The 71,672-nt window shown below is 42.6% G+C and overlaps 3 protein-coding genes across 9 annotated transcripts in view; all 3 read right to left on the bottom strand.

Annotated features, from left to right (window-relative positions):
- Nucleotides 1-5,243: 5,243 nt before the first annotated feature.
- AP1S3 (adaptor related protein complex 1 subunit sigma 3) lies at nt 5,244-28,071 on the bottom strand. 2 transcript variants are annotated; one of them, XM_050902306.1, is made up of 5 exons: nt 28,026-28,071; nt 9,169-9,347; nt 7,830-7,938; nt 6,714-6,851; nt 5,244-5,718 (listed from the first exon to the last, which is right to left on the bottom strand). In XM_050902306.1, exons 1-5 carry the CDS (start codon nt 28,032-28,034, stop codon nt 5,683-5,685), a joined length of 471 nt encoding a protein of 156 aa, XP_050758263.1. In that variant the 5' UTR covers nt 28,035-28,071; the 3' UTR covers nt 5,244-5,682. The 2 variants fall into 2 exon arrangements, with proteins under 2 accessions (XP_050758263.1, XP_050758265.1); XM_050902308.1 differs by lacking the exon at nt 28,026-28,071 and adding an exon at nt 22,677-22,706.
- A 2,792-nt stretch (nt 28,072-30,863) lies between these two features.
- WDFY1 (WD repeat and FYVE domain containing 1) lies at nt 30,864-59,431 on the bottom strand. Its single transcript, XM_050902305.1, has 12 exons — nt 59,295-59,431; nt 51,207-51,274; nt 49,424-49,497; nt 48,151-48,205; nt 46,634-46,784; nt 44,131-44,243; nt 40,761-40,887; nt 39,032-39,137; nt 36,546-36,647; nt 35,628-35,758; nt 34,498-34,606; nt 30,864-33,770 (listed from the first exon to the last, which is right to left on the bottom strand). Exons 1-12 carry the CDS (start codon nt 59,429-59,431, stop codon nt 33,711-33,713), a joined length of 1,233 nt encoding a protein of 410 aa, XP_050758262.1. The 3' UTR covers nt 30,864-33,710.
- Nucleotides 59,432-69,322: 9,891 nt separating this feature from the next.
- Nucleotides 69,323-71,672, bottom strand: part of SERPINE2 (serpin family E member 2) — a 24,434-nt gene continuing 22,084 nt past the window's right edge. For 5 of the 6 annotated variants that reach the window (XM_050902299.1, XM_050902301.1, XM_050902300.1 and 2 more), the window contains 3 exons: nt 71,469-71,555; nt 70,829-70,912; nt 69,323-70,005 (listed from right to left, as the gene is read on the bottom strand). In XM_050902299.1, the coding sequence (XP_050758256.1) occupies nt 69,968-70,005; nt 70,829-70,912; nt 71,469-71,555 (209 nt within the window). In that variant the 3' untranslated portion in view covers nt 69,323-69,967. Of the gene's footprint in view, nt 70,006-70,828; nt 70,913-71,468; nt 71,559-71,672 lie in introns of all 6 variants that reach the window. The other variant, XM_050902304.1, reaches the window with a different exon arrangement.

Here is a 71,672-nt window from a genome sequence, read left to right on the forward strand (position 1 = left end):
GAAAAAAAATCCTCCTTCGCCCCAAATGCAGCTGTCAGCTGACAAACCCAGCCAGTTCTTTGTTCTTTTTCCCGGAGTATTCCTTTCTTGCCACATTGTCAGATAGTTCTTTCAGAGCTGTTACCCAGCATAATACTCACCTAGGACCATGTCCCAAGCCCTCTCGAGAAATAAAAAAGAACATATTCTTTCACCTGAAACTTCTGCGAAGATGTTCCTCTCTGATTTGTCATTGTCGGCTCCGCTCAGCTGAGGCTGACTCCTCACTGTTAGCTTCCAGAAGGACCCTGAATCATGATCTCCACAAGGCAGGGAGACTTACACAGCTGCTGGCAATTTATTCATGCAAGGTCCTGGTCCAGAGAGCAGCTGAAATCCACAGCAAGCTGTAATGAATTTGTCACCCTGTGTAACTAGGGATTCTACATTCAGCATTGTTTTTTACAACAGACACACAAAATTCACCTTTGCAGGAGAAAAAAATCAGCACTCTATTCTTCATTGCAGAATCTGGTGTGTAATGATATGTGTTGGGTTTGGAGCAGGAAGCTCCAGAAGAGAGAATTCTCAGCGGGAATTTTAAAAGGAGATGACAGAAGGGTAAAGTAAACTTTAAGATACCTTCTGTATGTTCCCCCCCCAAGTCTCCTTTCAGCATTAGAGAGCAGCAATCTTACCACGCTGATACACAGCAGTAACCAGATTTTTCCATATGGGTATGTACACAGAAATGTTTCCTACCTCATATACCTGGACTGTCTTTAAAACATACAACTACAACCAAAGGCAAAAATCCTCAGCTAAACTGCTAACTATCCCCTGGCTTACTGGGGCGTTCCAGACCAGCGACAAGTTGTTTTCATTGTGTCCTTTCCACAAAAGCCGGACAAATTTTGTAGTGTACTGGGAAAGAGGAATGCAAATAAGATGCTGTTTATTTCTAGATGGCCAAAGGATTAGCTTTGAACTATTTTATAGCGTTCTTTGTATGAAAACATGTGGTTGCAAGAGCTGTTAAGTAAATAAAAACACAAGGTTAAGTGGACTGGACAACAGAACTTGAAATAACTATAATTTATGATAATGTATATTGCTGGTCTTCCTTAGGGTTCGCTGAAGAACAATTTGAAGAATAGCTTCTTCCTTTCCCTTAGCCTAGGTCTCATTAGTCATGTTCCAAGGCAACAGGTTTCCATGACAGCAAACGTTAAGTCTCTTGCAGCACAGCCTGTTATTTCTGTTAAAAACACTAAGCTTTCACTACTATACTTCAACCTAGACCAGCTATCTTCATGAAAAAAAATCCCTGAAAAATCCTAATACACATTTAAATCAACAGCTGTATTTTATTTGTACTATGATCTTGCTAAGGAACACGCACGCTATTGAATTCAGCAGGAACGTCATCAAATTCCCCAGACGGATGCTTTTACCTGGTCTGAGCTCACAAGTTCTTGGCAGCCGTCTAAAACAAAAATATAATGATGTAAGATGATGATGATGCAGACTCCATGCTCATAAAGGCATCAGATAAAGTTAATGAAAATCCCACCATAGGGCTTAACTGCAGAATTGAGACCTTTGGGTTCAGTCATTTTATGCAGGGTGAAAGCAACATCCCCCTCACACAGGAGCTATGCCGACAGAAATATTTTCAAACGCATTTTCAGTGGAGTAGAACATCATGGACAGGCACGGATAGGAATTTTCTCTCTATGAACTGTATCGAGCCTTGTTATTTTGAGGGGACTGTTGACTGAACGTCTCTGGGTATCTTTGAAAGCCTCACTCACACTGTTAAACTCTTCTAATCTTTCCTTATAAACCAATCCCTCCTGACCCCTAATGTGCCGTTACTGCACGCTGTATTACTCCAACGCAGCACAGTCCTAAGCAGAGGATAAAAAAATGTTATCTATTAAAAGGACTGTAAAATAAATGAAAAAAATAGCAATTCATCCTTTCATAAGTACAGCATTACTCCATCCAACATAAATTCAGACACAGAACCATACCTAAACTTTACAATAAGTTTCCCACCTGGGTTTCTGAAAGCACAGGCGTTTTTTGCAGGAGCAGCTAGGGGGAGGTGTTGAAGATCCACTTTCAGTGGCTTTTTGTTAAACAAAGGCTGACAGGAGGCAACATAAATGTCAATTTTCCTACAGTTATTTGTAAGAGTTGACACCTTTTAATGAGCCACAACACTCAGAAATGCATAATGAAAAAAGAAACACAAATTATAAGAATTCATTAATCCTGTGAGATCCTGCCACTCTTGCCTCTCACTCATGATTTGTCATACTTTTAATATTCCTTTTGACATTATTACACTTATTTTTGTCCCAGTCTAATGTCTGTTTGTCTCTTTTTAATTGCCATGATACGTTCAAAGTTGTCACAACTCATGAGTTGCAAATAGTTGCATGACAGAGAACCAGCCCTGTCACAACTGGTAAGCAGTAAGATCACAGTAAGAATCCTCCAGGCAGAGATGCTAATAAGAAAATCAAGAGGCTTTTTGTTACATGCAGCTGGCGAAAGCAAGGAAGGGAATCTAGGCCAGCAACATGACCATGATTAATCATTATTTTAGTAAATGCAATTTTGCAAACTAGGACATATGTGCCTGAAGCTTGTCAGCAAGGTGAGAGTTTAGATAACTGCAAAAGATGTTAGTGAGATTGGGAAAACTGTTGAGGAATCTGCTTTCTAATACCTTTTTTGATAATAATTTCATAAAGTAACCTCAGAGAGCTTTACATTGACCATTTCCTAGACTAGTCAGGCAGGTGGGAAAGAGAAACACCAACAGCAAACACAAATGAAACGGGCAATGCTTCAGACAGATTTGTGAATATATACAAAGATATATGTATCTCTTGCTTTACGAAAAATCAAAGAACTAAGATACCAAGAGAGACATAAATCTTCTGATGAGCTATACTCTGCAGTGCACTAATCTATGTAGAGTCGTGTTGATGCCAATGGAGTTCCACAAAGATGGAGGCACAGGCATTTTGACACAGTGACCTAAAGGTAACCTGACAATAACTGGGTTTCATTTGCGCTTCTTCCCTTTGGAGAAAGAGTTGGGTTGAGCCCTTTCTCACTGAAGGCTGTAAAAAGAATAAATACAAGTCTTATGTTTCAAACCAATCTGTTCTTAAGTATGCTATACATACAGACTGACACTTGCAAAAGTCACATTAAGTAACGCTCACCTGCCTACTTTGTGTAGCCCATCTATAGGCAAAAGCAAAAGCAATCTGTAGATGTTTCTTAGAGCACGAATATAATTTAGCCGTTCTTTAGAGTGCTTAACACATACTTTCCCTCCAACTTTGTAGCACAAAGGCAGTTGGCACAACAGGCACACCATATTCCAATGACCTTTTGCACTAGTGCAAGGAAACCATACTAATTCCTTCACACTTCTCAAGTTGACACTGGATACATCAGTTTGGCAATGATATTTATTTCAGATGCTATACTGATATGGCTGGCATAAGTACCCCTAGCTAATGTATTATTTTTTTCCATGAGGAATTCTTCTTCATTTGAAATGAGAGAGAAAGAAGTCCTACAGCTCTTAGAATGCCTGAAAAGACAGGCTTATGATATCCTTATTCATACCAAGAAATCTTCTTTTTGGAACTCCTACTTCGATATACTCCAGAATTCAAGCAACATGACAGTTATAAGAGTCAGAGAATCACAGCATGGCTCCAAAAAAAAGAGTAAAAGCAAATGAAACTACTGATGATTTCACTGAACAGAAGTCACTTAGAGACGTAAAGAGCAGAAAGAGCCTCTTTGCACATTCTGAAGTGGCTTCTTAATCAATTAAACACTCTACTTTAAAAAACTTCATTTCAAACCATGAGAAAATAATATACAACTCATACAATTTCATTAATTTACTATTAAATTGAATGTCTTCAGAGCTATTAAAAGCCCTTCAGCAATTTCACTATTTTTTCAATGCTGAAAGTATGCCTTTGACATCAATACAGAGAAAACAGATGGATAAAGTAATTATAAAAAGAGCAGCATGATGTTATGAACCAGCTTATCACAGTTTTGCTAACAGACTAGATAACACAGGCAGAAAAGTGGGCTGACAATTAGCAAAGTTGTCATGTTGTGTCAGAGTGCTCCCACCCTCCAATAAACCCCCCCAAACCCCTCCCCAGGGAGATACAAACAGACTGGGAAAGAAGGAGCAATGAAAAAATTAGAATAAGCATGCAGGACATTTAAAGATTAGAAAAATCCCTGAAGCAAAATACTGATTGTACATCCCAGAAATCAAAGAAAATATATGTTGAGGGGAAATGCAGGTCAATGCTCTGATCATTCTGGCATATAACTTACCTGATAACTTACCTAATTTTTGTATAGGATAATTTCATGATTTGACAGAGACAAAACACCTAACTATCAGTTATGGGCTAAGATAAATAGAATTTCTCTGAGCTTTGAATTCTGTTAAAGGAGGAAATAATCTAAGGAAGCCAGATAAATCAGTTTATAGAGTCCACATTGCACTGACAGAAAGACAGGCAAGTTAACACACCTGGCTCCCCACACACAGCTACAATGGTTTATAACACAGAGTAAGATGCACAGCCCAGCTGATTCTTCTCCTCTCTACTATTTTACCCCTTTTCCCTTTGTGCAGCTTACAACATTATAAAAGGTTGATTGAACTGTCCAACCTTCACAAAAATGCGCCATGTTCAACTACTAGAAAGCTGATCATCCCAATAGGTGTGTGAATTTGGGACTGGAAAACTCTACTGGGAAAGACGGTTACTGGTGGATACCAGAAGATATAAGAGATGATCTTCACCCTACAATCCCAAAGACTAATTTCTTCTCCTCAGGGTATCTCCTGCTCTCAAGCTGCACACTTCCAACGGTTGCAGCTTTTGTCCAGGTCCAGGGGATCTAGGAAGGGGACAGGAAAATGAGGAGAAAGAAACAGGCCATCCGCGTGCAGGAGCAAAAAGGATTCATTAAACCTGGGAGAAGCCTACGTCGAGTCAGAAGAGTCTTCCAGATTAAATGGAAGTGTGGAGTAGCAGTCAGAGCAGTCTTATTAGCAAACTAGAGCAGAAAATCGAAGGAAGATAGTGAAAGAAAGGGGCTGGTCCAAAAAGAAGCATATTTCTTCTTACACTAGATGGGTTAATCTTTTCAAAAGAAGCTTGTGAAATCAGGGCCCACAACAATTTGGCTTTTAGAAAAAAAATTATTATTAGAGCAGAATAATCATCACATTCAAAATAATGGACATTTGTACAAAAGTAGAGTCATACGGTCAGCAGTAGACCAAAACTAGTAAAAATACCTCTTCAAAGTACTGTAACATTTTATGATGACAAAACCTGTAGCTAAAAGACATGGTACAAAACAAGTGTTTAGTCCAGTAAGGAGAAGAGAAACTAGATCAAGGGTAATAACAACTCTGAGAAACTCATATGCAGAGTAATGCAAGTACAGAATTGTTAAACCCTGTGCTACATTAGCTGACCTTCATCTTCACCATTATACAAACAAATCCCTTTATTTATTGGTTTTTGGTATTTCTCTGAGGATCTGGCACATTGGGAAGCAATTTCAGGAAGTGTATTTTACAGGTGCATACAGCAGTTCTCTCTCCAGGTAGTTTTAACATTAAAATGCAGGCTTGTTCATGTACTCTTCCACTGTCTGGGGAAAAAAAGAAAAAAAAAAAAAAAAAAGAGAGAAACAACTGATGCATTATGGAGTGGTACAGTAACATTCAAACAAATCCTCTTGTCCTCTTTGAAGACAGTTGTAGTTTTGCATGGAATTAGATCAGATTAATTAAAATGTAGAAATAATTCTGCTTTAAAAACCTTTAACAGCATTTTAGAATCTGATCTTCAAATCACGACATACCACGGTTGTGGCTAAACTCATCAAGTCTAGCTGGCCTTTGTACATAGCTGGCTTAGGTTCATGTGCAAATGCCAGACCACTGTGAAAAACTGTTCGACTCGCATAGCATGTCCCTAGCTAGTTCTACCAGCGTGCTGTTTCCTTCAGTATTACAATGGATCTTTCATTACCTAGGAAAAAATGAAGTAAATCCACCACATTCAACTGCTTTTGCCATTCCTGGCTCAACAGTACAAGTTACAGAAGAGAATTCCTGCAGGCCTCTGAATAAAGGTTACATATCTGTGCCCTGCAGAAAAACTACACAGGTGTTTATGAATGAAAGTGGAGTTTGCCAGCACATATTCTTTCCAATTTTAAATGTTAATAGTAGGTCATCTGTTTCCAATGTATTAGTGACACAGAATAGATTTTTCTGTATTTATATACACATATGTATACATAAAATATAATCTTAGATTATGTTCTTATATTATATAAATATCTTAGATATGTCTTAAACTATTTCTTAATATAATATCCGAGAAACTCTAGCAGTTAAACTGCAAGAGAGCAACGGCAGTATATAAAGAGCCTCCAGATGATTCTGCAAGATGCAAGAGGGTTGAACTGAAAGCTTAGGTAACTGCTACCTTAACTGCATTGTTGTACCTATTGAAACTGAACATAAGACACATTTGGATAATTAAGTACCAGAAGTGCTTAGCTGTATTTTAAGCTCCTGTCAAACAAGGAAGATGTAGGAAGATGAGGTGTTTGCCTTTTGTCTTCCTCTGCCTTACCTCCTGCAACATGTCAGAGTCTTCTATGGCTTTCACTGCAGACCTCTTTGAAGTTTCTTGTACTTCTCCACCAATTATAAACTCATCAAGAATAAAATAAGCTTTTTCAAAATTAAAGATAATATCCAGCTCGCACACCTGCCAGAACAAAAGGACACCCCACATTTAAATCACTTTTACAGCATTATAAGCGCTACTGGGCCAAAAGTTGTTAAGATGATCAAATGTATTCAACATATGCACTCTTGTGGCAGGTAGCAGGGTGAAGAAAGATACTGCATATTATGTAATATTGCAGCTTCTGCACATATTCTCTTCACGTATATAGCCTAGACTTACAGCAAAGATATTCCACTTATTACATTTTATATAATACACTACATTCATACTGGTTTTCAGAGAACAAAGCTGACTTCCCAGCCTACTAACCTTATAATAGGTCTTATATAGCACTTGTAATATGGGTTACATACATTCATGAGCAGTTTCACTGAGCAAGACAAATTTCCTGTCCTAGCGACCTTACAGTCACCAACCGCTTTTTTGTTTTGGGGCAGTACAAACGTGAGTCATGGCACAGTGATTTAAATAAGAGATGAATTAAGGTAGTGGGAACAATTTCAAAAATATTCATAGGAAGATGGGCTCTTGTAGTCTTTAAAGACTTACTGAAAGACTTATTTGGACCTTCTTCAGGCCTTTTCTTTAAAAAAACCACCCACTTTATCATTTTCCTCTTTATATGTCCTTAATTGTTACACAATATTATGAAACAAACAAAACCAGTATATCTGAAGATGCCAGGAGAGAGAATTAAAGTACTGTCACCCAGGGGTTTTTTAAGTAATTTTCCTCAAGCATTCCCTTCAAATTCTATTCCAAGACAGACATACAAAGCATCAAGATTAATTTTGGGGGGGGAGAAAAGATGGAAAAACAATCTTATGATAGTTTCAGCACTATTTTATAAAATATTCTAATAATGAATTTCACTCTGGATTGAGAGAGTCTACGGGGCAAGTAGTGCAGACGGAAACACGAAGCAAAACAGCTTCAGATAACTGTTTGTTTATCAGGCAGCCAGGAATGCAGTTCATGGGAGAAAGTAAAACCTACATTTCCAAAGTATCTGTCCAGAAGTTCTACGTATCGATGAACGACCTCTAGTGTCAGGAGCTCATTATCCTGGTCTTCTATTGCACAACAAAAATACAAACTAGCATACCTAGGGAAACAAAGGCAAAAATGTGAGAGTGAACAGCTGGATCCTCAGTGCTCTGCTCGTCTCTTACAAGTTATGCAAATGACAGTTAATGTCTATCTGGTCTCTAAAATAATAATTTTCTTTCATTCTTACAGTGTCCCAGAGAACACTTAAAAAGATCAGATAATTTAAACAAATTATTAATTTAGTTAGAAAAACAAACTCCACCCTTGGCAAAGTGGGATACCTCCAACACTGGTCTTAATAAAACAAACAGTAAATCAGTAGTACTTTAATGTCTCCCTCATCTGCTGCAATGGCACTACAGTAAGTGGGGTTAATTAAACTGTAGAATGAGTTACTGCTCTTTATTAAAAAATAAAAATAAAGGCAAAAATAAAGGTGGAAGGAGTTACATCTCAGCAAGCCTGCTGGCTATCAAATGACTGACAGTGTTTTACATAGGGCCAGAAAGCATGAAACTGCTTAGACCAAACAATCTTCATAACTAACTTGCAGCAAAACTTTGTTTAAATCAACCCAAGACGGGAGTAACAATCTACCTCAACTCTCTGGTGCTGTGGCTGGAGGCCCAACTTGTCACAGCATCTGGTCAGATGTTTACATCCATCACTTCACAGCATGGAACTCAATTTTTGCTAAATGGGACATGCCGCTTAATTTGTACAGTGTGCCATGCCTTAAGGCTACCTTTGTTTGCTATAACTTTACAAGAATTAACAGGCAGTTAATGCTAAGCATCGAGTAACTGGGGACCAGCGATTTGTTTGGAAAAGGAAATGGGAATTAACACTTTCCAGAGCAACAAATATTTCAAAGACAAAATTTGACAAAATGTTGAAAGTGCCTCAGAACAGTTCCTGCAACCTCCTGAAGAGCCTGATAAAGCCCAGCACACGTCTCAGCAGGCTACCTTGGGGAATTAGAAGCAGCAGTGAAGCCTAAAGCCTTCTAACAGAGTTTCAACCACTAATACTTATTAGGTTACTCCCATTTTTCTCATTTGACAGATTGTACAAGTATTTTTCACCCCACAATTTACCCTACTGCTTTATCCAGGGACACTGTGCTGTTACACACAGTTAGATTGCTGATGGCAGGCTCCTACTAGCTTAGTCTAGCACTTAGGGTTTTGTTTGCTGTTTTTCTTAAAGTGAGCCTTTATTTTTCCTCTTCTAGCACGCTATTTATATGAATAGTAATTATATGTTCTCATAAAATTACTCACACCTTTTGTAAACAAGCTTGAGGTCTTTCCAGTCAACAAAACTACTTGTTTTTTGATTGCGAGACAAAATAATCTGAACAATTTCTCGAATGATCTTTTTCTTCTCTTTATCAGGTAGCGTCGTATACCATTTCTGAAGCCTTAATTTCCCCTGCCGACTGAACAGCAGTATAAAGTGTATCTAGAGTAAACAAAGCAACATGGTTAATGCCGGGGCCACAGCCAGAGAAGAGCATTCCTCTGCCTGACGCCGGAAATCTGTGAGATCTTAGCGAAGGCATCTCCAGCCCCGGCATGACGTTTGGACGTGGCGTCAGTGAGGTCTGGGGCAGGCTGAGCGTCGGAGCAGAGATCCCTCCCCTCTCCTGTTTCTTCCCCCGGCAGCTCTCCCCTCCCTGTGAGACCTCTCCCCTAGGCACCCCCTTTGCATCCTCTCCCACGCGTCCTCCCTTACCTTGCGCAAACAGCAGCTTTGCTTCCTATTCTGCCACTTCTCAGGGGAACAGGAGGAGCATCACCACTTTGCAGTGGTGAGAAGAGGGCCCCAGCCCCTCCTCCAGCAGGATTAGACACCTTAGTGAAGGGAGTAAAGACTTATATACAACAGGACTAGGGAGATCAAGGATGCAGTGTGGCACAAGACCAGAAACATGAATACCTAGATAGTAAACATAATCACTAACAATTCTGATATTCTGCTATTTCAGGTGACAAAGCAGCACGTTCCTAGAAGAGGCTACTAGGAGCAGAAGAAACCAACTACTTTGGAAAGGGAGCTTGACTAGTTTTACTAAAGAAATCACCAGATTATGAAACACAGATGACTCTGATGACAAAGGACAGACCTCAGTGACCGAGGATATTATGTTAAATAAAGCACAATATGTACACTGTTCTAAATTTCAATTTTAAAGCTAGTCATAATTTTACATGGTTTAACCCATGATTTTTTCATGCTTAGCATTAACAGTATTATTGAAATACAGAAGTGCTAGCTTTTAAATGCCAGTGGGCTTTTGGGAGAAAAGTATCAATTCATATTTATACAAATACTTTTATTAGCAGATTAAAATAACTGACCATACTACGTCTTTAAGTAGTACAGTAAGTCATCTACCCACAGCACGGAAATGGCTTTAAGAATGCAGGAAATCTATTTGAGGATGACATCCATCTCAACGGGACGTCCTCTGCTAAATGGAAAAAAAATCCAAAAACCTAGCAGGGATAGAGATGGTTCCAATGGCTGAAGACACTGTGAACTGCCCTGCTCTTGACAGGCATCTCCATCGTTTTTCTCACCAGTACCAATGCTTGGCGGCCAGGGACTTGCAGGAAGGACGTCTAACCGCAGTCACAGCCATGTGCACGACGACAAGCACACTGCCACTTGCCCGTGCAGAGACACGGCTTCCCCTGATGCTGGGAGGACCAGGGAGAAGCACAGGAGCCTCATTTTCCTCACTTGCTCCCAATCCTTGCAAACTCCCAACAGAAGAGCTGGCAGGTCCCTTGCCACATCCCCATTCACCTAGCCTTACCCTTCCCTATAGCTTCTCAATCTACACCCTAATCCCTTCTCCCTCTTGTTTTCTATTCCAGCTGATTGCTGTACCTATACTTCCCCATCACTCCATCTCCCCAGTGAGGATTAAAGTTAATGTTCACAATTACTATCAAGATTACAATGCAGATTTCTTTAAGGACAAAATCATTCCATGCTCTGGTAAAGTCCAAGCAGAGAAGCGCATCAGAGAAGCTTCTACGTAAAAGAAAAAAAAAAAAAAAGCTACTGGATTTTAAACAAAGTATTCATTCATGATTCAGAACAATTTTCTAGCTATTAAATCACATAGTTGTTGAGTAATCCAGAGATAAGAGTTCTGACTATATTGAGAAAGACTTCAAATGTGGAATCATTTTAGGGAAAGGTGGACTGTTTTATTCATACGTGCCTGTGGCAGGATCTATTGCTGGAAATATGGCTCTTGCCATCATTAGTCTAATGTGCTTGATAAAATTACAAGGATTTTGTAGCTGCCTTGTGTTGAGTCCTGTAATACTCTCCAGATGAGCTTGCTAAATAAAAACAATTATGCTGCTGTCAGTACACGTGGCCTGATTACAGTGAAGATCAAAGCACCATGTTCTTGCCTTTCTCTGTTCATATCACCAATTGGGTTTTGACATGGTAATATTCCAGATGTCAGGGTTACCCCTTCCCAGTAGATGAAGGGACAGTACTTACTGTCCATACACTTGCTCACTGAGAAGAGCTGGATAAATGAAAGACTATTTTGCTTGCTGCACAGCACATTAACTCCAAAGCCTTTGTAAAGATGAGTGCATTTCAAAAAGCAAAGCATAAGTTCTGCAGATAAGAGCAGAAGGTCAGCGAGTGTCCATTTAAAAGCAATCAGGCACAGGTAGCAGCTATTTGATAAACAAATTTCTAAAAATATGGTGAATCAGATAGGAGAGGATGATCAGATTCGATTGAAAAATGCAGGGAATTAGTCAATGAATCCCTGTCAAAAGCTGACAGTATGTTCAGCATAACAAGACCGTGCTGCTGTTTGAGACATCCTCAGGAAGAAATATATTTGCCTGCAGTGCTTCAATACGGAAAGATAATGAAAGAGTATTCTGGTTTAGGTTCAGCTGTTGGACCCAAGAGACCTTAAATCTGAGTACCTGCAAGTAATACATATACCTCCAGGAGAGCAACCTTATGCCTCTAAAAGGTTAAATACCAACAAGCCAGGGAATCACTGTGAATATTAGAACCATTTTCTGCTGATTAGTTTACTTCAGGATGTTATGCTTCACCCATAGGAAAGTGAGCAGCTCTCCATTTAAAATTGCTTTGAAAACTCCACTGTTTCTTATAAAGATGCAGAAGATGTTTCACCACCACTTCATGAGCAGAGGCAACAATCTTTGCAATCAGAAAATATCCATTAACGCTCTTAAACACATCAAGATCCGTACACAAGCTTCAAAAATCCTATCTTTCAGGTCTCCCATCCCACACTGTTTCATATGCAGAATATAACTGCAAACCTCATAAGGCAATTTTACTACTATAGAAATAGATACAGCTAGAAAATAGATAAGAGCCTCTACTGCGGTTCATTTCTAATTTTACAGTCTGCAGCAAAACAGTGTACCCTCAAGCCTAGGTACGTATTACTGGCCAGCTGAGAGCTCCTCCAACACAACAACATATTAGAAAGCTGCAGATGCTTAGAAGAGAAAATAGTGTGGGGTTTTCTTCTCTTTTGACTCTTCTTCCTTTTTCTAATTTCTAAAGTCCATTCAATCTGGGGAACTCTCTAGGAGGTAAATAATACTACATTCTCGAGAGGTTAAATGGCTTAATTCCTGTAAGCGTAAGCATCCAGTTGCTATAGATGTTGTTTCATGCAGTTCAGCTTTGCTCTGCCCAGCCACACTGACATGATACAACACATTCCTCACTCTCATAACTGTTCATTACAGCTCACTGGAAAGATTTTGATGCATCAATAAACCTGGAAATGTTGAAGTACTGCATAAACACAAATCTAACAGCTCATCTGTTCCTTGCTCCTTGCCTGTGAAAACATATTTGCTTTCCTATAGTGCTAATGACAAGACGGATGTTGATTAAGGAATTTTTGGTTGGTTTTCAGCAGCCAAACTACAAATAGAGATAGATTACCCTGCAATGTTTTACTCATCTTTAAAAGTCCTAACTCCAGAGGAAAACAAAAGCAAATTACTTGCTTCAAGCAAAATACCTTTGAAGCAGGGTGCTTGGTTTCCTTTCTACCATTCTAGGGTGTGCTGGCTGTGACTAACAATCACCAGACCCAGGGGCGACGCCAGAGGGAATTTTTAGGTCCAAGCCTGAGTGAGTCGGGATGAGGAGTGCAGTTCCTATGAGAGCATCGGCTGCCTTCACACGCGGAGTCTGTGGGAGACAAGCTTTGGTCTGGGAGCCGACTGTAATTTTATTAGCTTGTTTTACTGAATCAGACCCAACCACCTACAGCACTGTGCAAAATGATCTCCATAAACATCAGTAAGTAGCCTAAATGACTGCATTTTATATTTGTAGGCCATTATTTTCTAGTTGGAAAAATAGGGGGTGTTCTTAAATCAAGCAGCTAAACCAGATTTCTAAACCGGAACTCTATCCCCTTCTCATGCATCTCAGAATCAATTGCAGCTGTACGTCATATAACAGGTTGGAAAGTTACGGGGCCTTCTCTTTTATCGAGATCTACAAAACTGTACCAGGATAACAAACAACACCCTTAATTTCAGGGCTAAAAAAAAAATCAAATGGTAGACTTTGACATGAAATAATTTACCAGTAAATAGAACGGACATCGAAAATGCAAAATACAGAAGGTTTACATGTTCACACCAGCAAATGTAAGAGAAATATGTAAAACTAACACACACTGATTTTTTCCCACCTTCCTTGGGAGACCTTTCCCTCTTTTTGCTAATGGGCTGTCATGACCTGATAAGCAGCTCACCCAAGCTTGTCTCCTGGACTGTTCGCTGCCAAGACTGGAGGTCCCCTTCGGTGCAGCCTTCCCCAATATTTGGCCATTTCATGCTCCAGACTGATAAAACGCTTTACAGTTGGCTCACTGGTTTCAAACTTGGATCATTTGTTGCTTTTACAGAGGTTTTAAAACTTAACCTAATCTGGACTGCAACGTTTAGTACAACTGACTAAAGGACTCCAGACTACATTCTATTACACACAGAACAAACCACCTGTAGGGATATCAAAAGACAACTACATGGGAAGACAAAGCGGCTTTCCTGACTCCCAGGGTCATTTCTCCAGTCTACTGTCCAATGACACAGAACATGTAAAAGATGCCACATTTCCTCCTGCAAGCTGAACTCCGGGGGTCAATGCAGCGAGGCTCTAACTCACCCCACTGTGAGAAGAACGTGCGCTAGAAATGCTTCTCCTGCTCCCATAATTCAACCTGCACAACATTTGCCGACTGGTTTCAAACCTGTTCTGTGGCATCTGGCTGCTCCAGGTCCCTCGGTGGGAGAGGAGGACAGGGAAATGGAAGGACTCCAAGGAGCCTAAGGGGAGGGAAGGCGGAAGAGCAGACGGCAGCTGGAAGACTGCGAAAAGCAAGCATCCTTCTCTTTCCTGGGTGCTTGGTTTGGGCAAGGACTTGCTCAGCTAGGCAGCTCTGTCACTCCAGCAGCACTGGGTTTAGACTCTGCTTCAGCTGTAACCTTTCCAAATTCAGTTAAGAGTCCTCCCAAATCAAAGTCACCTTTATAAAACAGAAAGATTCCTGAAATTCACAAGTTAACTCAAATTTGCAAATTAGGAATTACTATCCTAAAACAGAGAGCTTGACAGAACTCAGAAACTCTAAGTTTTCCTTAAAAACTTTCCATTTAAGCCTGCTGCTGCCAGCAGGGCAACAGGCCATGTATGACATGTTAATAAAGAAAAACTCATGGACCACATAAAAAGGGAAGTGGGATGAAAAAAGCCGCACCTTCGGCTGCTGACATGACAACGGCTGCTGACAGAAGCCTGGGGAAAACCAGACTGACTGGCTGTACCTGGTGGAGAGGAAGCAACTTTATCATAAAGTTCTCTTTTCACTTATTCTGACTCCCTTGAAGTCGGCTTGATCTTCTGGCACTGTTTTAGTCTAGTTGAGTACATATTCTGCTTATCTTTTACTGTTTTTCATTCTTTCCTCTGATATGAAAGAATGTATTTCCCAACATAGACAGCTGTCCAGAATTTTTTTATTAGTATTTATTTTTACATCACATCTGAAAATGAACAAAACCTACTTTCATTAAATTGTTTCTTTTAAAAAGTATGAACATCCAAATTATTCCAGCCATTAGCTGATCTTTTTTTCTCCAAAACAACTGAATAAAAAATTGCTTTTAGATTTTGCTTTGTTTAGTGGTTTTTTTGGAGAGAGGGAAGTAAATACTGGAATTTTTCCAAAAAAAAATGAATAGCTATACTGTGAACACACAGATGGTTTGGAATGCCAGGCGTTTAGGGTGAAATGAGACAGATGTATTGAACGGACAACTATTGACATAATGTATTAACAATCCAGCCACATCAGGAAGAGACAGAATAACAACACACTGAAGTATAGGTATTTTGGTATTCTGCTGCTGCACAAAGTCCCCATCTGGCTACTGACCTTTAATGCATACACTCCGGGGTTTTAGGGACTTTTAAAGCAATTACGCAAAATCCAAAACAGGCTACTTTATTAAACATATTAATTTCCTTACTTGTTTACTTTGTTACTAAAACTTTTATTCACAGCAGCGCAGAAGCTGACAGATATGTTTGTTAAATACTGTAGAACCTCAGCTTTAAAATTTAAAACACTTATTTAGGCTGTATGATGTAAGCAAATAAGAAAAAAGAAAGTGAAAAAACAGCAACACAAAAATACTGAAGTAGCATATTGTTGCCTAACTGGCACAGAATTCTTTCTCGCTTAATCTCCATTAGGAACATTTCTGAACAATTTCCCCTAAACAATACATCCAAAGTCCATGCAATAAAAGCTGTGCCAGATCATTACAGGCACACGTGACTATAGTTACTCATTGATTTTATGCTTTTCATGATGCAGAAGTCACCCTTATCTTATTACTGAAGATTTTAAATTGACCAGCATACTGGCATTTAAAGGATATTTACACCATACACTATTGATCCAGCCAACAACCTTCTTGATAGCCTCACTTGAGTTAAATAAAACTATAATCAAAACAGTATAGCTGAGCTCAAGTTCTGAACCAAAAACATCTTGAAGCTACTCACTTCTGATCGCCACCTAAGGATCAGAAAACAAAGCTCAAGGAAGCCGTAAGTGCCCCACAAGCTCCCTCCGGCTCTGCTCCTGCTTATCGCTGCCTCTAGCAGGTCTAGTCCTCCCGACCTTGGCTCATTTCTCATAAACCGGTACCATTTCTTCAACAATGTCCTCCCTACTGAACAGGCATGCTTGTGCCTCCTCCTCGCAGGCTGCCAGGCGCCCCACCAACAACGAAGCCGGGTTTCCAGCACCCCTCCAGAGAGGAGAGATAGCACAGCTTTCCAAAATAGCTCCTAAGATGTAGATGCAGGCAATGACATCCAGTTTTTACAGAGGATAATTATTCTCAGTTTTCTTAAATCAGTGCTTTTTTATTCCTGCAAGTGGAATTACTCCAGTTTCTAGGCAATAAGCAAGAACAGATCCAGGCAGGGAGTTTGCATAAAACCTGCCTCAAACTCTGCAATTTGAGAGCAGGCCAGTGACCACACTACAGCTGTGTGAACCAGAGAGACGGCACTCACATCTTCAGCCTCAGCTCCGGGGACAGACAGTTGCAGGGACGCTAGCTGGCTGACCTTACAGAAAGCAGCACAATTTGAAGACATTCAGAACAATTACTAACTAGGTAATCATATCCCTTCTGCCTCCTGGGCTGGGCTCTCAGAGGTGTTTTTACTTGTTTATACATTTTTGGGAGGCAGTGGAAATCTTCATTACGTTACTATAAGGAGGAGGAGACCAGGGGAGAGGCTGAACAAGCTGCTGAGAGCTACCCCTAATTCACTATAGCCCCAGTGTACTTTACAGTCACAAGAAGCCATTTTCCCAGTTTGTTCCTTGAATACCCGGTGAAGAAACAGAGCTAAAATCTAGCCCAATGGACTATGGCAAAAGGTGCAACCTCTTTTATCCTCATTTCCAGTTTGTCTTATCAGGTATTTGCAAAGCCCTGCTACGTGAAGGCACTGCAGTGCCCTTCCCTTGCCTCTGACCTTTCAAGGAGCAAGGTTAAAAAGCTTAGCTCTGGGACAGGGCGGGCACACCAGAAGGTGACGAGTTTCCCTGGCTCCTCAGCCAGCTGACAGATAGCGCTTCAGCCTGGGGACGCCTGTGCCTGGTGGAGCAGAAACACTGCAGGTCTGCAGCAGCCTCACACCCATTCTTCTAGCTCCCAACAAAGACGGTCATAGAAAACCTGAGCTCTGGAAGGACCGAAGATACATGTGAGTTAGGATCACATTTGAGAATGACTCTGAAAGAGCACGGGAGTAATTTTTTGGAAACACTGAAGCATTTGATTTAGGCATTTTCTATAGAGAAATTCTCAATTTTCCCTTTTAAAATGGCATTTTTTCATTAAGCTAAAAAACCAACATGGATTTAGTAACATGTTCTTGGACATCCTACACAAATTCAGCAAGTTACAGAAGAAAAAAAGACTGGTGCATAGAGTACCTGGGGTTACGTCTGTGATACTGAGAAACATAAATCCAGGACATACTAGGCCAGAAAGACATGTCTGGCCAGAAAGGCATGTCAAGCTTGCCTTCAAACACACAAATGTAAATTTTGTTTTCCCATCCTACCCCAGTGACTCTGCATGCTCCATTCCTACTCACAAATGAAATACCATTTGTGCATGACTGGATCTTGCACCTCTCCAAACTGCAGCATCGGCAAAAATGCAAAGGCCCAGGGGTGGCCACTCAAGAAAGCAGACAGCCAAAGCAGCCAAGTAAATGCAGATGACAGCCTGTAGGAATAGGACAGTAGGGAAATGAATGGGCAGGGATGGTAATTAGTAGCTGTGCATGTGATACAGAAGGAATTCTTTTTACAGGAGCAGTACGGTTTTAATTTAGGCATCACTGGAAAGACTACAACTGGCTCACATAAATGCCTGATGTATATGCCAAAGCATAAATCTTGTAAGTACTTTAGGGAGGAGCCGCTCTACCTGCCCTCCCTGACCCATCAGTCTCCTCAGTACTTTCATCATTTTGTCCCTTTGCTGCTCTTGCACATAACTCATGCCTTCAGAAGGCAGAAGGTCTATGAGATGGTTTATAAAGCATGGGATTTTGAAGTAAAGATACAGAAAAGCAGCAAACATTTTACACGGTCCACATGCTTGGCAGCACTGTCTTGCCTCCTCATAGCCCCGGCTGCCCATTACCCCTGCAGCCCTCTTCCTGCATTTGCCTACCCCAGATGCCATGGCTTTCTCCAAAGCCCTCCAGGCACTCCACATCCTAGTAACTCCTGGCTCTGAGACATGCTTACAATCTCTTTATTTGTGAGTGAAAATATAAGAAAAATTACTCTTAAGCAAAGAATCAGCAGATGATCTGTCATAACATTTCTTTTGCTTTCTGGAATTGAGCTTATTACCCAGAGACAGTAAAGTGTGCATCACAATTACTGCATAGCCAGCCAGTCCAGAGCGGTCTCTAGTATAATAGTGACAATCTATAATGAATAGCCAGTACTTGAAAGAGAACATCCAAAACTGGAAAAGGATCACATCAACAGTCAGAGATTACAGACTTCCTGAGAAGAACCCTAAAAAACATTTTTCCTAGCAAATCCCACAAAATGGTATTCAAAAGTCCAACTGGATGACAGGGAGTAACTGAATACCAGATTATGGATCGCCCCCTGAGCAGCACTCTGATCTGAGCAGCTTCCAGAAGGGGACAGCATAAGTAAAAGGGCATGTATAAAATCATTCTGGTAGTCCTGTCTCCAGGAATCACAGGTTTAAGGATTCAGGGCCAGAAACTGGATCCAGACAACCCACCTGTGGACCCATCCTCTGTGAACTGCCTAACTACTGGGACACCCACAGCACCCTTGGCAGTGGATTAAAAACATTCATCTACACCGTGTGAAAAAGTATTCCCTTTTGTTTTCTTTACATTCAGTGCCTAAAAATTTCATAGGATGTACCCTGACTCTTCTTGCAGCAACCATTCTTTACGGCATTCATGATTTCATGCATTTCTATCACTTTCCCTGTAGTCATCTCTTTCCAAGTTGAAAAGTCTATCTACTCAGGATCTTCTAAAAACGATGCCATTCCATTACCATCATCTACTCCCACACTAATAGTTCACAAGATAAATAAATAAAGAAATACCACATGGATGACTTTTTTTTTCTTCATGTAGGACACTGCCTCAAACAACAAGAATCAATTATTTGTAATTTTCTCTCCTTCCCTCATCTATTCTAATCTGCTGCCCTTCTTGTCTTTCAGAGGTAAATGCCTAGAGGCAAAGTTCATCGTCTTTGCTAGGCCAATACACAGCTGTATCACAGAGTGGAAAAAAGCAGTTATTCTTCAAACTGTAGATAGTAAATTCTGCGCAGCACTGAAAACATTTTTTGCAGATCCATGTTCATTTTAACAATTAAGGGCATTGAGACTGTTGGTAAGGTCAATATTCAGAATAGCTGAGAGTTCATTTCCAAACACCAGGCAGATGTCAGCAGCTGCAGTCACTTCAACTTGTATTTCCACCCAAGCCTCTAGATCAGTGACTGGTATCAAACGTCTTGCTAAGTGGAAACGGTGCTTGCCAACTCCTTTTCTATTCAGGCCAAGTACACTTTTAGAGCCCCTGTGCTCAATGGGATTCTTTTGATCTTTCTCCAGGGTTTCAGATGATGCCCACAAGTACTATTTTTTCTCACTGTACTGATGAGCAGCACAGGTAGAAGGGACGCAGGCTCTTTACTATGCAGGCACCAATTCTGCACTCAAAACTACACAAGCAGAGCCATGTACTGTCATGGAAGTAATACTGATAACACTGAGGTGGCAGTAGGATCAAGGTGTTTCAACACTTACAGACACGAAAGACTACAGCAACATGTGTCCTTGGGGAAACTAATCATTTTCTCCTCCCTGCTCTCTCCCTGCTCTTCGACTTTGTTGAGACAGCGATCCTTCAGAAGATGTTTCTCTGCTGCACCCATGTATGTCAGGGAACAGAATTTAGTCTCTTTTCTAAAAAGTCTGGTTTTTTTAACATGTCACAAAGTAGCAGCCGGGCAGAAAAGCTGTTTTTCTCAGCACAGTGTGAAGTTAGCTTTGCTAAACAGACTCTTTCCTGAAACTTCCCTGGAAACCTGCAACAGAGCAAATAACTGAAACAACCCTCTTGCTGAGACACGGTACCATTTGCACAAGTACCTTCCATTCAGATCTCAAAACACAGAAAAAAGGTGGCAAGCACAACTATGTCATTCCAAACTGGAGGAACCGATCTACGGAGAGTTTAAATGACCTGTTGAAAGTTCTTCGCTCGTGAGCCTGAATAAGGCTTATTCTTGGTTTGTAACCCAGTAACCCTTATTTCTTGACGCATAACTCAGTATAACAACCCCTTCACAGAGACTGGATGACAGACAGAGGAATTTTAAGCAAAAGAGTACCCTGACAAAAGCGCCCTTTCATCAGCACTGGTTCTACAGCAGGAGAACAGGGTAAGACTGACAGCACTAGTTAACGTAGTAACGCCAAGAAGAGTTTGTACTATGACCTCAGAAAAGGAAAAAAAAAAATTATTAATTGTAAGAATGCACACTCTCTTTATAAAATTATAACAATCAATAGAGCAGACAGTCTCCAAATTGTCAATAAGCAGCACTATTGTAAGCAGCACCCCCCTGGGACCATTGTGAGTGCTTTGAAAACTGGCATTTGTGAAGTGCATGCATCAGGGAGAGTTCTGAGATCAGCTTCCCTGAAATCAGCTCCCATATTTACTGACCTTCAAGGGCAAAATAGGAACTCCAGTTGTTTACATAAACTTTACTCAAGGGAAGTGGATATGTAGAGCTGTCTCAGGGTGTAACCAGAGAGGTTATATCTATATGGGGACTTAAGGTGTGGAGACTGCATTGCCATCTGTAAATTCATTACTGCGCATATTGTATTTGCAAGTGTAATGACAGGTACACCCTTCTAAATACACTAGACTAACACATATTTAGCATTCTGGCTAAACCACTGAAAAGAAACAACATAGCTCTGCCTTTGAGGACAGAGACAAACAACAAAACTTGGCCTCTGATGAAGGAGTTGAGAGACTTCTGTTCAGGTGCGCTGCCAGTAACTGATACTACAGATGCACACAACAGGCAAACTGTGCAAGACAGCAGCTGGGGCCATGCTCACAGAATCTGCACCAAGTCTGAATTATCAAGCTGCGAGAGGGTTTCTCAATTAAGAGGCATCACTGACCATCTTACTGCTTGAAAGTCCACATTCCTCCTTGGGGAAAGTCTAGCCATTATTCTGAGGATATTGGTCATCACGCTTAACAAAAGAGAATAACCATGGCAACCTTTTCTGATCCCAGCAAACGACCACCAAGCACAGCACTGGAGAGCCGAAGTGCCTCCCTCCCAGGATCCTGCCTGTCAGCCCTTCAACCTGAATGCTGCCCCCTTCCAAGCTAAAACAAGCCACTGCTACCCCCCCTACCCAGCCATGGAGCCGGGTCGCACACGTAGACTGGTTGCCAACAGACAACATAAAAGGAACAGAACCAGACCCATACACTCTCCCACAGACGCATTACTCGGTGGAAAGGCAGAGCGAAGTTCCTACAACCCCCCTGAGACCAGGCAGTTGAGCAGAGGCACCTGAGCTGGAGGCAAGGCTGCCACCCAAGCTCTCCACTTACCCGGCACCAGGGAATACACATGGGGAAAAACTCTTCCCAATGCTTCTGTCACAAGAAAACCCACTGCCCAACACTGCCCCGCTTTGACACCAGAGCCAGCCAAAAGACACAGATCCATATGAACTCACATTCGATCCTTCTCCAGGCACTGGAGCCGACTTGAACCTCAGCTCCTCAAGTTACAGGAAGACTTTATAAAACCTCTCTCTGTAACAGCCTTGTTTTCCTGGTTGGCTACAAAAGGCTGTCAGCATGACCCGAGCTCACCCCAAGGGTCAGAAGACAGAAAGGAAAAGAATATAACTTTCGTTTCCTCAAAACAGGTGCAAACCTTGTTCATACCTGCTTGGAAATAGCGTTTCTGCTTCACGCAGCAGCCAGCACAGCCCTATCAGCCAGGCTGGCATGCGCTTTCTAAAGAACACATTTTACCTCTATTTAAAGCCAATTCAGATTATTCCAGCAGAATGATTTTTCAAAAAAAAATTCCACGTTTCTTTTTTCCAAACACAAACGAGCTGCTGGCGCACCATTTCGGGATCTGCCCTCTCCCCACGCACGCCAGGACAGGGGTATTCAGACGGCAGAGCGGTTCCACGTTTGAGCCCACCTCCGCGGGGGACTCTGCTTTTTCAGGCAGCGCGCAAACATTTCTGTTTGCTTTAGGCTCTTGGGAAAGCAACGTCCAGGCCGGCCCCGCGGAAGGTCTCCCCCCGGCCAAGCCCCGGGTCTCGGCTCCGGGCGGAGCAACCCAGTCCCCGCGGGTCTAAGGGGAACGGGGACAGCTCCGCTCCCGCCCTGCCTCCAGCCAGCCCCGGCGGGGAAGCCCAGAGAACGCGCCCGTCGAGGGGGGCTCCGCCGCCGGCCCGGCCGCGGCACCGGGAGGGGAGCGTAAGGTGGCTGCGGCGGGGCAGGGGGCGGCTGCTCCCGCCCGGCCCCGGCGAAGTCCGGCGGCCCTGGCCCACTTACCATGGCGTGGCGGCGGCGGCAGGCTGGGAGCCGGCCCGGCCCGGCCCGGCTGGCTGCCGGCCGCCTCCCTCCGCTCCCTCCCCGCCCCGCGCCAGGTGAAGCCCCGGCCGCATCGCGCCTTCCCACAATGCCCCGAAAGGGAACTCCCCGGGCGCCTCCTCCGCGCCGCCGCCGGGCCGGGGCTCCCGGCGGGGGACGCTAGGGGGGGGCCGCGGGGCCGGGGCGGGTGGGCAGCGGCGAGCCGGCCCGGGACGCCAGCGTGGAGCATGAGAGAGGGGCTGGGTGAGGGAGCGGGCTGCCCGTGCTCTTCCCGGCGGCACGGTGGGCAGAAGGCGTCCCCGGGGCCCCGCGGCGTCGGGCTTTCCCCGGCCTGGTGGTGAGAGACCACCGACGGGCGACGGCGGCTGTCTGCCACCGCTTCCCCGTCTGCGCGCCCGGGAAGAGGGAAGCAGAAGGTGGGCCAAAGGGCAGGTTTTTGACAGTACGGCTGCGTGTCCGCGGCAGCGTGCCAGCGGCAGCGCGGCCTCCCCGCAGACCGCTCGTTTCTGGGAAGCCAGGGTGCCGACAAGAGGCAGGGGCTGGCAGAGACCCTGTCCGCAGGCGGGATGACCCCGGCTGTCACCCCGTACATGCGTTAACCGCTCAAAGGGCGCCCTTCTCACCACAGTGAAACCTGAGTTTAATAAAAAGGCAGTTCGTGTCCTCCATTGGCTCTAGCTACTCCCAAGCATTCATACCCTAAAGACACTCTGGCCGAGCTACAGGCATGATTGCTCTGCAGCCCATCTCCATCAAAATGAAACTCAGATAGTTTAAATACCTTAGATGGCTGGACTTTGCTAACCTGTGCTTTTTGACAGAGGTGGATGAGAGAGCAAGACATGAGCAGCTCTGCCGGTAGATCAGCAAATCTCTGTAACCTCTGGCAGGGATTTGCTGATAAGCAGCTGGTGCCAAAAGAATGTGCAACATCCACAGACTCAGCACGTGAATCAAAAGCTCTAAATCCAGGCCTAAGGCTTCTCAAGCTGTTACCAGCAGTCTGATCCAGATGCAAACTACCGCATGAGCATAAAATGAGACGACTTAGGACGTTTAAGGCCCATGTTTGTAGTCTAAAGGAGAGACGTTCCCCAGTGCACAGCATGCATCTAGCCCTGAGCGTGGTGTGTCTGGATTCAGGATATGGTTCCTGTCTGCTCTGGGCAGAGCTGTGCCCTGCTCTTGCGCGCAGTGCTAGATGCATCTGAGTCATCAGTGAGAAAGGGAAATCTGAAGGAGCTCAGGGACTCCAGGGGACACTGTGGTGTCAATGGCTGACACTGGCGGAACCCCTCTTCAGCCTCTGGCTTCAGCAACAGGGGAGAGGTCCCTCGGTCAAAAGCAATTGTGCATGCATGGCTGAGAGGGCAACTGAGCTGAAATCCACTCCCAGTTGGAAACACTTGCTTGCAAGAGCAGAGAGCATATGCAGGGGTGTGCTCCTTACGCTCATTGAAGTGTGGAGGTAATTTCCACATTTCCCTAAGCATGCATGACCCTACTCCTCTCTGCCCTCTGTAAGCTTCGATTTGGTCTACATAGACATGCTGTTCATAGAGCCTTTCACTGCTGCTTGCTCAGTTCTGGTTTCTGTATGTTCCAACCCCATCCTGCCAAGCAGCACGACGCATGCTGCGCTGTGATGCTGCCAGCTGCCAAGTACTCTGGTTTCACTTCTACAGTGCACAACACAAGAAGTACGACTCCCAGCTGCCTACAGATCTCACTGATACTTCATCTGCTCACTTGCCTCTGGCTTCTGTCGCTTCCTGAGTACACATCGCGGGCCCATAAAGCAGCACTATCTACAGACCGCATGAGCATGTTTGCCCTTTACCACACAGCTGTGGTGCAGCACACACTGCGCCACACTGCCAGACAGCACTGGCCTCGCTGGTTTTGCTGGGACACCCTCCTGCCTTCAGTGAGCCTGCCAAATACGTGCTTACTGCTATCAGCATCTGTTAAAGTAGACCAAAACCTTTTGCTAGATTCTCTGAAAGATAGCTGGGATGAGTAAACAGGCCACAGGAAGTGCCACAGCACCCATGCTGCCTTCCCCAGGATGTAAACATCTGGCTTCCCCACAACCACGGTCATGCTTCTGTCCCTTGCAGCCCCAGCTCTACCTACTGTGGCCTATGCAGAACAACAGAGAGCTGGCTCTGCACTTAAACCCCAAACGTTCCTCACTGTTGGTGAATGGGGAGTGTCCACAAATACCACTGCAGCATTGCAAAAGCCACGTCTCTGTGGACACTTGGAACTGGATTTGTCTAACATGCAAGAATGTGGACACCACAGTGCAGTTGTACTACAGATGTGGGGCATCAACACTTTCATTCCAAAATTAATTCGAAATTAAGGGATGAACATTCCCCACACTCCCCAACCCCTCACCCCCCCCCCCCAAAAAAAAAAGTTTAATGAAAACACCTCTGTTCAGCAGCCTACATTTTACCTGGCTATGTAATTTACTCTGGTGACGGACGATAATATTTTTTTGCTTAACAACCGTTTCCCAATAATCTTACTTTTCTATGCAAAGACCTTACCTAATTAGGCCCATGAACTCAAGAGAACTAGCCTGCTGCTTTTGTGGTTTTGCAAGTACATCAGAAAAAAAGCAGCAACAGCAAACACATCATGCATACAGTGCACATTAACAGCAGTGGCCAACATTATGGCCAATCTTGCAGGTTAGCAGAATAATTTTGCTGCCCTACAGAAACAAGGCTGCAGATACAGGATCATGCCTAAATCAGATGCTTTCTGGCACAGAAAGCCAGGCTGTACTTAATGACTGGCTAACTAGAAGTAGTAACAAGTTGGAATTCTCCCCTCCCTGCCCCTCCACCACTAGCACTGTGTGCCTGTGTAATGTTACAATAAAGAAGATAGCTCAAACGTCCCAGGTAGGAACTACTGATGGTTATCAGTGTCACACAGCAATGGGAGCAGGGGGAGGCAGCTGTGGCACACAGTTCTGCCCGGTGAACTGGTGGGGTGATCTTATGCCAGAAAAAAGCCATACCATGGACTCCTTTGGTCCTTCCCTTCGGCCCAGTTAATTAATCTGAAAACAAAAGCTTGCAAAGTAATGCAAATTTATTTCTCTAACTCAAAACGGGCTGCAAAAGGCTTTGAAACCCTTCTTTTTTGGCTTCTGTCTCTGCCTGGAGGAAAATGCTCATATTCCTTTCTTGAGGGCCTTTTGAAAAGGCTTTTAAGTGAGGCAAGCAGCTTTTTACTGCTACTGGATATTGCATCCTCTTTGCTTATATTCCACTCTTCTAGCAGCCTATCACAGTCAGAAGTAGAAAATGTTCACACTGAAAGTTACAGTGGATTCAGTGAGCCTTGTGTGCCTACAGCTGTTGGTAAGAGCTTCTCTAGCTCCCAAGTCTAACTTTTGGTGAGTCTGGACATTATTTATTTGAGAAGAAGTCATTGCTAAAATGTCAGATGCCATGGACTGACGGAGTCCTAAATCTGCAACAAGCTTTGTCTTAGGCCCTCCTAATCTCTGCAGGCTTTATGGACTGCAGAAGCTAATCCTGGACCATATAAGTAAAGCTATACATTCACTAATGATTTACAATTGATTGGGAAGTTAAATTCACGTACATTTCCAGGGAAACAAACAAATCCTGGCAGCTCCAATTAATAGACACAAACCACTGTCTAAAGAACAGCAGGAAGAGAACAAAACATAACATTCTCACTTCCTTCTAAAAAACTGCAAAAAATTTCCTTCTGAAAAAAACCCCACCTTTTTATTGCAGAAAGAAGCCTTTTTACTGAGTACCACAACAAATGAAGCCATTTACACTGATTTAGCCAGCACACGCCTTGGTGTCATTTTTCAGCACCTAAACTGAGCTGCTGCCAGGCACGCAGAGCCACAGACTACTTCAGGTAAGTAGCCCTGTGTGAACCAAGGAGTTCAGACTGATGCACACTCCGCTTGGTGATTTTACAGGAGACCTGCTGTGCAGGTTTTTTTCCACTTGATACTAGGTCCATAGGGGAAAGAGAAAGCTTTAAAAGCCCAATCTAAATTCAGCTGCAGGAGGTAGCTTTTAATTGCACTTTGGATCAATAGAGAAGCAATCTAACACTTGCTCGTGGTTACTAGGCAGGGGGTTGTACTTTTCCAAACAATTTTCCCCTGCTTTTCATATGTTCCCTTTTCCTTATTTGCTCACGCAATCTGGATTCTCCACAATTTAAGTGCAGAACAAAGCATTCATATCACTAGAGAACATACCGAATTATGTATCTGTGCCACAGATTTTGGAACCTTATCAGCAGCAATAGCATGTTCAGTAAGTAGTCCCAGCATTTAACCAGTTTAAAGTAGTAGAAAAGTGTTAAAAATAGCAGTCTCAAATCCTTATAGCCTGTACTGAAGCGATAGGTGTACAGAACTACTTAAAGGGTGTCAAGTAGCATTTTATTTCATTTCCCAGCTGTATAAAACTAAAAGCAGGCCAAAAGGTAGACAGACATTAATAAAGCTCCATCCAGAATTCTCCTTCTATCAAGAGAAAATGTGTTATTGTAGCCCTCTTGTGTTCAGTTGGATTAACAGCTATTAGATCCATAGTGTCCCTCCTTACCACCCCTTAAATCAAGGCTCTGCATGCTTTAACCACTGCCATTCAGTTCTTTGCCCTCTCCACTTCCCTCAGTTTCTTTCATGTTTTTCCTCTTACCCATCCTGGCTGTAAAATCTAAGCATATTCAGACCATGCTTCTGAAACAGCAGAGTGCTCAGTTGGTATATTCATACTGTAAAACAAGAGAACCGCTGTTTTGGAGTAGGAGGACTAAAACATCCCTCATTGCCTGTAAGCATGCTTATATTCCCAGCATTTCTTCTCCATAAAAGGACTGTAATGAACACAATTTACAGCCTTGTTTCCCTCTTTTAGATAATGCCTATGAGATCAAGTTTTAAATTGAGTGTCCCACAGACACCATTTAGACACATGCAATGTTTCTCTACCCTTACAGAAATCACCCTGACATTCTCCAAAACCTGTAAGTCCTATTGACAGTCCTGTTGATCCCAGACCTTCCCTACCAATCACCAAGATTAAAAACTCTGGTGTCCACCACTTAGCTGGGACACTGCACAGTCAGGGTTGTAAGAGATAGTGGCTTTTACAGTATTCTTTTCCAACCTGCAAAGGCTGTAGCAAACAGAAGAGCAAGTTATGGCGGCATTGCTATGGGTGCTTAATGGGCTGGAGTCTTGTAACTGAGGATGAGGTAATGGGTTGTTTCCTAAAAGACACTCACCTTCCACATCTGCTGCCTCAGTCATCCTTAATTCAGCCACTGCAAGACCAGCTCACTCTTACAGATCAGGAGGCTCAGGCAAGCAGTTCAGTTGTGCTTCAAGAGCTGCTATCACCTGTCTCAAGGAGCCGAACTCCAACATGGACATGCTGCTGTGGAGGAAACCTGGAGAAGGAGCCACAAACTAAGAGAGAAAGAAGGAGAAATGAATGAGAACAGAGAAAAGACAAAGGACAGTACTAGAACAGAAAAATAGCTACGGCTTAGCAGCAGCAACATCAAAGAATATTAGCAAGGAGTGCCTGCTCTTGATCAGCAACACAGCGGTGCACTTCAGTTCATGAAAACTTAAAGAGTTTTGACAGATAGAGGCATATAGATTTTGAGAGCAGCTGAAACCATAAGAAAAACAGGCTTCAGAAAGAAAAATCAATATAGATAGTGAGAGTCATGGTATCTTCTTTATTTGAAAGACAGCTATAGTAGCAAAGCTAGGAGCAAGTTAAACCCTATTCTGTGTCTTTCTCTATAAACAAGGTAAGGGGGAGAAAAGCATGCACTTCCATAACATTTGTTATTGTAAGCCAGTTTCCTGAAGAACAGGGTAATATAAAGCCTTTCAGAGCAAAAATGGAAAGACCACATAAAAATACAGATGGGAAATCCTACAATCAACCTGTATTTCTACATAAATTTATCTTGGTTTTGAGCTGGATAAAAGCTAAGAGATACCTAAGCCTCTGGATGTCTCATAGAAAGCATGATTCATAGCACACCAGGGCCTTTGTAAACAAAATTGACAGGACTGACTTAGTAATTCAGTTATAACAGCTAGATGTAAGGCAACCCATGATATCTTTGTGACAAAAAGCAATTTAGGAATGAATGTATTTAGGAATATTCTGCAGACAAGCCAGTCAGTCCCACCCAAATTAGTGTAACACATCGAGAGTAAGTCAAAGAACATGGTTCAACTTCTCTGTGTGAGCACAGATTATACAGTAAAACTGGTAAGAGACCCTGGGTACACGAGTTGGAGGGCAATTAGTTATGGCAACTGAGCTGCCTGTATGTTGGCAGGAAAAAGGCTCATGCTATAGAAGCAGAAAGCAGTTTCTAATGACCCCATATATTTCAGTTTATTATTTGATAAAATATTTTATATCTAATTTTATGAAAAATAAATTGTATAGATTTTTATTACTGATATTATTTTGATACTTTCTTCCATTGCCAAAGTGATAAAACCAGTAACACTGGCTTTGAATCTGTTCAACTATTAGCTTTTACATATTAATAGAGTTTAGTAGACCACACACAGCTACCTAGAGACCATGCCCTTACTTCCTCCAAAGGGGCAAAAAACTTTGCGGGATCATTTGGTAGCAGTCACTTAAGAGATCATTGAGAAGGCTTGCCTTACACCCATGAGAGAAGCAGAGAAAGCCTTCAAAGGCCACGTTGCAACTCACTGAAAGATGGTTGATGACAAAAATTTTTTTTAAATGTTAAGCTGGCAGAAATTCATCATTTTCTGTAGAGTTTGATCATGGTATTTCACTGTTAGCCAGGTCATTCAGCACTGAGGACTTCATCTACAGAGATAAAAAGCCTTAGAGAGCTTTGCTTCTGAAGTATGTAGTAGTAAATCTGATCAACATAAAAATCTGTCCCTTCCCTGCATCTAGCATATTCTAAATCTGTCCAATGAGTAAAGTCAACACCACACCAAAAAACTCATTGCTGAGACCTGCCACATAGCTTATGTGAAATTTAAATGAAGTTTGTGACATAAGGAATGTGAGAAATTATCAACTGTGCATTCTCATTTAGAAAACCAATACATGTATTTTAGTGCTTTCACTACAATGATACCATTTGCAGTTCTCAAACATTTTCAAACTTACCTAGAGTTCATATACCTTATTTAAAAGATTCTATAAGATGGTCTACACAGGCTTTTCTGACTACAGAGCACTAACACCTTCATTTTTTCCAGTCAGTTTTTGTTGGAACTAGAAAACAGGGTATTTTGCCTTGGGAAAGGTCAGAAGTTTAAGCTGATCAAAATGAGATGCGTCTTGTTAAAATTACAGTATTATATACCACACAGGCTACTCAGCCACCCTTCAGAGGTGGAAAGAGTTTGTGAAACCTTTTCAGATTCCTTCTATTGGTCCTGAATACCCTAGGGAGCAGTGAGCCACACCACGTGTTAACAGGCCAACATTCAGGCATTCCAAGTGTTACACAGCCAGCCAGTGCTGTATTTGAGCCTGTGAAGGCTTTGAGTAACTGTGAGGGATAAGGATGCTTCCCAGCTTGTCCCCATCCTTTCTCTGTGAGAAAGTATCACGAGACAAGTGTAGCCACCTCCTGTGGCTGCAGTTTGTGTCCTCTGTATATATCATATTGTAGACTCTGCTCATCCCATCCAGCATAAATTAGTATTTCTCTAATACCTCAGACAGGTCCAAGGGATCTCAGGGAAGGAAGACTATCTCTGATAGTCTATGTTGTAAGAACCTTTACAGACCTCTGAAGGGGAACCAGATGAACCACAGAAGAGGTCTATACGAGCTGGCAAGCAGGACACAGGATGGCGTTATACATCCCTAGCTGGGACCACACAGCAGTTGTTTGTCCCAGCTCACTGGTTCATCATGGGCCTTTAACCCCACTGCTGCAGCTCATTCAGCTCCAATACAACATATCTGTCACGCTCTCCCTCCAACCTAGAATTTGGACATGGGCCTTGTAAAGGGGGAGCCCGAGCATACAATCGGGCGTGTGCATTCACAGAATGGGAGAAAAGATGGATCATCCAAATAGACTAAGTGAATATCAAGAAGTATTTTATTGTACATGTAATCAAAGTTTAAAAAAACAGACAAGAAGGAGCAAGGGACAGATTTATCTAGCATCTCTTAACTATGCAGGGTACAGAAATACAACTAGTAAAGAATTAGCACATTAGTACCCTTTGCTCCCCTTCCCTGCCCCAATGAAGGTTATACAAGCGAGATTAGTAATGCTTCAAATCAAGCCTTCTCAGTAATTGCACGCTTGAGCTGACATAGTTGAAGTATGTTCAGTTTCATGAGAGAGTATGTGCCTTCAAAATAGTTGTTTATAAACAAAGCACTATCTCTTTAGTGGTTTGTAAGCATTACTCATTCAACACCAAGAGTATACTTAAATGACTAATGATTTAGCAGCCATAATTGTCATTACATCTGAACTGACACTATCTTTAAGTATATCAATTATAGAAAATAGATTCCTTAGGTTTAACAATATGTAGTAGAGAATATATTATCTAGTGGCAAAACCGTAATGTAAAGAAGCAGAGGAAGTATTCACAGGGAAGGGGGGGGAGCTGCATGCTGAGCAGGGGGCATGTTGACTAATCAGAACTAAAAAATCTGAAGCTCAGGAGTACTAGCTGCAAAGGGGTAACACCTCAGTATCATTGGTGTAAGTTTCAAAACATCTGGTTTGAAAAATATGCTATTCATCCCACATCTACATCAATTTCCCAGCTTAACTCATGACCCTAGATCCTCCTTACCTACCACAGTAGGATCCTAAACAGTTCTAGCAATGTAACTCATGTTCTGCCTTACACGCTGTGAGGAAGGCTTCCATTCTTTTCCAGAGCCAGACAGGAAGAAGTCTGAAAGTGAATGCAGAGCATTATCAGGGCTTATTCACCCCTTCAACTCCTCGGTTTCCTTCCTAATTTACAAGGGTGAAGGCCTTCAGAGCAGAAAGCTGCAACTTTTTTCCAGTACAAGTTGATTTTTCTCTCAATAGCTTAGAAATAAGCCTTCACAAAAAACGTAAGCTGTACAGCATGTAGCAAGGGATGAATCAAATCAGTGTGACAAGTGCTAAATCCCAAATTGAAGGCAAGACAAGTTTGGGGATTCCCACAAAAGAGGGCTTTGTTTATTCTTTAGTGGCCCAATAAGCCTAGCAAATTAAAAGACTCTTTGCAAAACTTCCAGAGAAGGCCCATGGAAAGGTAGACAAAGCCAGATCCAAAATAACAGTAACGACCATATTCTGGATTCTAATGCCCTTTGGAGACTATCAGCTTTTTGGCTTAAAATGCAAGTGAATCATGACATATTAACAATACCATGATCTTCATCTATTTCAGCCTACAGCATGGTCCAATGCAGATTATTAGTGTCAAGTTACACACCTAGGACTTGAATTCACTAACACTCATAGCACCACTTGATTGTTGCTGTAAATAAAGACAGTCTAACCCTTAAGTCCTCTGCCAGAAAGAGCCTATTACCTTTGATAGTTGTGCAACACCACCTATTCCTGGCCAGCTGACCTACCCACATTTTTTGTCCTCACACATACGCACCTGTTTTCAGAAAAATCTAAACAGCTCCAAGCTTAAACTCTGACATATTACCTTAGCTTTCAAAGCTTCAAAATAACTTCTCCTTACAGTGTTCAAATGTAGGAAATTCACACAACTGCAAGACCAATTTATTGACAATATCTCACTAGTTATTTCCTGTATGTGCCAACTGCACAGTCATAAAAGCCTCCCAGCTCTCTTCATACTTTTCAGCTTTGAAACAGGAAAGGATCAATATAGATATCTCAGGATTAACAGACCAAGGGGCAGGGGAAGAAAGCAGCTGTTCTGTACCTCCATAATTATTGCTCAGTATTTATCTGTTTTAAGCAACACCAAGGCAGTATTTGAATTTATGCTGCACTTGAGCAGAGACAGCTTCCCTACCATTAAAGAAACATCAGCCTTTCCACAGGAAAAAGTCTCTAAAATTTAGCTGGCCATTTTTTCTTAGCCATTACATTTAACAAGGCAGATTTGCTTAGCTTCCCATTCTAACAGCATTATAGAGTTGTCAAAGTATATGGCACATACCTACGGCCTGTCTTTAGAGTAGCTGGGCTGCACGTTTTTAAGAACTACAGAAGTTTATAACTATGCTAAAACACTATTTAAAGAGCCTAGAATTGTTCAAAGACTCACCAGCTACCTAAACAGAACAGCTGTCCCACAAAAGTGATTTCACTAGTAACTGAACTTGAAGACAAACACTACAAGAAAGCCAATAAAGGAAATCTTGTGTGATCAAAGGTTCTCTTACTATCTCATCTGAAAGAAGCTACCTGCCACTTCGAAGTATCTCCTCCTTCCATAGGAATAACGAACACACCTTTTGGAGGCAGTTTATACAGTGACTGCTCAAAAGTATTTCTACAGAACTGCTTTTTCGAAGAGAGAATAAGTTATTTTACTATTTGCACAAATTGAATTTACTACACTCATTTTACTCTGATAATGTTTTAGCTACAAGGTATCTGTACAAGATATTATCAGCAGAGATAGCACATTGTTAACACTACATATGTAAACCGAAAAACAACAGGTCCTTTCATCAAGGTGTCATATTGCAGGTAAGCCATTTTACGTTAGTCCAAGAGGCTGCGAAACTGCGCTTCTGCACCAAGGAGATTCCTGGTGAGCCCAACAGAAAAGCCGTGCTCTACAAAGGTGACTGTCCATTCTGGAACAGCAGCAGGAGAAGAATCAAGCAACCAGTGTTTGCAGTAATATTCTTAAGAAGGATTCCATTCATTCGGTGCATATTGCTGTACATAAGGTGCATAAACCTGTCAGGTATGAGATCAGCGTGAAGAGAAGCCAGTTGCAAGGCTGCAACCAACTACTGGCGTCATGTCCCAGATCTGGAAGAAAATATTGTTGAGAATTACATAGCATTATTGTGAGACCTAAGAGGTATTTCTATAAGAGGCATAGAAGCAAACAAAGACCTCCCTGGACACAAGGTAACAAATCCTGTTTAAACTATACTTGAGGAAAATGTCATGAAGAGTTATACCAGCGTTACAAACCAAAAGCCAAACTTAGGGCTCAATAGAGTCCTCTAGCAGTTCTCTGTAGGTCTGTTTTAAAAAGCACTATGCAGTTTGTTATAAACATGCTTACAGAAGAACAGGGACAGACTGGAACAGTCTCAGTTCTGACATGCATGGCGGATGTATAGCTTAAGCACAGCAAAATTCTACATCGGTCTGATTTCCATGACGCTGTCTCATAACCAGGGCTTTTAGTGGCAATGCTCCAAGAAGCCAGGGAGCTCACAGTAAAGGAAGCCTATAAGTTTCATCATGTCTGTGTCTTTAAGGCCGCTGGCAGATTCTCCTACTGCTGATGCCTGCTTTGTTTGTCCAGAGGACACCAACAGTAACCAGTTCTGACAGCTAGACTGCATACAGTGGAGTTACAGGTCATTTCCTCATTCAGCTGCACGAAGAACAGTCTGCAACAAGATTGTTGCTGCCCACAACAGTTAGCTTTGTAGCAACAGTTGTCAGAAAGAAAAAAGTATATATTAACATTAGTTCTCTATTAAATATCTCTAATAAATGCAGGAAAGAGGTACATGAATACCTTCACAATCCGGTCGCTCCCACAAGTCACCATTAGCCCTCTGGAGATGTCCATGGACATGTGTGAAATGTTGTGTTTTCCTTCATGAAAGGTTGCCAAGGAAGTACGGCTGCATGAGAACAATTCAAATGAAAGCCAGCCATCAGATGAAGCTTGATGGCATCATTATAGCAGTGCAAAATAAACTTACAAGAAAATTAAGTTGCTCAAGTACTAATCAGTCCTGAGAACTGCAGTGCCATATTAAAAGGGACAGAATTAAATTAGCAAGTCATGCTAAGGCATTGCTTGTGTAGTTATACAGGTGTGACACTTCCTGGCCTTCTGCAGCCTGACTGTTAATAATATTAGAGCAGAAGCAGGACACTGCATTAGTAAGTAATTCTATTCCTGGTTATAAAGTCAAGCTCAGCCGCACTTTTTCCTGCTGGCTATTAGTGAGTCAACTAGGGCACAGCACCTCCCTTTTTCAAAAAAAAAACACCCAAACAACCCACCCCACCAATCAAAAAAACCAACAAACAACAACAACAAAACAAAAAAACCCCAACACCCCAAAAATTGGCATCTGATTACTTTGGTCCTGTTGCACTCCAGGTGTCCAAGGAGGTGACAAGACAGTGAACAGTGAAGTGCTGTTCACATCAAGATAAAAAAAGGGTTCCTTCGTTGCTAAGAAGAGTTTAATGAGACAGCAAATGATGTTTAACCCAGTTTGCTTGCATGGGGAAAATAACGTTGGGCTGTGAAGAACATTCCCGTAGAAACAGTTTTCACTAGTGTACATGAACTAGTGTGATGCATTGTCAGGCACCCATTTAGTGATCAATAGCCTTTACCTAAACAGAAAACTTGAGACAACTATGTTTCAACTCTAGATCTGGGCTCATGGAAAAGAAGAAATAAAGTAGATAAAAAAGTTGTAATACCACATCTGATCCAAATCAGCTTGCCGAGCCAGCTGAGGGATCTCTGCCATTGTAGTGCTTTGAGTGCCCAAGGCAAAGGTGGCCTATTAGCAGAGAGTCAGCTTGGCATGTTTGTGTAGCATTGTGTGTGGATGTGGAACAAGCACAAGTGTTTCTGCACCTCAGCAGTGTTACTTTAATTTATTACTCCTTAATACTCACTCTTCTTCCTTGATTGACTCAAAACAGGAATCACAGACACGGACCTGGAACTCAAATCCCATGATCGGGTAACTTGACCGTTTGGTACTGCACTTGCCACACACTGCTTGCCCACATTTTCTGCAATGATGCTTCATGGAGGAAGAAGAAAAACAAACAAACAAACAAAATCACTACATTGTGCCACTTCACCACCTTACCAAGTGTTCGCTGAACAACAACAAAGCTTCTGTTTTGCAACCTGTTAGGAAGCAACCTGTTAGAAAGTCTTCTGTTACTTCAACCAAAGACCAAGGACTCTGGAGTTCTGAACATTTGTCTTGGCCATTAACGGGTTTACCTCCATATTCTCTCTATCCATCCTCTTCTCCTTTTGCAAGCTCCTTCTGGGAGCAGGGGAAAAAGAGGGTTGAACAAGCAACCAAGGAAATAACAGTCTAAGAAAGCCAGAAACAGATGAGTGTCTTGGTGCCTGTCCAGTCCCTCCAAAAAGAAAGCTATCTGGAAAGCTTTCACATTCTAGCCCAGTTAGAGCAGGGCCATCACTGCTTCACTGAACTGAGTACCCTACAACGTGTTAGGCTGCAATTTGCTCAGTTATGGGGCATTGCGTGCCACTTTACACAATACTTGAGGATTAGCTGTCCGCAGCGCCAGTGCACAGAAATATTCAGAGAAATTCAACAGAGCACTGCCAGCACAGCCTGCTTTGCCCAGTGACAGAAGTTTGATGCAACGCTTTCTATAGAATTTGGAAATTTCTTAGCACTGCCTAGAAGCTGTGACCTCTCAATAAACCCTCACTTCAAAGCAGCAAAAATACCAACAGTTTAAAAGATCTAACAGCTTTAGTGGTTTTCTGTTTGCATTTTGCTTAAGTGCTGAAGTACAGCTAAGCACTCAAACCAGCGATCTCACCTGTCTCAACCCTAATGTCTTTGTGTCCCACATTTGCTTTATATTCCAGAAGAAAGGTTGTTCACACTTCTGACAGGAATCACTTTCTAGCCATTGAGGAGCCTACAAAAGAGCAACAGATGCAAGCAATCAGAATTATTTTTCTTCATACGACAGCCAAGGAAGTCTGTTTTAAGAACCCAAAGTAAAGTTTTACTTGGAAAGATGCCCTGTCTCAGCTCTGGACATTACAACAATAGATTGCCTAGGGTATAGTACATAGGAAGTTTAGTACAAAAAAACCCCAAACCCAAGACTACAGTTATTTGTTACCTACACACCTCCTATACTTTTTAAGCCCACAGCAGTATGTTAAGTTACCACCTTAATAAGAAAACTAATTCAAACGTCTAAGTTATTAAACTTGCTGCAGGCATTCAAAGACTGCTGCTCTGGCTGCCTAGATGATTTTTAAGGGCTAGTGTAATCCAAGCTGCAGAAGCTATGAGGCAGTCATCCCCTCCAAGAAGGAGGGTCCAGGAGTAAATTCTGGAAGTAAATATCTTTTCTGCTTCCCTAGGATTGCAGTTTGAAATAATTAAGAACTCATCTGCATTTTCCATCCTGCCCACATCTTCATTAAGCATCCCTTCTCCCACCCACATATCTTTCCTGCCATAAATGTACTAGGCCAAATGAAAATAGTTAGAGTTTTCACACATCTCAACACTCTCAGATATTTTAACTGAGCATCCTTGTAAGGGACAGAGAGGCACAATATTTTTAGTACATAGACTTGAATTAGAACGTGTATATACTATACAACTTTATACATCTGATGGGGGAGTCTCCCTGAAACCTGACAGGAGGAAAGCTAGAACAACAAAGAAGCTTTCCTCCTCAATTCACTTACATCCATTGTTGATAGTAATAAAACAATAGTATTGTCAGTTGCACCACCATTTCACCATGAATATTTATTAATACCAGATGTCCAGTTCCTACATCTTCAACCTTGATTGCATCCCTTTCCTTCCCCCATGCTAGTGGAAAATATTGTAAAGCATAGTAACAAGTCCAGCGTGGGGGGTGGGGAGGAGAGTAGAGGAAATGAGTCGCCTCTCCACCAAGTGAGATATTCCATATAGCTTTTTTCAGTTACTTACAATAGCAGTTTTCACTTAATAGCGTTTTTGAGAAGACAATCCACTTTCTGGCTCCCTCTAACAGAAAAACAGGGTATCTTCCTATTCTTTTCATCTTAATTTCAGGCATTAAATAGGAGGTAAAAACCTGCCAACGCTACCAACACTATTACCAAGATACAGTTGGAACTGCCCATGATCAATAGTACAGCTGTCAGTGGAGTTACCATTCCTTCTAATCAAAAAAGTCTGTCTTCTAGTCTTATGTGCATTAGTGCACATTTGAAGATACCCTATAACACGACTCGCTAGCTAATGCTTCAGAGGCAGTATGTTCATCATTCTTCAAGCATTTAGTTTCTTTGCTTTTGGATTGGGCTTGATTATGTTTTTCCAATGAGTTCTGAGACGTCACGGCTGTTCTAAGTTAACCATATTATTTTAATTGTATTAAAACTGTCTATTATTTAGAAGATCCCTTAATTATTGCATGCAGATCCCGAAGAGAAATGGTCACATCTTGTTTTCCCAATTGTATTATAAGTCAATTCTTTGCAACTACAAAGTTTCATAATATCACAGAAGTTTTGAAGAGAGATCATCATCCTGAAAATGTTAGGAGCATCACATACAGCATTCAGTGTGTTTAAGGTGACAGCTCAACACATGTCAGAAAACAGTTCTTAATCATGACACTTGCATTTAAGGAAAAGCAACAGGACAAGGAAGGCTGAGCCTTAAATACTGCTTTATGGGGGCAACCAAAACTAACTCCTGTAATTATGGTTTAACCAAAGATAGTGGTAATATACATCTTTTCAGCTCCTATGATGGATATGAACTGATGCAGAAAGAATGTGCATGGCAGGCTCAGTTGCTATGTACTGAGGTCTTTAAAAAAAAAAAATGTTGTCTGGGGACTGAATCGCTACATTCTGAACTGCATCTCAAAAACAGCATCTCACTTCTTCATCTGCTTTGACATGAGTTGAGAACTTATTTCAAGACTGTTGAAGCACAGTCCACTGGTTTCTTTACTGCAAAAGCTTGCCTACTTTAGAGTGTTCCAGCAGCAAGGGCTGTAGCCACTCCAGTGAACATGTTGTCTCATTGAGATAAGACTCTGAACAGTGCCAAGCCTGTCCTGCACTTCTCCTGCCCTGGGAATCCATCTACTACAATGCAGTATGGACAGCCCCTAGAACAGAGTAGGTTTTAATAATATCATTCAGCCTTAAAGTTTCAGACAATGTGAGGAAAACAGCCTGCAGAACTGACTAAGCAAAGACACATTAGCCTCTGAAACGGGGGGAAAAAAAAATTAAAAAAAAAAAAAATCTTTGACCTAGGACATGATCTTACCTCCTCTCGGCTGATATCCATGTTCCAAACAGCAATTCCCCCATCAGCTGAACAAGATACCAGCTGCCGTGTCAGCTGGATGTAACAGACAGCCTGCACCTTGTCACTGCAAACAAAGTAGACACTATTTACCCAGAGGTATTTAAACAAAGCTTAGTTTCCCAGCAAACCCTGATTTATCCTTGTAAAGCTACCTAGGAAGCCAAAACTGATTTCCAAACACTTTGCTAAGTCTGCTAAGTAGAGCTATGAAGATGAGTGAACAGATGCTGCCACCTAAGTACTACCCTAGCATCAGGATGTTGCCTAGAACAGTGTTCTTCCAGGCTTGACCAGAATACCAGAGTTACAGTTCCATGTTAACATTTGCTGGCAGTAAGCATTGACAGTGAGCTGAGTGTCAACCGGCTCAGAGTGTGCGTGCAAATACTCTTCTGTGTTGGCAAGGAGAGCCAGTTATCAAAACAGAGACAACTGGAAAAATAAAGAGAAATATTTGTTTCAAGATATAGCTAGGAAGCAGACAGAGCTTCCACTTTTGCTAACAAATCACAGTTAAGTAAGACTGTAGCTGCAAAGCAAAGCATGCATTCACCAATAAGACAGTTTAATCCTAAATAAAGAGTCATGGTAAAATAAGTCTACCCTAAGAAACTAAACAAAGGATCTCAACAGTATTAGACTGCTTTGCAACATCTAAGTTGAATTAAAAAAGCCATTCTGCTTCTCAGAAGAACTTACTTTCCCATTCAGTATGAAGTTTGATGCTAAGTGTGATGTTTGAAGAGAAACTAACAGTGTTATAAGTCTTCACCAGGACACATGATGCAGCAGTAACAGCAGTATAAAGTCCTCCAGTCACTGACTTCAGTTACTTTTTTGTAACCAGTACTCTATTATTAGTTCTTTAGCCATAAAACTAAATCCTCAAGATTTAACAAGAGTTCTAGGGCTAAGGCTATCAGTCTTGATCAAAGGTGGATGGAGGCATCTATGGAATTAGACAAGAGGAGAATGCACTATACAAATACATCTTTAAACATAAACAAGATCTCTACTACCACTGCATTTCTAAGTAGAATACATCTTCGGTGGTGAACTACCTGTCAGACTGAATTAAGGCCCTAGATTTAAAAATGGCAGCTAGTGTTGTGTCTGTGTAAAAATAAAGACTTGATTAAATACAGACAACTACCTACCTAATCCGCAGAACAGTGGAGATGTGACATGCTTTTCTGAAGTCTAGAGACCCACCCCTGTAATTTAGCCAATCAGTTTATTACCTCACTGATAGAAAGAGACAGAGAACAGGAACATACTGAAGCTTATTCTACATGGGTACCCGAACATTCTTATACATTAAGTTTCTAGCCTCACCCGCACAGGCAACTCAGTGAAGTATTTACAATACAGAAGCATGCAACTTTTACATAAAGTCCAAGCAAGATGATTTAGGATTTTTACCCATCTCTTTCTATAACCTACTTTTATGTTATAGTCTCACTACCCATGGTTTAGAAGTATCAAACATGAGCAAAAAAAAAGATTTATCAGTAATGCTTTCCTAGTACTGATTATCCTTCTTCCCCCTCAAAGTCTTCAGAGTTCTGCAAAAAGTTATTTTCTCCATTATTCACAAAGATTCAAATATCGTGCCATGCTGTTTAGTCTTCCTGGGACTCTGTGTTCATTACAGAACATGTAGGAAAAATAAGACACCGTTACATACTGATGTCCCTGGAGCAGCAGTGTTCGCCCCTTCCTTCCACCAATATCCCACATGATAATGCTGTGATCAGAGGCACCTGAGAAGAGCAGTCGCTGAACAGGATCCCACCACAGGGAAGTAATACTTCCTAGGAAAGAACATTCTGCAGTTAGATCTAAGGGAGTCACTCCCCACCACAATGATGCTCTTCCGGGCTACTAAAGTGAAACCTGAGGTACTCCCTTACTACAGTAACACATATTGAAAGCCTTAAGACAAACGACAGCATGCAACAGCAAGATAACAGTCCTGCTAGACAGGCAAAGAGCATTTGACAATGGAACAAAACATCCCTAAGAAAGTTAGATGCAAAGAATAAGCCAGAAAGTTTGAGTTACTAGATTTATGCCCCTTGTATTTAGGTAGTTGTTAAGAGTCAGCAGGCTGCTATACAATCTTTGGAAGATGAGAAGTACTAAAACTTGCCAAGCAGCGACTAGTATCTACAATACAGTAAGGTGCTTGGTCAGCGGTTGCAGGACAGCGCACAGTGTTCACAGCTAAACCAACTCCCTTACATAACCATTTACAACCTTAAAATAGTTGGAATAAGAAACTAAGTGACAGTTTCACTGCTGTTAGCAAACCTGGCCACTATGTGCTAAATTACAAAACTAGATTTCAGAAGGCCCAGTCTGGCTGTGCACCTCATTAGTTAGGCATAGAAGGAAACAAGTCATCTGACAGTAGCAGTCTTATACTAAAACCATATGCATGGTAATGTAGACAGGAGACTAAAGAAGTAATTTTCTCACTCATGCTGCCTATAGTTTTGAAGTTGCAGGAACATTTTACTCCCTTACAGACATCCTTCCCTTTAAAGCATCCTACCATCGCTCAGTTCTCATGAAATGCCTTGTTAGTCTGAAAGCAAGATGAATGGTAATTACAGCTCAAATCAGTCCTTTCCAGCTCTCTGGAGCAAGAGATTTTTCTTGCCTCCTTTAGGGCTACACTGTTTCCAGACTGACCCATTTGGGAATAGTTGTCTCTGAAAGAACAGTGACCATCCACACCGTAAAAGGCAGTTTGAGTATTATCTCAGCATTGCACAGAGTAGGCTGTTAAGTATGGAGAATTCTGGAAGCTGACTGTTGAAGGACAAGTTCTAAAACCATTTAAACTGCAAAGCAAACCGTGCTTGCTTATGAAGTCACAGTTAGGCAAGAGCTAGAAAGGAAACAAGATGAAGTCAGACTTTTGAAGTCTGGCAAACACAGGTGCACTCAGAGAAGAACTAGATGCCATTTAAGTTTAGAGTTACCAGGCCTTGAGAATATTATGCAAATACTGTGGAGGAAAAAAGGTTGCACATAATCTGTTTTGCTTTTTTTAAAAAAAAAAAAAAGCGAGCTACTATTACACCAATTGAAGAAAAACCTGGGCTTGCTCCTCAAATTTCATCAACTTTTATACTACATCAATTCTTGTTTTGAAGATCACAGTCCCCTTAGGGAACTTATATATAAGCCAAAGCTGTCTGCTATGCGGACAGCACTGCTGAAGTTGGTGCTTGGAAGCCCACCACAACTCAACAGATAGAATACATACTATATGTAGTGCCATGTCAAGACATACTGCTTTCAGACAAACAATAATATCTATCAAGGAGTTATATTTTAACATAGACTAGTGCAAAAGCATACAGATGTAAAGGAGTCTCTAGGGCCAGGAGAATTAGTTTGCTCTTAACTGAAACAATCTGAAATTCTGCTTGAAAGCAGAAGAGGCATTTATCATTTGAAAACCTCAACTTGCCTCCCTCATTCAAAATCAGCTGTATCATTTTACAGTCATCTGTAAATCAGGAGTCTACCCAGCTTTAACAAAGTCTACTTTATACTTACAGCTATTAAACAAGGCAGCCTTTTCCAGTGGGTCAGGGACTTATGAACCAGTAATTCACCCCTACCCAAACGCAAACTAGTCAGCTGATTTGAAAGTTGCCAGTACCACATGGGAAGAGGCATTAAAGTCCTGTTTATTTCTCTCAGCATATTATTAAATTACATATTCTTCTGTAATTGTGATTTGAATTCTTGCCTTACTCATTACAGCAGACAGTGGCTCCATATCATGTTACAGACTATTTGGTTCTTCATCTGTGTCCTGGTTTCAGCTGGGAGAGTGTTAATTTTCTTCCTAGTACCTGGTATAGTGCTGTGTTCTGGATTCAGTAGGAAAATAATGTTGATAACACACTGATGTTTTTAGTTGTTGCTAAGCAGTGTTCATACTAAGTCAAGGATTTTTCAGCTTCTCGTGCCCAGCCAGCAAGAAGGCTGGAGGAGCACAAGAAGCTGGGAGGGGACACAGCCAGGGCAGCTGACCCAAACTGGCCAAAGGAATATTCCATACCATATGACATCATGCCCAGTATATAAACTGGGGGGAATTGGCTGGGAGGGGCAGATTGCTGATCGGGAACTAACTGGGCATCGGTCAGCAAGTGGTGAGCACTGTGCATCACTTGTTTTGTATATTCCAATTCTTTTAGTATTATTATTGTCATTTTATTATTATTATTATCATTATCATTATTTTTCTTCCTTTCTGTCCTATTAAACTTTCTTTATCTCAACCCACGAGTTTTTTGTTTGGTGGTTTGGGTTTTTTTTTTCCCCATTCTCTCCCCCATCCCACTTGGTAGGGGGAGTGAGTGAGCGGCTGCGTGGTGCTTAGTTGCCGGCTGGGGTTAAACCATGACAATCGAATACAAGGACTTCAGCTATACTATACATGATGAGACATTTGTCTTTGACTAGACAGTTTTGATTCTAAAAGGCTCTCTAGATTTCTTGCATATAGCTTAGCTTCAGTTGAACATAGGAAACTGAACTAGTCTCATAAAGACTGATCAGAACATCAAAGTCTGCACTGAGAAGAATTAAGTGGCTTTTTAGTCTCTAGATTGGGGGTTGCTAAAGCTGCTTTACTTATTATTATAGTACTACAAGGTCTCCAGAAAAAAAAAAAAAAGAAAAGAAAAGAAGTAACACATTCTCATCCTTTCTTTTCAATGTTAGACTAAAGTTTTTAAAGGTGGCCATCTAGTGGGTAACTTGAATGCGTATGTTTACCTTTATTTTTCATCTATAATAAAAATACCTGTCAGAATTTATAAGGCTAAGATTTCCCCTCAGCAAGAATGTGTCTGTTCTTTAAGAGATAGTTGTATGTACAGCTTTGAACAGTTTTCGGTAACTACTACCCTGCACTAGTTGTTTATCCAATATCTATCCTTAAGAGGTAGATATCCAACTGAATGTCTCATCCCAATTTACAAAGAGGTACTATAATCTGGGTTAAGTGGAATTAAGAGTTACTTTACCTTCATGCCCTTTGAGTGTTGTGATAACAGAGCACGTATTCTGCTCAAGCTTCAGCAGAGTGATCTGTCCAGAATAATCACCAACAAATGCATGCTGAGTTTCATAATCATATCTGAACACCAATCAAGGAGAAGCCTCATTTGCTCTTAAGAGTATTTTACAGGACTGAAACAGATAGCACAGCTGTCAGCTACAGAGCCTAAACAAATTGGAAAAGAACATTTTAATATGGCAGATAAATATTTACATAACTACTTCTAAAGGGGCTGGAGACTGTAATAGTTAAACCTTTTTCATTCCTCTCTTCTCCACATCCTTCCCTACATGTGCAAGTAAGACAGTATGGAAAATAAGTGAGAAATGTTTTAGAAAGCCACTGGAAAAGCCATGAGATAATCCATCCCCTAGGTTAAGGCAAGCCAAGTAGATTTAAACCATTTCTAGCAGATATTTACAGAACACACTCATGATCTTCTACAAGAGATGCCAGAACTCCTCAGGCAACTTGTTGCAGTGCAGAGCTACCATTAGGAGCACCTCACTGGACATGGGGTGGCATTCAGTCTTACCTAGTATCTGCTCCTATAAACTCTTAGTTTTCTAGCATGTTGATGCCCCCAGGATAGGAAAACTAAGATAAAAAGATGTTGACCCTCCACAGCTAGTTTACCTTACAGTGGAAGTATACTCCCAACGTTCTAGCTACTGAGAAAGGTGAGACCATCTAATTTCTTGTTCTGTTTACTGCACTTCCAAGTTTACTGATGCAGGTCCTTGAGCACGGTATCGAAGACTGAACAGTATTTCAGAAAAAGTTCTGTCATTTAACACTGACACAAAAGTCACACCACATCCTAACATGCGATCTATTAACAAGGTGGCGTGTTTGGCAAAAGCATTACACATCATAACAATTTTCCGATATTCAGTTTTTGTCACTATGTAACTACTGTCTCCAGAAACTAAAGCATAGCAAACTGGATGGGACCAGATCATTTGCCACCTTTAGAAGGTTTTTGCTGTTCAGGATATAAGCAAGAGCTACAAAAAACCCATACAGCTCACACCACATAATCCAAGAGTTGTGTATCAACTCACCTGTCCTCCTGGAGCCACACAAAAACACAAGCAGCAGCTAGCAAAGTAGCCTATTCTACGCAACAGAAAAGACTAACTTTAAAAAGTCAGTGTACCAAAAAGCCCACCACCGTAACTGAAAAAGCAGAGGTTTTGCCATCTGATGACATTCTCAAATCTCTTAAGCCTTCAGAGTCTTGAGATAAACAATTCGCTTTCAACAAATCCACTAAGTCCCTGAACATGGGATCCTTTCTTCATCTTGGAAGTTCAGGCTAGCATTATCCCCACTAATCCAGTAAAGAATAGGCACTCTGCTGTGTTTTTCAGCTTACACATAGGATCACTACCAAATAACTCCTAGGGAACCTCCTGACAGGGAGACCAAGCACCTAGTACACACACCAGAAAGCTAGTTCTTCCAAACACAAGTCCAAAGGCAGGATCAATTACAATGCATTTTCAAATGCCATGGTCTTCAGTGGAAATTTATTTTTATCTTGATAGAAAAAGTCATATTCTTTTCTCCATTTTCATCATGAACTGTTCCATTATTTGCAATAGCGTTAGCTATAGAACCCATTGAATTCAAATAGTGAGGCTCAGAGGCACCAGACTGTTCTGTGAGCTAGTCTCCTAACACCCACCCACCCACCAGTATTAACCCAGTTCTGTGCTGCATTTAGTTGAGGTGAGCTGTACATGAAACGTTTTGTGGGATACAAAGCCCCTGAACTCTAAAACAAGGACAGCAAAAAAGAGCAACAGTACAACAATACAAACCTGTCAGCTCTTCAGTCAGTAAGGCAGGGTCTGCACAGATGGGAGACCTCAGAAGGCTAGACATGCTGCTGGCAACCAAGCAGCTAGCTTTCGTCCTAGTTTCTTAAGAACCAGAGTTCTTAAGCCACAAATGCTGCAGTTAAAAGCAATTTGCAGGAAAGCAAACTGCACATAGACAAATTACTACTAGAAATGAATAAAGTTTCAACGTACCCTGTAGCTTAAAGATAGAAAAGATTAACATGAGCAAAGACAGGAAAAATTAAAGCAGTCCAAAGGGTTTTCATGATGTTTTATTCTCTAGAAGGACTCAAATGCACACTGGCATCTGTTGAACAAAGTGACTTGCCTAGGAAGTATACAGATACAGTTACTAGTCACTTCCACAAGATGCTACAGACAAACATCTCAAAATTAGGAACTAGTACACACTGCAATTTCTGTAACTCAAGGTCACAACATCCCCTTCTACTAACAACAGCTAACAGAAACAAAGGCATTAAACATCTAATCAGAATAAGGGTTTGCAGACTTGCAAGAAATTTCACTCTAGCTTTTTACATGAAAAGGAGGGAACAAATTGAGCTAAAGGAACAAAGTACTCTTCCAGTTTTAGTGTAGCAATCATTTTTCAAAGGATACTGTAGACATGAAGCCCAAGAGGTGAAGTAATGTCTCCCCAGCATACTCCCACTCCTGGTGCACATCCAGCTGATACACTTGTCATGACCAGTGCTGATAACCCACTCTGATGTCAGGCAGAAAGTAATAGCAGACACTCGATTCTGATGAGCTGTGGGAAGAAAAAGATTCTGGCTAGTTCTTCCTAAAAATCAAAGTGATGTGTTCTTATGTTCTAATTCAGAGAGACATCGGTTGAAGATGATATCTAAGCAATGCCCCAGGGAGACATTTTTACCATCATATTATACTTGCCTCTAGGCTGAATTAAAAGGTTAGCATTGCTCTGTTTGGTATTTGCCTTCTGAATAGCTTAAGTGAACCAAACACGTCAGTCAGCTAAATTAAGCATTTCTCCCACAGAGAGAGAAGCTGAGTTCAGCCCAGATAACCAAGATACTCTGGCTAAGGAGCAGGCAAACCCTCAGCTTCCTCTAGTTAGGCCAGGACTTCTGGGGAGTAATGTAACACATATAAAAACCTTAATTGCTTTCTTTAAGTGCCTCTTTTCCTGACCCCAGGGGAGCTATGCTCAGATTCATGCTTTTAAGTACCTGAAAGTGTAGCTAGTCCACAGCATTCAAACTGCTACTTGTGACAGCAACCAAATCCCACCCAGCTTTGTTTAGAATGCTGCCACTAAGCAAGAAGTTACATGAGCATTAGAAAGAAGCCCCCCTGCCCCCCAAGATGCAAGCACTTCCCTTGACTGAGTTGTCAAGTCATCTTCTCCTTAGGATAAAGGGGGGTTTTGTTGCTTTAAGAACAAGGCCTTTTTCTCCTAACCAAGAACACTGCTTCTATCAGTGTCAGGGAGTCATGAGAAAAACTGCACTTTGTTTCGCTACATCATCTGCGGTATTTAAGAGTCTCCTTCAGGCCTTCCACATTAATATTCCAATTTTAACCAGGAATCGAGTTTTGTATTTCTTTTAAGGATGTGCAGACAAATGCTGAAATTAGCATCTCCGTAAATATTAGAACAATCCCTATTCCCCATATACTGGAAAAATAAGATCTTTTTCATCCCTATTGCTCTCCTCAGATGACAGAGGAGGCAAAGACTCTTATCTTCAGCTAGAAGTAACCACGCCCAGCGATTACAGAAAGTAAGGATGGAAATTGCAAATACCAAAACGCACCTTTAGAAAGCTCTTACCCTAACATTCATGCAGTATAACTACTCCACTCGAAGAGCAAAATCTGAACTCACTAGTTCTGGCTCATTACACTTGCAGGCTAATGATGTACTGAACTTAATGATAATGACTGCAACTCAGACTCAGCTGACTGAGGATTACTCAATAACAGAACAATTATCTTACGGCAGCTATCCCCAACTAAGTGACAACTAAAAGGTCAGTCAGATTTAAAGCATATTTGGACTTGATTAATCTGTGACGGTGTCCAGTTTCCCAAGCATTTTAGATGCCTCCCCTTCACACAAATGTTAGTGTAGACACTGGTTAACAGTTTACCTGGATAGGTCTTCACAAAGTTCATCTTATTAAAGTCCTCTGAAATATGAAACTCCTAAAAGCAAAGTGGAACCGTTAGAAAAGATACCGCAGTGACATAAGCAATATTGATACCCGAAAAAGAGCAGTAACCTCACAGGCCAAAATTTGCATAGCAGCAATATATCTCACTAAAAACTAGCAGTTTCTCAGGCTGGAGCATAGCACACTGACACATCAACTGTAAATTAAGGTTATTAGTGAACTACATTTTCAGCAGGGAACATCCTTTCAGAACCGAGTTTGCTGAAGGGAGATTATAGAGAGAGAAGATCTCATTTGTCCTCAGCAGGAACAAAAAAACCTGTATCTTGTAGTATTTAGGATTTAAGTATCTGAGACTTCATAATGGACAGATTTAAGTGAGAGTATTCTCTATTTGATCGATTAGGCTTACTGAAATTTTAAAAGTCTCAGCTTACAATTTCAAGTAGTTATCACTAGAATTACTATTCCACATAGTTCTGTGTAGGCTATTCACAGTAGTTATCAGTAGAATCACTATTTATGACACTCATGCAGTACCCTGGCTCCTTATAGGACAGTTATTATTTTGACCTTATTTTCATAGAGAAAGGAAACGATTAAAGCATCTGAGAGTCACAAGATTCCCCTCCTTTGCCAAGAAAAGAGGGGAAGAATACAGACCCACTTTGTGTTCTGCCACATGTATTTGCTCTCCAGGAGAGGGAGAACAATTACAGCAAGAGTATAGACAGACAGAAAGAAGACTTCCCAGAACGAAAAGAAACCAACCCTGCCTCTTGTAATTTTAGAGCTAGTGTTGAAATTTCCACATCATAAAAAGATCTGCAGCAAGAAAATCCAGAGACACATGCATGGCAAGATAGAGGCAGATCCATACTTCTGGCCAGATGCAAGCTAGCTGCAGTTCACAACCCCTGTTAGTGCACTGCCATGGCACTCTGCCCAGCTTAATGTACTCCTCAAAATAATTCCTTGACAAAGTGTAATTGTTTGGGTCCAGTGCTACACTAATGGCACAATGATTTCTTGAGGCTAGCTGGCTCACATCTAGCCAGAAGAACCCTTGTTTATTTGCAGTCCTCCCATGTACATCTCAGGTGAACTGCCGAGTTCAGCCATTTAGTAGTAGCTGCATTCCAAAAAGAAGGGAAAGAAAACAAATTATCAGCTGCCACCAACACCTGGTGCTCACAGACAATCTAAGCAATTCTAATCTACATTCTGAAGAAAAGTCACAGCAACTTACCATGATAGCTCCATTATCCTGGCCTACAAATATTCGTCTGCTGTCATGATGATAAGCCATGGCTGAACATGGCGCTGTCAAAAAAAGCAAGCACATTACAGTTATTGAAATAGAAGTATTAGGATACACATGACTTGTATTAAAATCAATTCTTTCACTCAGGATAAAAGGTGATCAAGATTAAGTAGCTTGATAGAAATTAGTCTACATAGATAATGTCCTTAGTAAGACAGTTGAATTCCCATATGTGAAGCTGAGGAAAGGTACACTACTACAGTAACTCAGATATACCGCTAGGAACCATATGCAAACATGATTTCCTGCCATAAGGTGCAATTCAGTAAGAGGAATTTTACACAGCCTGAAAGCCTAGCTAGCAGCAACAGCATGCGCAGCTGGTTACACTTAAGAACTTGAGCTCACTAAAGTCATCTCAAATGGAGCTGAGAGTTGTATACAAGAACAATATTCCGTTCTTTACATTTGAGGACTGTATCATTAGAGAGATTAAAGTGCTAGACAGAAATATGTAATTGCATGTCAACTTCATATGGAATCATGTCTCAACATCTGCAACTTTAAGGAGACTCATGTTTTTGAGATTACATACAATCTCTTTTAGCAGAAAATCTCTAAAGACCTACTTCCCTTTTTGAAATTAAGAGCTAAAATAGATGTGAAAAGCAATTACAACAAAATTACAATAAAGTGTCCTAATGAAAATTTTGCAAAAAGTTTCACTGAAGAATGTCCTCATTAAACTCGCACATTACAAGGATGAGAAGGATACAGTGTTCTAAACTAATACCTTCTTCTCCAAGACCCTGAGAAAATGTGGCCGTGAAGGTGGTTTTAGAAATTTAAAGCCAGTCAGGACAGTTTGGAATATTACAGTGATCATACTGCATAAGGACAAGTCCATCCCTTGGAACTACCTATAGGCACATTTTATTTTGTATAAACCTTTTTAGAGCACAATCTGAATAGTATATTTAGAAAATTCATAAATGGAGCAACTGCTGTAATTTAGACCAACTATTAGGAAAAAAAGGATTACAGTTGGCATTTCTAATCTAGATCCTAGGCTACTCAGCCTGCAGCTGAAAAGACATAGAACATCAAGGAGTCCAATTCTTTGGTCTTCATTTAACATTTGTATACAAATTACTGCAGAAATTGTCATTCCAAAGACTATCCTTTGTTTGTATGACATTTTATTTTGTCATTGTATTCCCTCTTTTTATATGTGGTATGTGTCTAGGTAGCAACTCTACATTAAAGAAGTTACAGCAAAGCATTCATGCTGAGTGATGTTTCAAAATCAAAAAAGCACACTGGCACTCAAGATCTACTCAACACTGAAGCTGCTACTCAGTATTGCTTGCTTAATAATCTAAATGCTGGAAAAAAGAAAAAAAAAAGAAAAAAACGATGCACACCTTGGAAAGCAGAGAATATTCTTATGTCTGAACTTTCAGCTAGTGGTTTGAAAAGCTCACTTATTCGGCAAACGAGTTATTTGCCAGCATTTGAGACTTCTACAGCTGCAGATCCACCTGGTGAAGGATCTGGTTCTGACAGAATGCTGCCTTAGATCTCACCCACTACACAGCTAGTTTCAAATTAAAGTCTGCACTAGAGCTGCTGCAAAGTTCCCAAATTCAAGATCATCGAGTGAATCCAGCACTTGGGGAAATGGGAAGGAGGTATGCCCACACACAGCACAGGTACAAAACCCGTGCTATGCTTGGCCATCGCTTACCATCTCCAGCATTGTACTTACATGACATGGTGTGATAGATGCTGGGCCAGTATTGTCCACTGTCTCTCTTCAGCCATACTCGTATTGTTCTGTGTGTGGGAAGAGCAGGGAGAAGACAGTTGTAAGTGCATCATCCCTTGCATCTGAACCAGTTCATTACTTATATATCAGCTCCAATCTTCTTAGCTTTTGTGCTACTCAAACATAATAGTTAGAGGAACAACATAATAGAAATAATAGTACTCCAATAGTACTCTAACATAACAAGAACAATAGTACTAAGACTAGCCACCCTTGGATTCTGAAGAGTTTTCTTCAAAACTGTTTATACACTGAGTTTCAGTAAGTACGAAATGGAAATACTATTTCAGCTCACCTCAGAAATTGCTACCTATTGCACCCCTTTAATTCCTTCTCCTTGGCTCTGGCTGATTTAAGTCAAATTCAAGTTGCAGGAACTTTCCAGCTTTGGCAGAGCAAACCACAACTTGTTTCATAGCAGATTAAGTGTTTGATATGTTTAAAAAAAAGAATTGCAAATCATTCCATTATGGAAGTCTGAACTTTTGAATTTTTACAGCTTCTCTGTGCAACTAATCCTTCAGCAAGCCAGATACTGAATATTAGTAAAAGCAGCACCTCATCCTCCATACCAGCACATTACTGACATCTCCATCCCCAAATATTGATGTATGGATCTATAGAGGACATCATATCTAGTTCAGTATTATTTCCTCTAAGCCATGCCTCTACTCCCTCATGTACGAACACAAAGGACAAGCAATGTTAGTAGCACTGTTACTTTGCAGGGCTCCTCTGGCCTAAATACAAACAGGACTGATTAGCCAGTCAAATGGGAATTGAAAGAAGTTGACAAGACTTGGACAGCATGCTAAGGCTCTTTATAAAATTGTTTTTAGTTTGTAACCTTCCAGAATCAGGCCTTGGACGGAAATGAAAAAACGGTCTTGAGAACATTTAGCATTATACAACTCTTATGACTGTCAAATCCTGGGAGGAGGGATATAAGAGAATCAGCAAGGAAGTGGAAAGTTATTGTCAATTAAAAACATTCCTACAATAGGCACATTTGAAGGGTATCTACACCAAGAAGTTAAGAGCACACATGCAGACGGTGTTAAGGTTATTTTAAGTCTACTTGAAATTTCCTCTCCAAACCATTGTTTGCCTTCTTGTTACTGTTTAAATCTAACTTCCTCATTCCTAAATGGAAACCTAAATGATCTGTAAATACATGTACCTGGAAACACTGTCAGGAGACTTCATTGAGATGAGTTGTTCTATTTACTTTTAGCTAAAAAAAGGCCTGGTATTTAGAATTTTTTAGAAAAAAACTAGGGGATATATTTGCTAAACATCATATAGGATTGCCAGTAAGAGTTCAAGAAAAAGAACACAGGAGGGGACTGATATCTTGCATCAGGACTAGAGCTTTTCAGGTTGAAGATATAAAGGTAGCATTCTAATTTTGTAATCCATTTAAGGGCTTTTCTTTAAAAGACCACTCAAAAATAAAGCAGAAAATACCCACCCTTAATGTACTATTTTCCTTTTCTAAAACTTGACATCAATACAGCTGAGTACACACTGCCTCAACCAATGATTTTCAGCTTTTGAATCAAGTCACTTTTCCACCAGTTCAGTGGCAAATGCACATTACTCCAGTCCATTAAATATTTTGCATTAAGACTGTCTCTTAAAAGCTATCACTTCCTCTTTACAATAATCGACACCCTGCCTCATGGTCAGAAAGTTAACACTTCAGAAGAGCAGTTGCTATTTCTTGGTAACATGAGAAAAATCAAAAACCCCACTGCTTCCAAGTCATTCTTATGATGCAAATGCCAGTAGTAGCATTGGTTAGCACCTATGCATTTTTAACGGCTTTTTAATCTGCTTTTTAAAGCAGCTCCATCATACTCAAACTGTTCTGAACATCTCAGATGGTAGCTTCCACCCTTACTAATTCAACTCTTTCACTTCTAGCCAAAATCATGTAATTATTTTTGATATAAAAAGACTAGGAGTTATCGTAGTGACTGAGATCATGCATTACTGATTTCCCCCAAAGCAGACTTTGTTTCCTTTCAGTATTCTGGTCGATTATACTAAACTAGGAATTAATATAAAAGAAGCAAGGATTTGCTTTTTCGAAGCCAATTATTTCCTGGAAGCATAATTTGTGCACTGATCATCAACAATACAGTCCCTCACTAAAGCTGAGAGCCTAAGCAAATAGCTGCAAGAGTTAGCAAAATTAACTTCTGAAAGCTTCTTATTTTGGTTTAAGTAAGATTTAGACTTCACTAGCCTCATGCTTGCAAAGATAAGCTGTCAGACAGCTTTATATCTAATTATACAAAGCTCTGACTGAGCAAAATTTGAGGAGATTGTTTCACAGTAGTCAGCAAATAACCTGTGCCAAAATCCCACTTCTCGATTCTCTCCTAGTGACCTGTTGTTGTGGTGCATCTCCTTTTGTTAGGACAAATTAACTTGTGAAATACTAGTTCTAGCTTAAAGGACTAGAGAAGTCCTCCAGTAATGCCGCTTCCACAGTCTCCTCCTACCACAAAACTGTTTTATTATAAGAACCACCATATCAACCCTAGTCTTTAGCACTCTTCTCAAAACTTGGTCTTTATTTAATGAAGAGGCCTGTACTCAGTACCTGAGAAGAGCTGGCTACCACTCACCTTTCCTTAAGCATTCCCTGTTAATGGCCTAGAAAGACACAGACTTGTTTGACAGCAGTCTCAGTAATGATGTAAAAATGTTGAAACTGATTAAGGAGCACTCAGAGGTAGATACATACTTTTTAAATTACAGTAGAGTCGGATATCTGAGAGTGGCAGGAGGAAGTAAAACAAGATTAAAAAAGACCTCCAAACTTCCCTAACATTGAGTATTGAACCAGAAGTTGCTTTCAGCTGGAAAGCATGCACATTTATAGAAGAGTAATTCAAAGGGTTTTTTCTGGTTGGTTTTGTTTTGTTTTTTTTTTTTTTTTACATAAACACACACAAAAGCCATCTTTAAGCAATACTGAGTGTGGCCTTACCAATTTCTAAGGATTTTCATTGTTCTCAGTTGCTGTTTCTTTTACAGAGTAAGTACCCAACAGTGCTGGAGAAAAAATTTGGGGTTTGAGAGCAGAGAAAATCCTTCAGCGTTCCAACAGTATTTGTGCTCATGCCACATAAGCTGCCCTCTAAAAGCCAAATGCACATATGTCAGGGAGAAAGAAGTGATGAAAGATTAGCAGGCAAATCCAAACTTGTTACAATACAAGCACTGCTGCAAGTACTATGCAGCTACACTAGCCCTGTTCCAAGAACTGCATCTTCCTAACACCTTCAAACCACTAACAATTGCTTTCCTATCTGAAATCAATCACTAACAATTGTTTTCCTAGTAAGAACAGAAGACTGCATTTTTCTGGTAGTCAAAATAAACCAGAAGTATTTAGACTGCTATTGACCGTGTTCCCAAAACAGCATTAGGAATCTGATTTACTCACAGTGCAACGCAAGCTCAAGGACAGAGCTCGCAGCTGATGCTTTTTATCGAATTTCTACTCACTAAAACGTTAGTTTTGACCAATATTTAGGTTCTATAACTGGAAAAAACCCTAATACCGCAACTTAAGCAGCCATTGCAATGCAATAGCAGCTGCTGATGGTCACAGAACACAAGCATTCAGACATACTAGTGACTCTAGAGACCCTCTTAGCCTGTGGTAAATACAATACCTTCATCTTGCATTTAGCTTCTTGTACACTAGCTTATCATCCCTCAGCATCCCCAACTACAGCTGGGAAACACTCATCTTGCCTTACTTAATTGTCTGCTGAGAACAAGGATAATAAGGCTAAGTCCAGAGATTTGACTGTATCACAGATCTGTGCAGCCCACGCTGGCCTATCTCAGCTCCGAGAAAACACGAGCCAGCCTCGAGCAGACGGATGTAACTCACAGCTGGTACCTGAGCTGGCTGCCCAGGCTGAGGGACACACTGCAACAATTCCAAACATTGTCTTGGAGCCATGGTCAGGCAAGATGCCCATAGGGACACAGAGTTAATCATCCTTTCTAGGTAAGTACTGAGAAAGCTTCACAGATGGCAAGTATCCTGCCAAAAAATCAGATTGGGCAAATCAACTATTTAGCTCCTGCAGGTATTCTTGCTTCCTTTTTTGGCTTCAAAACTTTATAAAGAAGAGCTAGATTTTTATTGGTGTTCACAGATCTACTATGGCATCTTTTGTACCCTCAAAAAAAAAAAAAAAAAGAACCGTTACTTCTCATTCTGGGAAATACCATTTAAAATAGAAAGAACTACAACTCCTCTAACGAGAGGATAATCTACAACATTCTTGGAGAATGTTTGTGCACCAATGTTTTCCTCACTACTTAACCTGTAAACACATTCCTCTGACTGGTTATTATGAAATACTTGACAGCCTTAGCTGTATTAAGATGTAATCAAAAATACTTTGGCCCTACTCTTTTGGTGTACACAGCAGCTCTTTTGCTTCTTGAACTCTGTACTTTGCTTGTTGCTAGTGGCATAATCAGTTATGCAGTATTAACACCCACACCTCACTTTTAGTGAACAAGCAGGAGAGCAGTAAGTTTGATAACATGTTAAACTGTAGGTGAAGGATACGTGAGTGAGTAGGCTTTGACATACTGTAGGAGGTATCCCAGATTAGAGGTAATACAGTGCAGCAGTTTCTGAAAGTTTAAAGATCTAAGTAAACTCCCATAGTAAGGCAGGCTACACGAATTTAGCCTTGAGTCCAAAGCTTCTCTTAGAAATTTACACACACCAAAGGTGGGTAACAGCCTCTGCTCTCCTTGCACAGCTCTGCATCGGACATCAAAACTTGCCCAGATAAAGATGCAGCTGCATTCTTAGCTCTTATCAACACAGTCTAAGCATGCAGACTGCTAATCTTCAGCATGAGACCTTTAAGTTTAAAGGCTAGCATTGTCTGCTACAGGCAAGCCTCTGCAAGCCTGTACCATGAAATTCTGTTCAGGTTTAACTTAGATATGAACTCTTAAAAATTGCTATTTCCTCTTCTCTCCTTCAGGAAGCGCATCAAAACAAACTGAACACAAACACGTTCATTCAGCCCACACTGGCACCCAAAAAGCCAACTTCATCCTGCACAGTACTAAGATACCAGAACAACCACACGTAAGAGCGGAATAAAAAGGAAGCTGCTTAGTCCCATCCAAAACCTGTTATCCAACATGTACTACAGAAAGTCATTTCCACAGGAAGGTAAGAGACCAACCAAGCCCATCTTTCAATCAAAGCCAGAATAACACATCCAAGCATCACTGCTTGCTGCAAGCTAGGTACAATTACTGCCATGGTTCAAGCAGTATGTACTACTGCTTCAAAGGGTCAAGATTTAAATCCTGCTGCTTTTACATAGGCATTACTACAGTGGAGGAAGCTGTTTACCTCTTTACCAGGCAGGAAATTACATTTTAAACTCTAAAAAGCCCTACTAAGCTGCAAAATCAAGCTCTGAAGAGGGAGGTGCTGTTCTGTGGAGTCACAAAACTCTGTTTCCCTCTGTTACCCACCTTTCAGTGCACACATTGCACAGTATGATGTCCTGCAGTCCAAGAGCATGAAAATATTTACTACATTGATATCTAATTGTACAGTTTGAGAAGCACATACGCCTTTTATCCTCTGATCCTGCTAACGCTGTGCTGAATGCTTCCAGCACCCAAAACTCCAGCATTCTGGAAGCTTGGGAAAGAAGACCAAGATATCTACCACTTGATAGAAGTTGAGGGTATAACCCTAACACTAATATTAATGCACTTAAGAGCACTTCTCTGACGGCCTATTACAACAGGCACCCAATCTGATGGCTGAAAAAAATATTTCTGAGGAATAGGAACCTGACAGAAAAATATTTTCAAATAGCCTTTAAACAACATAAGGAAATCTTTGTCTTCAGTTACCTCAAACTTACAGCATTTGTACTTCAGGCTTTTAGAATTCAGAGATGAGTTTTTACCCAAGTCCCAATAACTGATAGCTCATCTAAGAATTAAGTGTGCTAATCTTCAGGGAAAAAAAAGGGGGAGGTAGAATCCAATTAGCCACTTCAAAGAACTACTTATTAAGTCTTCCTCTTCCAAATTCAACTACTTCTACTACCTGTTTTCTAAAGAGTTCAGCTGGCACTTGAAAACAATTCTTAGCATGCCAATGAAAAATACATTCTTACCACCTCTCCACAGGAAGTAAAGATAGACTAGCACTTTCTGATTTCTCAGAAGTGCTGGTAATCAGCGCCAATAAGTGCGGCTATAGCTTCACATTTTTTAATATCAGGTTTATGTTACCAGGTCACTGAGAAGTATGACAAATTTGACAGTGTTTCTACCTGATCTGCGTAAGAACACCATGACATATCCTACAGAATTTTGTTGCTTTAATGCCAACTAATGAAAAACTACCAATATCTGGTAAACGTCACTTAAACCAGGACAAGTTTGCATCCTTTGCACTCCCCCAAATCCTGAATGCCTTGGCTAACAATAAGCTTATAAAGTTAGCGTGTGCTGTTGCTAGCTGGTCTGTTTGCTCTTTTTGACCTAAAAATAAATGCCAGAAAACCTAGTTTACCAGTTCAGGTAACACCATAGCTCTGTTGATTTTCAGCACTCATACCCTACTGTTTCTCCCAAAGTCAGGCTTTTCAAATGAGGATTCATGCAAAAATTAATGCAAATTCAGTTTTAAGAGTTTTGTATTTAACAGTAAAATTATCCCTCCACCAAGCTGCATCTCAAAGAATGCACTTTAACATGCTCCTTTCAAACACTGCCACAGTTTCTGGGCAGGAGCTCTTAAGCATCTCCTACCCCTCTTCACATTTAAAAGTCACTTTCCACATAGCACGGGGGAAATTCCGGCTCTCATCACTACACTGCAGACCCCTCACCTCTCTCCTAGCCAACAACCCTCTGTGCTACTTCCTTCCTCATTTTGACTTTTGTTTCATCTGAATAACTGCTTAATGACAATACCAGCTTTTGTAACAGATGTTTCATGTGCTATGTGAGCCAGTGCCGAGGATCAGGATTAGACTCTGAAGACATTTTCCCTTCCAACCAGAAACCACTGTCCTCAGCAGTTCATCACCACCTCTCCCCTCAGATCTGCCAACTCACTCCCTGAACTGTTTCAACCAGAATGAAGCAGGTTTGAGACCTTCACACTGAACCATCAGAATGGGCTTGTTTTGAGTGAAGCAGCTCGGGGAGCTCCAACTCTCCTGACAGACAAGGGAAGCAGTAACGTACCTGTAAGTGACTCAGCCAGCACAGCTGAAGGCATAGGAAAACATATTCCCACATTTTTTGGTTCTGCTCATAACCACCGCAGAACCCTTTTACACACACAAATGAGTTGTACTTTTCCATCTACTTCGCAGGGACTGGAAAGCACACACGCAGTACAACAGCTTTTTTCCTATCAATAGGGGAACGCTGTCAGCTCCGCGCTCCCAAGCCCCGCTCCCACCCGCAGCCGTGCGGGCTGAGCCGCTGCCTCCCTCCGAGAGCGGGAAGTCGGCTAATGTTATTTTCCTCCCTCCAACCGCAGCTTCGGTTATTTCCTTATGACTCCAGGCAGTCATGGCTGCGTGCCTCCTGGCAAAGTTATAGCGTAAAAACTGATTTTCCCTCCCGCACCCCGCCCCAGCGCTACGCTTCCCCGGCTCAGCCCGCTCCCCCCGGCTGCCACCTTCCGCTAGGACCGCGCCGCCGCTGCGCCCCGGTTCCGGGGGCTCCGGGATCGAGGGGCTCAGCCCCAGCCCCGCACGCAGCACAGACCGCCGAGGGAGGGGAGGGGAGCGGACCCGACCCCCCGCCGAGGGGCGGCCCGGGCCGGGCCTGCCCTGCCCTGCCCGCCCGCTCCCACCGCCGGCGCCCCGCGGCCCGGCCTAGCCCCTCGCCGAGACCCCGTCGGGGAGCGGGCCCTGAGGGGCCTCACCGCCCCGTGAGGCGCCTCGGCGGGCCGGGCCGCGGCCGGCGGCCTCCGCTTACCTGTCCTCGCTGGCCGTGATGACGCCGTCCTCCTTGGGGATGAGGAGCGCGGCGCTCACCATGTCCTGGTGCCCCTCGACCTTGCTGAGGAGGACGGGCCGGCTGCTCTGCGGCCGCGAGTGGATCTCGGCCGCCATGTTGCCGCGGGACCGGCCCGGCGCCCATCAGCTGACGGCGCGGGGAAAGCCCGGCAGCCGCCGTAACGCTGCGTGTAGCGGCGCCGCCCCGCCGGGCCGAGGTGCCCTGTGTAGCGGCGCAACCACAGCCGCGCGCTGACGTCGTCTCGGGCGTAGGGCGGGCCGGTGGCAGGCGTATTCTCTAGAATAGAAGAGCCGCGGGGCCGTATTTCGTGGAAGAGCGGAGATAGCCGATCTGGCTCGGGGCCGGGGCTGCCGGTGGGGTCTCCGGCAGCTTACCCGGTGTGGGGAGGCGTCACCTCCCGGAGGGCTGTGGCTTCCCAAGGAGGAGAATGGTGGCCTTGGGCTCAAACACGTATTTCCGTGGCTTGGGCTGTGGGGCCGGCTATGCTCTCCCGTAGGCAAACCGCAGAGCCCTGCTCAGGAAAAGCACTGCTGTTGCATGCAGTTGCTGCCATTGCCCCGGTGCCCTGAGCAGCTCGCCGCTCACTGCCCGTACCCGGCTGGCCTGGGGCCATGACAGAGCAGCAAAGGATATTCCCCCTGGAGTAATTAATGGAGGGATATGGACTGAGGAAGGATGTGTAACCACAGGAAATATATTAGCTAGTTTCTTTACGTCTTTTAAACTAGAAGCAGCTGTAAGCCTTTATCCTTTAAGTTCTTAAGCAGCTGGATTGTGCTGGTTATTGTCTTCATGGCCAGTGCATGTGAATATTGTCCACACAGTTGGTTAATCAACAGCAGAATTCCTCCCCTCAGTGGTAGTTTTTTGGTAGCTGCTGCAACCATGGCACCAGTAGTGCTCACACCTTTGAGTCCAATCTTGAACCCGAGCTCCTGCTTGTCAGGACTAGCCAGGGGCTGGTGGAGAGGTTACTGGAGCTGGTCAGGACCCTTGTCTGTGAGCAGAGATGTAGATTCTAATCCCAGGTCTAGGAAATATGTAAATATTTGAACAACAGTATGTCTGGATATAACCAACACACTGAGCTAACATGAAAATCCTAACCGTGAGCTGGGCAAAGATATTTCTGCTCAGGACGTCCCAGACAGAACTGTACCCAAAGAGATGAGCTACAAGATGAGGTGAGCACAAACCTCCTGGAGTATGGAAGTGGGGAGCATACCATTTGATAAACCATCACAGACCACAGGCTCCTGGAGGAGGGCAGCAGACAGTAAGTGTCTTTCCCCTGACCTGCCCTGAGAGAGTGTCCTGGTTTCAGCTGGGAGAGAGTTAATTCTCTTCCTAGTAGCTGGTATAGTGCTGTGGTTTGGATTCAGTAGGAAAATAATGTTGATAACACACTGATGTTTTCAGTTGTTGCTAAGCAGTGTTCATACTAAGTCAAGGATTTTTCAGCTTCTCATGCGCAGCCAGCAAGAAGGCTGGAGGGGTACAAGAAGCTGGGAGGGGACACAGCCAGGACAGCTGACCCAAACTGGCCAAAGTGGTATTCCATACCATATGACATCATGCCCAGTATATAAACTGGGGGGAAGCTGGCCAGGAGGGGCAAGATTGCTGCTCCAGAACTAACTGGGCATCAGTCAGCGAGTGGTGAGCAATTGCATTGTGTATCACTTGTTTCATATATTCTAATTCTTTTAGTATTATTATTGTCATTTTATCATTATCATTATTTTTCCTTCCTTTCTGTCCTATTAAACTGTCTTCATCTCAACCCACGACAGTTTTTTTGTTGTTTGGTTTTTTTGATTCTCTCCCCCATCCCTCTGGGTGGGGGAAGCAAGCGAGCAGCTGCATGGTGCTTAGTTGCTGGCTGGGGTTAAACCATGACAGAGAGGAATTTTATCTGCCTTACTAGGTTTCCTAGCTATTTGCTAGACAGCAAAGGAAACAGACTCAGGAAGAATGGGTTCAGCTTGAAGTTTTTAAAATAGTTGTGGTTAAATACACTTTGCTTTGTCTTCAGCTTTTCCCCGTTTCCTCATCTTTCCTCTGTATTTCCAGAGTCCACCTTTCTTCCACCCTTCTTACCTCCTGAATCCTGCCCACTCCCCACTCATTCAGCTCATGCCTGTGTCATGGTGCTTTTCTTTCTCTGGTGTTCCTCTTTCAGTCCAGTTCCTAAACTTATAATCTGCTTTTTCTCTCCATTTCTTATCTTTCCTCAACCTATTTTTTCCATCACCCTGTTTGCACCACCACCACAATCAAACCAAGCAGCAAGTCAATCCAGCCCTGCACTACCTCACATCTCCCGTGGTTCTAAAGAGGCTCAGCTATAAGATGAAGTGGCAAGATAACAGTCCCTATAACAAGGGACTGACTACATTCACTTCTTCCAGGATTGTGCAAGCCTTCACTCAGGCTTCACAGGGAGAGGTCACAGGAGGACACGTGGAGGAAATAGGTCTTTGCAAAACAGGTGACTCTCTGTGCAGAGCTACCCCAAGAGCCCAGCCCAGAGCCTCAGAGGGATGCAGGTGCCTGAATCCCCTTTGAATCTAGGGGAGTTGAACATCGCCCTCCTTTTGAGGCTCTCAGTCTCCACATCTACAGACCTTACACTTGCTGTACCCTACAGGGAGCTTTAGGGTTTCTCCCGGTGCTTTACTGCTTGATACCTGATCCAGAGCTGAGGTCCAGCAGGCAGCAGAGCTGCTCACAGCCCATTGCACTCCGGGATGCTGCATACAAACACACTTGTGCAGGAACACCTGTAATCATTTACCAGGACCACCTTTACCAGAAGATTCACAGGTAAGCTTAATAGTGTATTGGGTAACATGCTGGTCTATAATGCCATGAGAATCTGGCCTGAATCCCATTTGTAAGGGGGGACCTGGTGTGTGACAGTCTGACTTGGTCACCAAGGGCAAGAATATTACTCCAGATGGGCCCAGTACAGACAACAGGCAATGACCACTTAAGTGAAATACATGGCATAGCTGGCTCTAAAATCCTTCAAACACAATATTTCAGGCCTTGACCATGTTTGCTGTGCAAGGTTTCCCTGTGCTCGCAAACAGAAATACAGTGCTTAGCCCAGTGGACATACCTATAAGCAGAACTAATAATTCTCTCATAATCCAAGCAGCCACCAAAAGGCACCCTGTTGCCCAATGCTCTTTTTTTGCTCACACTCGTACATACCTATTCCTCTGTTTTTTAAACTTGACCTGCTTAGCTCATGCCAGTTGTCAGAAGTGAGATTCTGGCTCTCTACCCAAAGAAGAGAGGGGAAGGCAGCACTCTCCCCATACGGAGACTTCACAGCAGGGACTCTACGAACATGCAGCTAGGGGATGGCATATCCACAGGGAAATGTGTTCAAGAACAACTATCCAGAGACTTTATTTGATGACTAGTGGTTATGAGCTTTTTTCAGTCTTCCTTTTTTTAACTTCCTTTCTTATCATGTAAGACACTCCCTCTGGCCTCATTATCTGGTACTCATCATCCTGCTGACCTTGAGTTGGGATTGTGGTGGAAATGCATTTTGGCTCAGAGGCACATCCTTCTACCAGCTCTTCCATCTCCTTCTGAGCTCCTTCGCAGCAGCAGGGGATATGAAAATACCTTGTGTTTTCCACCTCCAGAATCACAACCTACTGGATTCTCCTTGCTAAACCCTTCCTCCTCCTCCTCCTCCCTTTCTCCAGCTTGCCTCCTATTGCCTCCCATTACCTCCCATACACTCACAAAATACAGCACTGTCATTTCTCCCCTCCCTCCTGTGCTGCCACAAATCACTCATGCCATAGCATGACATGATAGTCAGTCTAGTTTTAAGGCATATTGTTCCAGGTAAATAACACCACAGCCATGGGGCATCTTGCACTGAAGCAGCAAGATTCCCATTTGTGTTCACAACACTTGGAAAGGTGTGGTACAGACCTGTTTCTTAGACTGGATCACGTCAGCTCTTCTCCCACAGCAGAAATTCAGCAAAAGCTGTTCTTTTGTCAATAAAAGCCATTCCCTGAGTAGGCCACATTTGCATTGCTCCTTACCTGTGCTGGCCCTTGTTCCTCCTCCTGCTTCTGCCTCTCCGGAGGAACATGGCACAGCACATTTCATCTCCTTTGCCTTTAGCAGGAGCACGCCTTACCTGGGCAGTTCTTTGCCAGCGTACCCTCTGTACTGGCCTCTGTTGTGGAGAAGAGGAGAGGACTTTATTTTCCAGCCCTTTTTTACAGGCAAAGAGCCATGAGCCAGGTTACTACTCCACAGCTTTCCTAGTTAAACCAGGCATAATTAGCAAAGTGTCAGCCATCAGGCATCCCTGAAACCAAGATGGGAAGGTAAAGGAACCCCCCAAAATCAGCTGCCCCCTCCCCCATGTGCCCTTCCACACCGGAGTCCCGCAGGGGACCAACACTGGTGGCAAGGCAGTGACAGGGGACACAAGCACCTGGGAAGGGCAATGCTGCCCAGCGCTTCAGCGTGCGGGAATGGGGAGAACGAGCAGGCAAGGGCTGTCCCAGGGGGATCCCGGCCATTGGCACCCTGCCGCAGGGCTTCTTGCTCGAGCTGCCTACCTTAGGATGATGGAGCCCTGGTCTGAGCTCGCGGGGAGGAGGAAGAGGCCCTCCCAAAACAGCTGAGAAAGCAACCTGCTCGCCCGGGAAGAGCAGGAGCTGAAGGAATAGCTCGGAGCGTCGCCGCCCCCCCTGCAGGCAGGCTCAGTAAGAGAGCTCGGAGGTGCTGCTCAGGCTCCGCAGGGCTCAAGAACTCTGGTTTCCGTCAACAGCCGTGTGTTAAGGCGGCGGGATGTGCGTGTGTGTCCCAGCCTTGGCCGCCAGAGGGGACTGCGGCCCCGCCGCGCTCGCCCCGGGGAACGGCGGCCAAGGGCGTGCCGGGGCGGCGGCGGCGGCACGGCGTGTCACCCCGCGGAGCCCGGTAAGAGAGGGGACGTGAAACAGGGCAGCTCCGGCTGAAACACCGCCACGTGGAGATGCCAGCGCGGCAGGAAACGCACCCGTTCGGCCCCTCTGCTTGACCCGGGTTCTTAGAGGACATCCTTAAGAGCTCCCAACAGAAGAAATGCAACAGAAAAAACAGAACAAAACTATTCAAATTCCGTCATTTCCCCTCAGAATTTTTTAAGGTTTGGGGGGGTGAGGGGGTTAAGTACAAATAGGAGCATTGAGGGTGGCACCACTTCTCAAAGGGACATGCGCTGCCCCTGGTCCACCAGAAGGCCGTGATGCCTGCTGAGGACGGCAGCCAGCCTGGGCAAGGGGCATTTTGCAAGAAGGGCCAGAAGTGACATGGGTCTGTGCTTCCCACGGGCACGCACCTACCAGCAAGGCCTTGAACAGGCCAATAGCAGCAGTGTCCTCATCTCAACCGTTTCGGGAAGGTGGAAGAGCCCAGGTTGGTCAGATACAGCAGACGATACAGCGCTGCCTTCCCCACTCTCCACCACCTGTTCAGGTCCCAAACCAGCCAGCGCAAATTAGTCTGGAACTGAAACAAATGCTGCCTGTGAACCAAGGAGACATACCCAGCCCTTTGGTCTAGGGCAGGGTGGCTCACAGCCAGTGTAATTAACTGATGGCCACAGGCTCCAGGTGCTCGGTGCCCCAAAGGAAAAGCATCTGATTCACTCCCCCTATTGCACAAACGCCCTTCAGGAGCTGGTACACTTAATTACAGGGAACTTGGTGCGTTAGGAGCACAGATCCAATATTCAAGGGAGATGCCATGGGCTTAGCAGCCAGGAAAGGCTTAGGGAATGTAATCCTTGGCTCAGAGCTAATCATGCATTGGAGGTATGTTGGAATGGAAATGTCAGCACGTTAATGCACATACATGTTACATACATCCCAGATAGGGTCCAATCTTCTGGACTTTCCACCATGGCCTTGAAAGCAAAAATGGCATCCGTGGGAACTTCAGCATGATCTGAAGGACAGAGAGGGCTGAAGGCAGTGCAGCACTGAGATGGCTGTGTTACTGTGAGCTGGCAGTATCCACCCAACATGACTCCATGTCCCTGCAGCACACAAAAAGCATCATTAGTCAAGAGCTCACAGAAAATTGTCATCTGGTAAGTGAACAGTGCCCACTTGGCCATAGCAGCAAGCCTAGCAAACCAAGAGCAAGGAGATCTGCAGGCTGCCGTCAGCTTCAGCACCAGCCTCCTGGGGAGGAGGGCGGACTGCATCACCCTCTGCGGCTTCTACCTTCAGGTTCCCCTCCTGCCTTTGGTGGGGGCTTGTCTCCTCCTGGGTGTCACATCCAGCACACGGGACTATCACAGCCTCCTGGCACCACAGTAACAATGCAAATTATTAGTGTTAGACAGGTTTCAACCACTACAGGTAGTGGTAGCATTACTAATAGATACATGCAGTTTAAATTGATGGGGCTAAGCTAAAGCGCTTTCTCTTTCTTTGAAGCACAAGGGAGAGTTTTTAGAACATTGCTTACAAAGAGCTATTTGAATTTCTTTCTCTTTTTCGTCTTTATTACCCTGCTCTGCTGCTGGGAGGCAACGCAGCCATGTTTTTAAAGGAGAGGCTGCTGTCAGAAGAGGGCTGCCGGAAGGGAATTCAGTGTGATGCCAAAGGATCAACAGCAGTTATCCCTTTACATGGGCTGACAATCTGGCCCCTCCCTACCCTCCCCACTCTGTCCAGCAAACAAGATTTGAAAACTACAGTGTTAATGAAATGTGGAAGTTGTAAAAGAAAAGCAGCCTTTTTAGAGCTCTCAAGTTATGAAAACAAAGTTGAGACACAGTTTAGCAGATTAATAGCCTGCTATTTTTCCTGTTAATTACTTCATGAATAACTACTTTCTTCATTACAAATCTGGCTCAGGAAGTGTATGGTGAGTTTTACCAAACTCTTCCTCCCTACTTAGTCTCTCGGCCAAAGCAATTGTAACCACAAGCATTTTCCATGATCATTCCCTGCCTAGGGCTTCTGTCTCATATTACTGAAGAGCTAATAGTCTCTCTGGGCTTTCGACCTCAGAAAAGTTTACAAAGGATGTGTTACCTCCACTTCTAAAGATGGAGAAACTGAGGCATACCTAGGGAAAGCAGCCAGTAACATCAGATAGAGAATGAGATCATCCGAGCTGTAATTCTGCATAGGAGTTATGCTCCTGCTTGAAGTTACCGATCCATCATTAAGTTAGGAGCTTTACACATTCAGTCTCACTGTCTCTGTTCCTCCTTGAGGACAATTCCTCCCCATCTCTCCTCCTGCCCTCAAGCAGGGTGCAGGGCTGCCTGCGTCGCAGGGGTCAGGGGCCCAAAACCACCTTGGCTTTTCTGTGGAGTGAAGACAAAGTTCAACTGCAAAGCAGTTGGGAGTAAAAGAGGAATAGATCGAAGCAGACCCAAGCAGCACAAGCATTCACCTTAGGCTTGCTAGTCCTGGAGACAAAGACTAAAAAAAAAAAAAAAAAATTAACAGACAACCTCTGCAGATTGCAGGCAGATTACCCAAAGCCTTTCAAGAGCAGCTAACAGACTGCTACAGTAAGGGTTAATAAGACTACAGTAAGCACAGGCCTAACACTAAAACATCACGCTGAACTCTAGTTACTCTGTTGAGCAGGACTGGAAATTTGATATGAATCAACTCCCAGGACTGAAGAGCGCAGTGTTTTTACAGCATTAGTAAAAAGGAAGTTTTTAGCAGCTAACCGAACTCTCTCCTTCCCAGGCTCTTATTTCACTTCCCTTCATCCTGATCTCCTTTACGCAGTTTACAGGCAAATACCATGAGCATCTTAGTTCAAACCTGCTTTTGTTAAACTTCTCTTTGCCAGCACTGAAAAAAAATACTGCTTAGGAGTGTCAGAAGTGGCAGAGCTGAAAAACCCTTTTTCTGAGCAGTGACGTATTTCACATGTGTACTGCAGAACCTTGAAGCTCCCAAGGAGCTGCTACATGTGACATTCCCCATCAGTTTGCTCAGAGCTCAGCTTGGGCACGTAGTCCTGGCCCCATCAGGCTGAATAAGCCCGTTCATGTTTGCCAAGCCACGTGCTTCGCTGTCCAGCTTTGGCCTGGTTGGGGGGAAAAGAAAATATCCCAGTTACTCTTTGTTCAGTGCTCTAAGCAATCATCTTATTTTGCAAATTATTTCAGGACTAACAGAAGGGACCAACAGTTGTTTACAGAGAAACTGCTAAGGCAAACCTGAGAACTTACATCACTGCATTTTTTTTTTTCTTGCCCCAATCTAATCCCAAGCCTGCCTGCTGCACAGAGCACACACTGCTGCTGTGTGCAAGCCCTATGGGAGTTCAGTTTGAGTGCCAACCCCTTAATATTTGAATTCTTACCACAAACATCAAATAGAAACAACTAAAAAATTCTCATATTGTAATTTTATTTTGATATCAAAATAGCAATACCGTTACTTTGAAATACAATCCCACACAGCTCCAGAGCCCTAAAAAGGCGCCTTGCACCCCCAATAGTCACTTCTCACATATATCATGCCTTCTGAAGTCCAGCTCAGGTCCTAGCTATATAGTTTCTGTGAGGCAATACTTCTCTCTTTGCAGGAGAAACCATACCCAAGCTAGATGCAAGACAAACCAATGCAAGTGTCACTGTAATTGTACAAAACTCAGTAATACTTCTGTTGTTATTTTTGCTCCTTACCTCCATGAGATGCAAGGAGTTGAAGGCAAGCCTGGCTAGGCTAGCCAGGAGAGCTTTCCTGCTCAGCGCCAGAATCTTTAGTTAAATCAGTCATACTTAGAGGTTTTTCGTTGGTGGTGTTTTTTTTTTTCCTGCCTGCATGGCTCACTTTCTCTTCAATGAGACAGGAAGAGAACTATATCATGCTAGTTTCTCCATTCACCTCTTTGGAGTTGAGTGCAGGAGACCTAGCCCTCAGCATGCAGGGCCACAAGAAAGCACGCAGCAGGAGCACTTCTCTCCCAGCTTATGAGGATTTGGTGGTAGGCAGCTACCATTTATATCCCATAAAAGACAGCTAGCCAGATTCATTCTTCTTGATGTTTGCAGTAATCAACTCAAGCAGGGAAAGAGAAGCCAGCGTTAGAGCCAGACATTCTTCCTATAGAGCTGTTTTGTTACTCCCTTCCCCCTTACTTACTTAGTACCTGTGCATTATCTGTGGCAGTGTATTAGGAGACCTCATCCTGGGTTTTGTACTGGGTCAGGACTGGCCATCTATGACACATTCAGGTATTTTCTGCTGGAAGCATTTTCACTTCATCTTGCATTCTTACCTGACAAAGAGGCTCAATGCTCATTCATCCTCCAGCTTGTGGATACATGCAACAGTCATCTACTTACACCAGGGCTGAGTCTGTCAAACACTGCAGGAATTTCTCCCCACAGACCACCATCAGCCAGCCTCCTCTCGCTGCAAGTGTGCCCTTAAGAGAAGCAGCTAGTATCAGAGATCTACCTTCCCCATCCAAATCCCTCTGTTGCCACAGGAGCAGTACAACATGCTTGCAAACAAAGAACCATCTGTGATGAGCCAAAGGGATTTACTGCTTATGTTTTGAAGAGTTTTACACTCAGGAGAGTCCTGCAAGGGGCTGAAGACATGCAAATGTGCATGTAACCTACACCACAGAGAGCAGGAGAAAAGGCCCCGAAGGTGCATTCAGATGTCCTCACACAGTAGTTTTAGCAATAACTTGAGCATAGCAAATACAAAGAGTTTGCTTGTCAGATACTGAACCTATGGATAATTCATCCACAGCAGAATGACTTCAACAGAAAAGGTAAATTGGCAGCAGGCAGTAAAGAAACAAACAAACAAAAACCCAAAACACACCCACAACAAGAAAAAAAAAAATATCACAAAACCACCCTTCTTTGACCTTCCTTAGAAGGAAGTCTCAAACAAGTACTTCACAGGGCTCTGGTCCCAAATACCCATCAGCACATCCGTGATCCACAACACTGACTGTTCATAATGCAGTTTTATTTTTTCCTTTGTACAAAAACAAATATAAAATTTAAATCCAATAGAAAGTGTATACTAGCAATGACAAGTTTACATTACAATAAGACAGGACAATGCGATGTGTATCTAACACCACATTAGTTTTAAAACTCTCAGTGATACATGCACTATATAAAATAAAAATTGCTAGAACTTTTAGTCTATTTCTACCAAGAATATCCAGGTACCAAGATACTCAAGAATCAAAAGTGACCTTGATCGGCAGTATCTACAAAATTAGACCTTTTCCACACACAAGAAGAAACCAACATTAATAGAAACATTTATCATTCTTTGTTAAAATCCTCTCACAAAAGCCATACATAAAATTCTTAGTAGATACAGAAAAAGCTCAGAAGTTTGTTAGCATAGGTAACCATTCAGTAGTTTAGAGAATCTTTTAGACATTTTGAAGAGATACTGTAGTTTTCAATCTGTATTTTTCCCCACAAAGCCAGAACTATGTCGACTCCTGTTTCAAAACCTAGTCAGTGGTTAAAACTAGCTCTTGAGTGAAGTCAAAGAGTAGTGTACAAAATATTTAATAGAACAGGGGTGTGTCACATGAGTCTGTTTACTTCTTGAAGAAAGTCTTTTCCACATTCAAGGTTTGTTTATTTGTCCCATAAACAAGATTGTACCTGAGGGATGAAACGAAAACAAGGATTACCATAGTCTGTAAATACAGTTAAAATTTTCCATGAAAGCATGAAGTCCACAGAGCACAGCCGAGCCACCTCGTCACAATCTTGTCTAGCCTCCCTCAAGTTTGTGAGCTCAGGGAAGCGTATGTTTGGATAGGTGGCCAGCTCATATTTCTAGAGACACACAGTTCTCTCGATGCTCTGTGGAGCCTTGGGATGGGACTGCTGCCAGGAGCCTACTCTTCCCCTGGCGCTGGCAGCTGCATCTTGTTCCCTACTAACTAGCATATCTATCATCCACATGTCACTGCAAGAAGTAGATGAGTTACTCAGATTAACTGGGGCAGCTCTGCTCTAGGAGAGTCAACCCATACTGCAAAGAAACCATGATCACTGTTTGAACAGTAACTTCTGTTCACAGCAGGCTGAGGCAACACCCTAGATCCCCGAAGCCCCCTATTCCAGCCTTTGCCCTAGTACTATTTTACTGTATCAGAAAGCTGGGTCCTATTCACCAATTCGCTATCAGTAACAGAGTTATTTCCTCTCCACTCAGGGGAACTATGAGCATTAAAGACTGTTCTTTTGTACCCATGAACCTGCCATTCTTGTTTCTGTGAACTTGGCAGCCAATACTTATATTTTTTCCTGTTTTGAGTTGTATTCCAAATAAAATAATCTAATATTAAAGGCATAAAAATATACTTGCAGCATTTTTTTTAAAGCAATAGTTATTCAGTAGCTCCAGACTTCTTTTGTCTCTATTGCATAGCTGATACTCAACTTCTAAGCAAAAAAAGTACATACAAACGCTGCTCACCTGTAGGATTGTGCCGGATGAAAAACACAAACGGCCTGTCTACTATGAACCAAGGAGGGGATGACCTGGCTATTAAAATTGCAGCTTGCAAGAAAGATAAGGTTTAGAGTTAGACAAAGCAAGTACCACAACACATTATACACTCTATCAAAGTGAAGTTTCCTAGTGTATACTAGAAGCTTGCATAGGTAGAGATAAATGCCTAAAACCTACCAACCTGGACATTTAAAGCCACACAGGTCACATGTTATTCTTATAGGAACCATATTAAAAAGACACAACACAAGACCCACAGAAAGCTGGAAGGAAGTCTTGGATTGTCGCCCAAAGGATGCAGTAGCTTAGTCCCCTTTGCCACCTGGATAGCAAGGAACATTACATTGGTGGCCAAAGTGTTAGCTAGTAGAAGACACTACTCTAAGTAAGCCTGTTTGTATACTCAGAGTATACCAATGGTCTGATCAATATTGGCAAGTTGGGATTTTCCTTAGAAATTACAAAAAAAAAAATCCATCAACTGATCTGATCTTAAGACAGAGCACATTCCTGCATTGGTCTCAAAGTGGGCTATCTTTGCTTAGTGGTATAGCCTTCTAATACAGTTTTCCTGAGTCTGACAGTTATCAGTACAGTTGCTTACTTGTTGCTGCAGAAGCTTTGGTTCCATCTTCACTAACTTCAATTTTTGTCTTTTGCAGGACATGAGATACATGAAGACCTTCTGTTCCTGAAAACCCCAAGGAGAACAGCACTTTCAGTAAAACTAACTGCACGAGTCCTGAAGTACCTTGTAGCTAGCAGCCATGCTAGCATGGCTAAGAATAGTAAAAGCTGCTACAATCCT

This window comes from Gymnogyps californianus, chromosome 10, assembly GCF_018139145.2.
Source record: "Gymnogyps californianus isolate 813 chromosome 10, ASM1813914v2, whole genome shotgun sequence".
In the NCBI taxonomy this organism is placed as follows: Eukaryota; Metazoa; Chordata; class Aves; order Accipitriformes; family Cathartidae; genus Gymnogyps; species Gymnogyps californianus.

Excerpts from the sequence above, each read along its gene's own strand:
- AP1S3 (XM_050902306.1), bottom strand. Across the intron at positions 7,939-9,168 it reads CTCAAGCTTGTTTACAAAAG|GTATGCTAGTTTGTATTTTT; the intron begins GTGTGAGTAATT and ends TTGTTTCCCTAG. Across the intron at positions 6,852-7,829 it reads TGGACAGATACTTTGGAAAT|GTGTGCGAGCTGGATATTAT; the intron begins GTAGGTTTTACT and ends TTGTTCTGGCAG.
- WDFY1 (XM_050902305.1), bottom strand. The coding sequence starts at position 59,431 with ATGGCGGCCGAGATCCACTCGCGGCCGCAGAGCAGCCGGCCCGTCCTC. Across the intron at positions 49,498-51,206 it reads CATCTATCACACCATGTCAT|CGCCATGTTCAGCCATGGCT; the intron begins GTAAGTACAATG and ends TTTTTTTGACAG. Across the intron at positions 33,771-34,497 it reads GGAGCGACCGGATTGTGAAG|ATCTGGGACATGACGCCAGT; the intron begins GTATTCATGTAC and ends ATTTTCTTCCAG.